The sequence below is a fragment of the Phocoena phocoena genome, chromosome 19 (assembly GCF_963924675.1).
Source record: "Phocoena phocoena chromosome 19, mPhoPho1.1, whole genome shotgun sequence".
In the NCBI taxonomy this organism is placed as follows: Eukaryota; Metazoa; Chordata; class Mammalia; order Artiodactyla; family Phocoenidae; genus Phocoena; species Phocoena phocoena.
In genome coordinates this window covers 19,976,096-20,043,924 of record NC_089237.1, presented here as the reverse complement: position 1 = coordinate 20,043,924, position 67,829 = coordinate 19,976,096, and the positions used below count along the sequence as shown (strand labels likewise).

General features: G+C 54.3%; 7 protein-coding genes across 7 annotated transcripts in view; all 7 read right to left on the bottom strand.

Moving 5' to 3' along the window:
* LOC136138325 (keratin, type I cuticular Ha8-like) overlaps positions 1-1,443 on the bottom strand; it is a 4,473-nt gene extending 3,030 nt beyond the window's left edge. The window contains 2 exon segments of the mRNA XM_065896986.1: positions 1,134-1,295; positions 1,297-1,443. Coding sequence (XP_065753058.1) covers positions 1,134-1,295; positions 1,297-1,443 — 309 coding nt within the window.
* Positions 1-9,512, bottom strand: part of LOC136139056 (keratin, type I cuticular Ha2-like) — a 13,550-nt gene extending 4,038 nt beyond the window's left edge. The window contains 8 exon segments of the mRNA XM_065897976.1: positions 4,660-4,716; positions 4,718-4,875; positions 6,285-6,410; positions 6,490-6,528; positions 6,530-6,652; positions 7,965-8,121; positions 8,285-8,367; positions 8,997-9,512. Coding sequence (XP_065754048.1) covers positions 4,660-4,716; positions 4,718-4,875; positions 6,285-6,410; positions 6,490-6,528; positions 6,530-6,652; positions 7,965-8,121; positions 8,285-8,367; positions 8,997-9,512 — 1,259 coding nt within the window.
* A 5,055-nt stretch (positions 9,513-14,567) lies between these two features.
* LOC136138738 (keratin, type I cuticular Ha5-like) lies at positions 14,568-18,408 on the bottom strand. Its single transcript, XM_065897563.1, is given in 11 exon segments — positions 14,568-14,618; positions 14,620-14,725; positions 15,337-15,557; positions 16,065-16,103; positions 16,105-16,191; positions 16,465-16,574; positions 16,577-16,619; positions 16,726-16,879; positions 17,063-17,148; positions 17,948-18,175; positions 18,178-18,408. Coding segments are annotated over 11 exon segments (1,356 nt in total).
* Positions 18,409-22,678: 4,270 nt separating this feature from the next.
* KRT36 (keratin 36) lies at positions 22,679-26,144 on the bottom strand. Its single transcript, XM_065897562.1, has 7 exons — positions 25,686-26,144; positions 24,900-24,982; positions 24,575-24,731; positions 23,853-24,014; positions 23,626-23,751; positions 23,237-23,458; positions 22,679-22,849 (listed from the first exon to the last, which is right to left on the bottom strand). Exons 1-7 carry the CDS (start codon positions 26,142-26,144, stop codon positions 22,679-22,681), a joined length of 1,380 nt encoding a protein of 459 aa, XP_065753634.1.
* A 13,569-nt stretch (positions 26,145-39,713) lies between these two features.
* Positions 39,714-42,963, bottom strand: LOC136137996 (keratin, type I cytoskeletal 13-like). Its single transcript, XM_065896450.1, has 6 exons — positions 42,466-42,963; positions 41,290-41,372; positions 40,596-40,752; positions 40,247-40,408; positions 40,032-40,157; positions 39,714-39,938 (listed from the first exon to the last, which is right to left on the bottom strand). The coding sequence occupies exons 1-6, from the start codon at positions 42,961-42,963 to the stop codon at positions 39,714-39,716; spliced, it is 1,251 nt and encodes a 416-aa protein (XP_065752522.1).
* A 7,815-nt stretch (positions 42,964-50,778) lies between these two features.
* On the bottom strand, positions 50,779-54,905 carry KRT15 (keratin 15). Its single transcript, XM_065897835.1, has 8 exons — positions 54,444-54,905; positions 53,534-53,616; positions 53,294-53,450; positions 52,657-52,818; positions 52,446-52,571; positions 52,047-52,267; positions 51,570-51,595; positions 50,779-50,873 (listed from the first exon to the last, which is right to left on the bottom strand). Exons 1-8 carry the CDS (start codon positions 54,903-54,905, stop codon positions 50,779-50,781), a joined length of 1,332 nt encoding a protein of 443 aa, XP_065753907.1.
* Positions 54,906-60,134: 5,229 nt separating this feature from the next.
* On the bottom strand, positions 60,135-63,801 carry LOC136138945 (keratin, type I cytoskeletal 19). The gene is made up of 6 exons (XM_065897836.1): positions 63,332-63,801; positions 61,742-61,824; positions 61,358-61,514; positions 60,890-61,051; positions 60,652-60,777; positions 60,135-60,522 (listed from the first exon to the last, which is right to left on the bottom strand). Exons 1-6 carry the CDS (start codon positions 63,749-63,751, stop codon positions 60,268-60,270), a joined length of 1,203 nt encoding a protein of 400 aa, XP_065753908.1. The 5' UTR covers positions 63,752-63,801; the 3' UTR covers positions 60,135-60,267.
* Positions 63,802-67,829: the final 4,028 nt, after the last annotated feature.

Below are 67,829 nucleotides of genomic sequence, written 5' to 3'. Positions count from 1 at the left end.
CGGGCCTCTCACTGTTGTGATCTCTCCCGTTGTGGAGCACAGGCTCCAGATGCGCAGGCTGAGCGGCCATGGCTCACAGGCCCAGCCGCTTCATGGCGTGTGGGATCCTCCCAGACCGGGGCACGAACCTGCGTCCCCTGCATCGGCAGGTGGACTCTCAACAACTGCGCCACCAGGGAAGCCCAATTTAATTTTGTTTTTTGCCTTAGTCTTTTTTTTTTTTAACATCTTTTTTGGAGTCATGGCCCTTATTCTGATATTCTTTGTCTTTCTGTCTCCAAAACTAAGATGAAGTCTCTTAAGAAGTATTGCATTATAACCAAAGGGGACAGCAGATATACGTAAGAGACCAATATTACTGAATGGATATACACTGGCTCATAAAGGACATTAGAACATACTCCCTTGACCCCTTTTCCTGCACCAGAACTTAGGTTGCACTGTTTTTCGCAACTACAATTTAGGAATTGTAAGCACTGAAACTCAGAAAGCGTAAACTCAGAGTCCTGGGGAATCAAATCCTACATCTCATCCTTTTCACGTTCACATTCACCTTCACTCAAGAGATTCTCTTCCCACAAGTTTTGGGGTTAGCAGATACAAACTATTATATATAGACTGGATAAACAAAACGTGGTCCTACTGTATAGCACAGGGAACTGTATTCAATATCCTGGGATAAACCATAATGGAAAAGGATATAAAAAAGAATTTGCATACATATGTATAAGCGAATCACTTTGCTGTTCTGCAGAAATTAACACAACGCTGTAAGTCAACTATACTTCAATTAAAAATAATTTTATCTGTGGCTGGTTCCACTGCCAATCCAGACCCTGAACATTTAGTGCAGGGTCAGTCATCTTTTTCTGTACAGGGCTGGATAGTAAATCTTTCAGGCTTTGCAGACCATGAATCTCTGTCATGACTACAGCACAAAAGCGGTCACAGACCATACGTCAGTGAGTGAGCATGGCTGTGTACCAATACAACTTTATTTACAAAGTCAAGCAGGAGGCTGAATTTGGCCTAGGGACTGTTGCTTGCCAACCTCTGATTGGGAGCATCGCAAACCCCACTTTCTGCTGCAGCTCCTCGATAGTGCAGAAGTGGCTCTGATAGTCCAGACACACGGTGGCCTCATGGCATTCGCTCGACTCTTGGATCTGGGTCTCCAGCTCCATGTTGTCCCGCTCCAGGTGGCGCACTTTCTCCAGGTAGCTGGCCAGCCGGTCATTCGGGAACTGCATGGTCTCCTTCTCATGGCTGTTAAGGGAGCCTTCGCCATAGGTTCCTGCAGATTCCGATGTTGCCAGGAATGTGGCAGGTCCCCAGCAAGGGGCAGGCGGCATCGCAGCTGTGGGCAGACAGGGGCTGGGTCAGCCCAGAGGGGTTGTTCCCACTGGGATTCAGTTGGCGTGTGCCAGAGTGGCTGAGAGACATAGGGGGGCATTGTTGACCTCTGCCCCAGGCTAGTCTCCAATGTCAATGGAGGAGACACAGATGTTTCTTACTCCAGGAGTGTTGGTACAGCCCAGGCAGTGGGATGAGCTGATGTAGGAGGAGGTTATGGTGGGCTGAGGACGCACAGGAGGTTCAGAGCCGCTGGGAAGGCCAAGCCACTGAGTCTGACAACCCTCTTCCCTCCCGGCCCTTTTAAACCCCATCCCAGGTGGGTGTGGTCTCCATGCTTTGACCTCCCTGCTTGATTCTCTACCTCCTGTTGCACCATCACCCTGCTGCCCAGCTGTCGAGTTTACCATTCGGAGTTCCTTATCTCATTAAAGGAATGTGGATGAATCTGAGGTGCCTCTTGGCTCTCTGATATCAGGTTGGCTGTGGGTGGGAAGTCAGAAGCTTTTTATCATTTTAAAAGAACAGAAGTCCTTTCAGCCGTCAGATGTTTGTGCTTTGACTGGGGTTGGCCTCCTTGTTGATGTGTCCACGCAGAAGGCATGACTATTCCTGTTGGTTTTTGGAGCAGCAAGAGAGACAAACTTCTATGACTACAGTGGCATTGACCTGGGTGAGAACTCAACCAGCCTTCCCTACCCAGGGAAGAAATTGATTCTTAGTAGATGTTATGGGCTTCTTGATTAACAAGAAGTTCTGTATTTCTTCTTTCTTCAGTTGTTTGCCTTTTGGTCTCATTTTAAGAGGCAAAAAGACTATGAAGTCCACTCGTTCAACACATCTCCTGGCACATCCTATATGCCAGGCTCATACCTGACACACAGTTGGTTACGTTCCTGTCCATCGGAAGCACGATAACTTGGGTAGCCATGGGTGTCTTAAATAGTGTCTAAGAAACTCATCAGTATGAGGGTGACTCTGAAGACCATGCCTGATCCAGACCAAAAACAGTGAGCTCAAGAAGCCAATAACAAACAAAACTGAACAATAATCTTTTGGAATATCATATAAGAACTTGACCATGAAACTCAAAAGATTTGTAGTATCAGAGTCACTGCAACCCCTCTTCCTGCCTTACTTCCTTGATTCTAAAGTCTGTTATGATAGGAGAACCTATCATGTGTGCTAGGGAATTTATCAACCATATTGTCTATATCCTTCCTACACCGTATAAAGTGGGTATTCTTTTTTTTTTTTTTAAGTGGGTATTCTTATCTTAATTTTACAAAAATAAATAAATAAGGTTTTGAGGACCAGAGATGTGAAGTCATTTTTCTTGGCTCAAGCCAATTATAAAGTGTCAAAGCCGTTCTCAGTATCTGTTTCCTTCCACTCCAAAGCCTATTCTTATTCAACTTGACTTCCACCAAATCCCCTACCCTAGCCCCCAACAGGAGAACAACTGTGTCGTTGCCAGAATTAAGAAGAATTAAAAGGCTCAGAAACTGGGCAAGAAGTTGAAATTAAGAGATAAACAAGGGACTTCCCTGGTGGCGCAGTGGTTGAGAGTCCGCCTGCCAAAGCAGGGGACACAGGTTCATGCCCCCGTCTGGGAAGATCCCACATGCTGCGGAGAGGCTGGGCCCGTGAGCCACGGCCGCTGAGCCTGCGCGTCTGGAGCCTGTGCTCCGCAACGGGAGAGGCCACAACAGTGAGACGCCCGCGTACCGCAAAAAAAAAAAAAAAAAATACAGTACTGGCCAGATGAAACACATTTCAGGCTGGATGTGGTCCTCAGGCTGCCTGTCCTGTCTCTGGGCTATTTGGCCTCCATCCAATGTTCAGTGTGTTGTTGCTGGGTTTTTTGGGGTTTTTTGCGGTACGCGGGGCTCTCACTGTTGTGGCCTCTCCCGTTGCGGAGCACAGGCTATGGACGCACAGGCTCAGCGGCCATGGCTTACAGGCCTAGCCTCTCCGCGGCATGTGGGATCTTCCCGGACCGGGGCACGAACCCGTGTCCCCTGCACCGGCAGGCAGACTCTCAACCACTGTGCCACCAGGGAAGCCCCCGTATTTTTTTAAATTTGTTGAAAAGGTTTAAAAATCAGGAGAACTTAAAACATTTGTTTTAAAAGAACCTAAACATTTAAAAGAAATGCAGCTTCCCAGCTTCCCTTGAATGATGAGAAGATCCAGCAGTACTGAATCGTCATCATATGCGGTAGAAATGGCCCTGAGGAGGCAGCACCACTTTCACTGGACAAGCCATAGCTCCCTGGTTATCCACTGTCCCACAGTGACCCATGTCACTCACGTATGGTCATGGCCTAGTTCTTGAAAAATATTTGACTTTGCAACCCTTGCCCTGGAGGGCAAGATTCTAAATGGCAGAGAAGCAAGGCTGAATGTCTACCTACAATCATCAGCCCACCAGCTATCCAAGGCCCAGAGGTATCCTGCATCCAGGCAGCCACCAAGCCCTGTCAATTCTGCCTGTACCACGGCTGGGGGCGGATGCCTCCAACTGCCCAAATTCAGACCCTCCCCATTGTTTATTACCTAGACCACATCCAGGGCCTCCTGAATGGCTCCCATGCCCAGCCCTTCCTCCCTCTCTCTCCTCAGCCCTTCCTGTTGCCATCTGTGCCATCTTCCTGAAGAGCAGCTTTGAGCTCTCATTGACTTGGTCAAGAAACGTTTACTGAGCATCTACTATGCACCAGACGCAGGGGATAAAAATATTTTTTCTCTGAGTTCCAGTTGTTTACCATGTAGCGAGGAGCTAGGCAGTTAAGCAAATTCTATCATTTCCTCCTCAAAAAAAAGTTAAGGCCTCCCAACTGCCTATAAAATAAAGCCCTCCCTCCCCAGCATGGCCTTTGTGGTTCACCGTTGAATGGGGCCCAGCCGATCTTTCCTGTCCTCCTTTCCACCACAGCTCAACACATGAAGCTACATAATCCTTCCAAGTGCCCAAAACATCCACCCTTCCCCAGTATGATCTCCAGTGGCATGTCTGTCTCCCTGGAGGTGGAAAAGGCTTGAGAACAGATGCTTTGCCATCATCCAGCTCAGTATCCCCCGTGGCACCTGGCACACGCTGAGCACTTAGAAGGAGTCTGCCAACTTGGAATGGAGTAGAATGGTCCCAATGGGCCAGGTGTGGGATGGCAGCATGAATACCTGTCTGACGTCTTTGGATCATCCCGGCTTCCTAATCCCTTATTAATCATGACAGGGGTGTACCTTATGGGTAGATCCAGTTGCTTCCTATAACCTCCTCCAAACCTCTCACAGCCCACGTACTCGCAGTCCTCGCTCTCCAGCAGCCCCCGGTACGTGTTGATCTCAAACTCCAGCCTGGACATCCAGCAGCACCCAGCACTCCTGGCTCTGCCGCTCCAGGTCACAGTGGATGTCGGCCAGCTGGACCTCCAAGCTGGTGATCAGACATTGCATCTGGGCCAGCTGGAGGCTGTAGCGGGCCTCCGTCTCTGCCAGGGTAGAGTCCAGAGAGTCTCTCTAAGGCAAAAGGAAAGACAAAATAGCTGTGAGGAGAGGACCTATTTTCCATGACCTTAGAAAGAACCAAGAAACAGCCACTGTGGAAGACAGTATGGAGGTTTCTCAAAAAACTAAAACTAGAAATACCATATGACCCAGCAATTCCACTCCTGAGTATATATATGAAGAAAACAAAAACATTCAGAAGGATATATGCACCCCAGTGTTTATAGCAGCATTATTTACGATAGCCAAGACATGGAAGCTACCTAAGCGTCCATCAACAGATGAGTGTATAAAGAAGATGTGGAGTTTATATACACAATGGGATATTACTCAGCTATAAAAGAGAATGAAAAAAAAAGAGAATGAAATAATGCCATTTGCAGCAACATGGATGGACTTGGAGGGCATTATGCTAAGTGATATAAGTCAGAGAAAGACAAATACTGTATGATACCACTTATATGTGGATTCTAAACATACAATAAACTAGTGAATAAAACAAAAAAGAAGCAGACTCACAGATACAGAGAGCAAACTAGTGGTTACCAGTGGGGAGAGGGAAAAGGTGAGGGGCAATATAAGGGTAGGGGAAAAAAGGGTTATTATAGAATTATGTGAAATCACGCGTGTGAAACTTCTGAAAATTGTAAAGCGCTATAGAATTTAAAGAATCTTCCGTTCAACTTTTTAAAAAAAGAAAGAAAGAAAGAGCCGAGAAGAGCCAAGTCTCTCCTTGGGTTTGGGAATGACCCCTCCCTACCTGAGTCACTGAGGAAACTGAAGCCCAGAAAGGTCAAGTGACTTGTTCAATGTTAAACAGCTGGGAAGTGACAGGCCAGGGTTTGAACCTACGTTCACGTGACGCTAAATCCCTTATTCCTTCTTCAACCTTACTCAGGCTTCAGGCCTTGGACCTGAGGTTCTCCAGGCTCCCCCGCTACAAGCATCACTGAGATCAGTGGTCTTCAACCCTGGCTGCACTTTAGAGTCATGCAGGAGACGCTAAAAAACACCCATGCCCAGACCCCACCTCCAGAGACTCTGATGTAATTCATCTGGGGAAGAACCTGGGCATGGAGAGTTTTTAAATCTGCCCAGGTGGGGTTGAGAAGCATGGGTTTGGAAGGGCAGGCTAAGCAGAGGACAAGCCTTCTTGGAAGTGTTTGACAGGGGCCACCTAACCCACATCAGATTTGAAATATGGCCCTTTTATCTCTGAGCTGGGTCTTGGGAGAAACCTCCCTGCAGGAGAGGTCAGCTGGACAAGCAATGGTGGTGGTTAAATCTGGACCTCCTCCCCCTCGCCGTCCCCCTCCTCCCGCCTCTTCCTCTTCCCCCTCCTCCTTCCTGGATGCCTGCCCCTACATTCAGTGCTGCCTGAGATCCAGAGCTGGGAGACAGGTGCCCACAGGCACATTCACCAGGCTGTGTTGGGCCTGCAGCTCGATCTCCAGCGTGTTGACCGTTCGTCTCAGATCATTGATGTCTGACCGGTAGCTCTGAAGCTGCTCAGAGCTTGTGGCTACCTGCTGGTTAAGTGCTTCCATCTGCAATGCGGGAGACAGGAGAAGGCTGGGGGTGCCTCTCAGGGATCCTGGGGAGGCCAGCCCCCTGCGAGAGGCCCGCCTGCCTGGTGAACCATTCCTCCATGTCCCTGTGATTAGTTCTCCACCAGGGCCCCGTACTGACACCACATCTCTTCCAGAACCCTGTTCAGGTCCACGGGGGTTGCGGCGTCCACGTCAACGTTAAGGCGGTCCCCAAGCTGGCATCGGAGGGCATCGACTTCCTGAAAAGACACAAGAACACCAGGCAAGTGTGAAGTCGTGAGATCCTAGATCACCTCCCCAAGGAAATGTGAGAAGATGGAGCAAAGGATGCTAAAGATCTCTGCCTTAGAGGGGCCCTGTGAGGACTGCAGCCACTCTGCAGCACCCCGAGGGTCTTTCAGCTCCACCTGGACACCCCGTGATGGGAGAGGCTTCCTATAGCTTTGGCAGAAGCCAGGAGCAGCATCAGGGTTTGTTTGGTCCATTTGGACTGAAATGCGACAACTGTGCCCTGTCCCCCCGTCCCCCCTCCCAGCCCGCGTTCATCCGGGAAGGAGCACTGCAGGAGCCTGGCTTTACTTGGTTCAAGGCCCAAGTGAGAGCAGGCGCCTCCCAGGCTCCGCTGCCAGGAAGAGAAAGTTGCTGCTGAGGCTGCCGATACCAAGCGATAACTCCTCATTAGTGGCCTCCTGGGGCAGCTCCCAGTTCTCTGATCTAGATGGGGTGAGTCAGGTGCCTTCGGGCGCTCATTGAGTATATGGTAACATTGTTACTTTACACTTCAGCCTAAGGAAACCCAGCCAGGATTCGGAGGCACTTGTGCTTTCAACTCCCAAGTTGAGAGGTTGAGTGTCAACCCAGGGAAAGAGGTAAAAAACACCAGAGCTCAGGTGGGCTTTACAGCATACAGGTGCCCAGGGTAGAGGGGTTCCCCTCCAAGGACCTACAGGAGATGAGGAAAAATCAGAAAGCAGAGGGTCGACCTGTGGCTTTTGGATTAAGTGTATTATATGCAAACAGAAGAGAGGAAGGGGAACAAGGATGGGGAGAGAAAAAAAGAAGAAAACCACTGCAGTTCACCTCTCCCTTAGACGAGGTGGGGGCCACCCCCCGCAGTCCAGCCTAGCAGAGACGGACGGGCCATTCCATGTTGGTTCTAGAAAACAACCCCCTCCAGCCCTAGTGGGCCACTCTACCCCTGTTATGCAGCTCTCATGAGAAAAACAAGTCACCACAAGCCCTTGAGAGTCACGCCAGTCCAGGAAATGCAGAAGCGAAGGTCGTTAGCATTTCCAAGCACCAACCAAAGGACAGGCGTTTAAGACCTGTGACTTCATTGAATTCTCACAGCAGCCTTGTTGATAGAGTCAGCCCCATTTTACAGATGAGAACATAAAGGAAAGGTTACAGAAGGGTTAAATAAATTGGGCAAAGTCACGTATACAATCTGTGGTCGACCTGGGAATTTCAGCCCATGACTACCCAACCCCAAATCCCACGTTCTTCTCACTGGGCTCCCCAGGACCACCTCAGTTGGACTTCAGGCCTCACCTCCTCGTGGTTCTTCTTGAGACACATCAGCTCCTCCTTCAGGGACTCCACCTGCATCCCCAGGTCGGCCTTGCACAGGGTCAGCTCATCCAGCGCCCTGCACAGGCTACTGGTGTCGGCCTCCACCAGCTGCCACATGGCCAGCCCCATCTCGTACCTGCGTCAGGACAGGGTCAGCGACTGAGGGGTGAAACTGAGTGCCAACCCCAGGGAAGACCTTGAGCCACTGGCGCTTTTCCTATTGTCTATGAAACTAACAGAAAGCTGCCCCCAAGCATGTGCCAGGAGACAGGGTGCCTCCATCCCCTGGCCGAACTCACTTGGTGCTGAAGACGTTGGCAGCCACCTTGGCATTGTCGACGTACGTGATCATCCTGGCATTCTCTGCCTTGGTGTACAGAACCTGGGGGCCACAGCGCACAGAGGGGGTCCAGGACAAGAAGAAGGAAAAGGAACCCAAGTGAGGAGAACCAGTAGTCCTGCAGCCATCCCTGCCGAAGCCTCTGGAACTCAGGGATATTCAGTGAACGGCAAGTCCTCAGTAAACGTGAGGTTTATTTTTCAAGCACCTGGGTCTTCATAAATCTGAATGCCCCATTTTGAATGCAACGAGCAACGTGGGAGGAAAAACTCTGTTAGACATGACAGTTAGAAGGGTCCTTAACAAGCACTCAAGTTTACCAAAAACTCACCACGTACCAAGGGCTGGCCTAAGCACTTTACCTGTATTAACCCATGGAAACGTTTTGACATAAGGACCCTTATTATCCCCATTTTCCAGATGAGGAAACTGAGGCCCAGGGAAGGGACCTCCTAGAGTCGCGCAATGAATCCATGACAGAACTGAGACTAGCTCCCAGGCCTCTTCCCATGTGAAGGGCTCTGGCTGAGCACTCGAATTATAAGATAATCTTGCGCCCTAGGGATGTTTCTTTTCCCTGAACGTAGCTTAAGAAATGAGTGAGATTCAAATCTGGAAGGCCAGCTCTTTGGGTCTCCTTCCCAGGGAGTCTGTTCACCCCTTGCCCTCACCTTCCGCTGGAGCTCCTCGATGGTCTTGAAATAAGACTGCTAGTCAGGACCCAAGGCAGGCGCTTGAGACAGGGAGGCGTCTCGAATGCGGCTCTCCAGCTGTGCGTCGTCTCGTTCCAGCTGGCGCGCCCTCTCCAGGTAGCCGGCCAGGTGGTTGTTCAGGAACTGCATGGTCTCCTTCTCGTTGCCATTGAAGGAGCCCTCAAAGTATCGGCTGTAGGAACCCATGGAGCTGGAGATTCTGCTGGTCGGGTGGCAGCTGCCGGGCTGGCAGGAGCTGGCTAGGTGGGCCTTGGAGAGGCAGGTGGCTGGCCGGTAGGGGGTGGGCGCGCAGACAGAGGGCACGCACATCCCGGGCTGGCAGACATAACCCAGGCACAGCTCCAGCCGGCAGCTCGTTCTGCTGGAGCAGACAGAGGGTGACTGGGGGCAGCTCTTGATGGAGGCTGGGGAGCAGTTAGACGTCGTGTCGGAGAGGCTGCAGCTACGTGAATTGTCAGTGTCTGCCAACCCCATTCTGCTCGGGCCTTTTTATATACCCTTGGAGTCAGGGGGCTTAAGCTAGAAGATCACCAGGCCCAGAGGAAGCTGCTAATTCATTTGTAATTTGGTTTCCAATAAGGAGTTCCTTTCCTCGTGAAAGAGGCCACGCTTGTCATTTGGCTAAGGCAGGACTCCGGGCCCCCGTCATTGATGACCGGGTGAGAGCCTCAGTTTACATCTTCAAAGGACCGGCTCCAGGCCCAGGCCCTCATGTCTAGGGTGGGGCTGCCAGGCCTGGCTCTGTGCGGCCAGTGACATTGCCCCCTGCGGCCCCACCTGCTCTGCCCCTGAGAGAGGCCACAGTTCTGTGGGGCAGCGACCCCTCCTTTAAGTGAGATCATTCCCTGCGGGAAGAGGAGGCCCGGCCCCTTAAGGAGGAAATGTGTGGGTGACGGAAGCTGCACCGATACTGGCAGTGGTGTGGATCCAGGGAGGAAAGAAAAAGAGCCTCTGAGTCTTATAAATGTGCACCATCTTCCTCCCAGGGGAAGAAAATCATATCAGGGAGGAGAGAACAAACTCAGCACAGCCTAAGAATCAGGGACCTCCTTTCAGCCGGATGCTACTGAGAAAGAGAGAGGTGAGGACCCCAGTCTCGGGAAAGGAAGTCAATGCCATGAATATCTCTGTGAGCAGACGCTCTATCTCGACCATCTCTGGATCCTCCCCTTCGTTTCTCACTGCTCCACGTACAGAGAGTTCGATTATTGTTTGTTGAACAAGCTGGAACTGGCTGTGCCCTCACTTTCTGCAATGGGGGGGGCTCACTCTGGGACCCCAGAGACAGGAGCAGAGTGAATCGGCTCCCTTGAGAAGTGACACTGCAGCCCTGGGATGAGCAATGCCAGGAGACCAGGAGCAAGTGTCTCTGATTCTAGAAGCCACTGGGCACTTCTTAAGAAAGCAGCAGGTGAGACCAGTGGTTTTTAGTCCTGCCTGTAATACTTGTGGGCTCACACACTTCATGTTTACTATGGGTGTGTTACATAGCCACTTTTTATTTACGCATCTTCTCAATATAATATTGAAGTATAAGTGCTTTTCTTCTTTTTCATATATTTCTAGAAGAGTTGGTGAAGGGGCACGGAAGGAAAAATGCCACCCAGCCCTATTCCCTGAAATGTGTTGCTTAAGAAAAGTCAAAATAGAGACGCTACCTTCTAACTAGCTGTGTGACCTTGGGAAAGTCACTCTACCTCTCTGGGCTTCAGTTCCCTCCTGCAAATTGAAAGCGTTAGATTAAATCATCTCTCAGTTTGATTTCCTGCAATAACCATAAATTCCAGTTCTTTTGTCTGTATTAACTGTTTAGAGAGGACAGAAGGACGGGTGATGCAAATACCAACCACATGGAGTGAGACTCATCAGACCAGCCTTCAGAATCATCACCAGTACTTTTGAACATGTACAAGTACCAGGTACTATGCTGGATGCTTGGCATTAAATTACCCATTTAATCCTTACCCTAAAAATATAAGATATAATTACACCTTGGGGATATTGCAGGTTCAGTTCCAGACCGTGGCAATCAAGCAAATATTGCACTAAAGCAAGTCACACAAATTTTTAGGTTTCCCAGTGCATATAAAAGTTATGTCTACACTGTGCTATAGTCTATTAAGTATTCAGTAGCATTATGTCTTTTAAAAATGTACAGAATTTAAAATGTTCATTGCAGCTCTATTTACAATAGCCAGGACATGGAAGCAACCTAAGTGTCCATCAACAGATGAATGGTTAAAGAAGATGTGGCACATATATACAATGGAATATTACTCAGCCATAAGAAGGAATGAAACGAGTTATTTGTAGTGAGGTGGATGGACCTAGAGACTGTCATACAGAGTCAGAAAGAGAAAAACAAATATGGTATGCTAACACATATATATGGAATCTAAAAAAAAAAAAAGAAAAAAAATGGTCAGAAGAACCTAGGGGCAAGATGGGAATAAAGATGCAGACCTACTAGAGAATGGACTTGAGGATACGGGGAGGGGGAAGGGTAAGCTGGGGCAAAGTGAGAGGGTGGCATGGACATATATACGGTACCAAACGTAAAATAGCTAGCTAGTGGGAAGCAGCCGCATAGCACAGGGAGATCAACTCGGTGCTTTGTGACCACCTAGAGGGGTGGGATAGGGAGGGTGGGAAGGAGGGAGACGCAAGAGGGAAGAGATATGGGAACATACGTATATGTATAACTGATTCACTTTGTTATACAGCAGAAACTAACCCACCATTGTAAAGCAATTCTACTCCAATGAAGATGTTAAAAAAATAAAGAAGTAAATAAAAATTTTTAAACATGTACAGAATTTAATTAAAAAATACTTTCTTGCTAAAAAATGCTAGTCATCACCTGAGACTTCAGAAGGTCGTAGCAGTAACATCAAAGATCACTGATCACAGATCACCGTCACGAATATAACAATCAAGAGAACGTTTGTGAGAATTACCAAAATGTGATACAGAGATACGCGGTGAGCAAATGCTATTGGAAAAGTGGCGTCAATAGACTCGTTCGATGCAGGGTTGCCACAAACCTTCAATTTGTCAAACACGCGGTGTCGGGCTTCCCCGGTGGCGCAGTGGTTGAGAATCCGCCTGCCGATGCAGGGGACACGGGTTCGTGCCCTGGTCCGGGAAGATCCCACATGCCGCGGAGCGGCTGGGCCTGTGAGCCACGGCGGCTGAGCCTGTGCGTCCGGAGCCTGTGCCCCTCAACGGGAGAGGCCACAGTGCGGACCGCAAAAAAAAAAAAAAAAAAAAAAAAAAAAAACACGCGGTGTCTGTGAAACACAATAAAGAAAAACGTGAGAAAATGAGGTCTGCCTACACTCATTATTGTAATAACGTGTAGTGGTGGTTCTCACAACGTGGCCTCCTGACCAACAGCGTCAACATCACCCAGGAGCATGTTAGAAAAGCGGTTTCTCAGGTCCATCCCAGACCAGCTGAATCAGAGACTCTGAGGGTGGGACCTAGCCATCCGTGTTTAAAAAGTCCTCCAGGTGGTTTTGAGAACCACTGCGTGATAGGAGCATATATATCTTTTTTCTAAGTGTAATTTCCATTTCATTGTTTTTTCAGAGGACAGGATCTCTTCAGTCTTTAAGGAATTAGCTCTGCGGGTCTAAATCAGAAGGAAGACAGAAATGAAAGTGGGGCAAGGAAAAGGTGGACGCCCATCCTCACAGCAATCCTGGCGTCCTGCTGGAATGGAGCTAATGATGGTTACCAGTTTTCAGATGCTAAGCATGTGCTCGGCAAAGCATCAGGGACCTCACAGCACGGTAAGTGTCCTGTTCTCTATTTCACTGAGGAAACTGAGACTCCCAAAGGGACTACCACCTGTTAAAGCTCCCATAAGCAGTAAACGCTGGGGCTAGGATTCGAACCCAGGTCAGGCCGACCACATTCGGAGCCCATGTTCGTCACACTAAGGCCACGACCCCCTTTAGCTGGCCTCCTTCCACCACTGAGGTAGGACAGGAGAGAGGCAGTGAGTGGACATCCTTCCTGTCCCATCCCAAGGCTTCCCTCCGACAAGGGTCAATCCCACCCCTGACACCTGACACACTGCCTGGCCCAGGGAGGCACTTAGTAAAAGTTTGCTGAGTGAACTGAATGATCCTGAGACCCTCATCTTCTTTAGGACCAAGGGGTTCCAAGAAGATGGGAGCTGAGGTGGTGCCGGGCACCAGGAGTGAGGGCACTGGGAGAGCCCAAAACTCCAGGCCTTCCTTTACAGGGGGTGGGAAAGGGGAGGATTCTAAAATTGAATCAAGGTGAACCCTACTGGGTGCTCTTAAGGGTTGGGGGTCTCAGGACTACCTTGGTCAGCATCTTTCACCAATCTGTTCTCCACCTGGAGCACGGTCACAACTCTCTTGGCGTCGCTGAAGCTCCTTAGCGGTGCTCTTGGCATCTTACGAAGAGCATATGGCCATCTAGAGGCAACTTGTCTTCCTTTCTATCTCAGAGAGTTTTGCCTTCATCCTTCTCCGTTTCCCATTGGGATTGGTGGGGCTTTTGCCATTTGCCTGGTCTGTCGAGGAGGGACATTCTGGGCACAGGTGAGTCTTTGGTCCGAGATGCTGGGAGCTCCCACTTCCATGCGGAAATGCCTTGGGACCCAAAGGCACCATGCACCTCATCAGAGGTCAAGAGCACATGAGAACATGATGAGTCTCTTAAGAACAAGACTGTCTGGACTGTGGGTGGAAGTCACAGTGGCGGGCTCACTCTCCCATCTCCTGCTTTGGATGGGCTGTGGGTTTTAAGGGGTTTTAATCCCTGGGTATGGGATTCCGTACTGTTTCTCTTACAAGGACCACAGGCATGAGGCCAATGAAGTGGCCTAAAATGCTTCACATTATACAGATCTCAGCGTTAATCAGCCTCTCCTGGGACCCCAGAGCGACCATATATACTGAGAGGGTAGTAGTAGGGGTCTGGTCACCTGTCACCTGTCACAACACTGGAATCTTGGAGAAGGGTCTTAATCAGGAAAGCTGAGCTAAATGCTACACTGTAGACCTCTAACCATCCCAAATAGGGGCACAGGGACCCTGTCATCCTCAGGGTCATACATGGTCCAACCTCCCCCATTCATCTGCCCAAAAGTCACCCCTCCACACCCAGCAGAGACACAAACCAACAATATCAGAACAGAGCTGGTTAGGCATCGAGAACCAGAGCAAACGTGCTTTATTGTTCCTCCAACAGGAGCCCTCTGCTGCATTTCAGACCCCACCAAAACAGCACCCAGAAGGAAAACCCGGCCCAGGAGGCAGCCTGAGAACAGAGACTCTGACCTCCGTTGAAATGATGAGCAGCTGAGGGCTTCAGGGTTGGCCAGCCTTAGTGACAGGCTTTGAGAAAGGTGAAGGTGTGGAAGGCTTCTCAGGGCCAGACCTGGGCCTGGGCTCTGCACAAAGACAGGGACTGGGCTTTAGGATTACGGTTGAATTGAGGCCAAGTCCAAGCCCTGGAGATAATGGCCTTGGCTTACTAGACTAGCCACTCTCAGAACCGGACCCCTGGGCAGGGCACACAAATCGGGGGGGGGGGGGGGGCGGCTACAGGTGGTGCGGGCTGCGCCAGGCCCACAGGAAGCCGCTGGAAGACAGGGGAGGCATGACTTGGAGGACGAGTGCTCAGGGGCACACGGGTTACAGGGGAGCCTAGGAGTAAAAAAAGGCCAGAACACCATAATTTTCCAGTTGCTGTTTTCAATAACCCGGAGCACCTTAAAAATCCGCCTCGTCCTGGAGTTCGGGGTTTGGGGGCATGAGCCACCCGTTCTCCTTGCCGGGCCCTGCAGTAAGCCTTTCTCTGCTCCAGACTCCAATGTTTCGGTTTGTTTCGCCTCCCTGTGCGTCAGGCACACGCACTTGAATTCAGTGACAGTTGTCAAAGAAAGAAGTAGTTATGGTATATCATGTAGTTCGGCTGTGAAAAATACAATGAAGTCATAATGATGAAAACTCTAAATATTGATTTAACTAAAAGTGAAATACATATGAATAATCAATTACATTCAAGAATTAATTTAATAATTTTTTTTTGTTAATGAATGAAGAAGAAAAGAAGAAATACCCTAGTCCTGCCCCCTCATTTTACCAATGGGGAAACACAGGCCTTGCCAGGGTTGCGTGATGAATGTATAACAAGACCTGAACTAAAACCCAAGGCTCCTGATTCCAAATGCTGGGCTCTTCCCAGGCACCATGCTGTATCCCCAGAACTTTGTAGATCGTATTCAGAAGATGAGAGAGCATGCAGGGATCCTCACTTGGAGTCCTCGCTCTCCAGCAGCCCCCGGTGCGTGTTGATCTCACACTCCAGCCAGGCCCAGACATCCAGAAGGACCTGGTACTCCTGGCTCTGCCACTCCAGGTCCCAGCGGATCTCCACCAGCTGGGCCTCCACGTTGGTAATCAGGCACTGCATCTGGGCCAGCTGGGAGCTGTAGGGGGCCTCCATCTCTGCCAGGGTGGATTCTAAAGCATCTCTCTGTGAGGGCAAGGATTGTACAGGGAGGAAAAAGGTTAGATGTCAGAGGAGGAGCAAGGAAGTCACACCTAATCCATCTGAGTCTCAGTGAGGCCTCAGAATCCAGGAACGGGAGCTCAGAGAATCACTTTGAGCCTGGATGGACCACAGTCAGATATCTCATTTGAGATGAGCCAATTAGCCCCTCTAGCCTCCTGATCTATAAAGAGGAGCTCCCCTGTTAATGAAATCTCTGAGTCACTGATAATTGTCCAGAATGAATCTGCTCACACGAAGACAGGAGCTGCTGCTACCAGGCCATGCTGGCGCTACAGGCCTCCTGTCCTTTACCCCGGGACATTGGTGAATGGGGGCTGGGCCCTTGTTCCCTCTTCTCTGCACAGAAAATCCCTGACACTCAAGAACTTGACCTTCTGGAACCTGCCATGTGGTGAGAAATAGAGGCTGGAGGGCTCCTGCACTGCTAGGCTTGGTCCAGCAGCAGCCCCGAGCCAGCATCGGGCTCGCCATGCTGTGCTGGGCCTGCAGCTCGATCTCCAGGGCATTTGACCATGCATTTGAGCTCAGTGATCTCTGCCCAGCAGGACTGCAGCTGCTCCAAGCTGGACACCATCTGCTGGTTCAGCTCCTCGGTCTGAAACATACACACACAGGGACACTGGGGACTCAGCTTGAGAGACCGACAGAGGCCACTTAAGATCATGGGCCAGGTCCAGATCACCCAGTCTACCCCATTCATTTCACCCTTGGGGAAACTGTTGCTTTCAGGACAGCAACCTGCCCAAGGTGCACAGGGAGGTCAAAACAGAGCTGGGACCCAAACTCAGGCTTCCTGACTCACAGCCTCAAGGTCACTCTTGTGACCCATTCTATGTCTCTGTCACACTGACTGTTTCAATGTACCCACCTGGCTGTTGAACCAGTCTTCAGCATCCCAGCGGTTATTCTCCACCAGGGCCTCGTACTGGCACCTCATCTCATCCAGAGCACAGTTCAGGTCAACAGGTCGGGCAGCGTGACATTGAGTCTATCACCTAGTTGGCAGCACAGCGAATTCACTTCCTGTGGCACAGACCAGGGTCAGCACTAACTTTCCCAGAGGACTGCCTCACTCATCCCCCTCCCCCATGCTCACGTGATCCCATGTTTACCTGCACCCCATGCTCACCCCCTCATGGTTCTTGAGGCTAAGCAACTCCTCCTTTAGGGACTCCGTCTGGGCCTCCAGATCAGCCTTGCACAGGGTCAGATCATCCAGGATCCTATACAGGCCGTTCATGTCTGACTCCACCAGCTGCCGTATGGACACCTCCATCTCGTACCTGGCAGGCACATAACAGGGCGCCTAAAGCTGCTTTTCCTTTTTATATCTAAGTCAGATCCCACCCCAGACTGGCCTGGTGCTGTGTGTCCTGCCTTGTGCCTCAGGGACTCGGTAACCAAAAGTCTGAGCACCACCAATGTCCAGCTCTACCAGCCCCCAACCAATGAGCGAGTGGGGCAACTCACTTGGTCCTAAGTCATCTGCAGCCAGCTTGGCGTTGTCCATCTGCACCACCAGCCTGGCATTCTCTGCCTTGGTGCACAGGGTCTGGGGAAATAAAGAAGTGACTTCAGTGAAAGAAAGGGCATTCTTCTGGCAGGAGCTCCCCAAAGCTGGTGCAGGCTGCCTTTGAAGGAAGAGGGTCACCCATCCCTGGGCTCTTGGCACTGAGACTCCATGGAGCCTTATGGGCATGCTGTAGGGATCAGAGCAGGTGACCCCTAAGGTCCCTACCAATGCAGAGCACCTCTCACCTGGGTTAGAGAGAGGGAAATGCTGCAGGAAAGGCCTGGCATGGCGGTTTCCTCCTGTCTTCCTATCTCCCAGGACTACAGGGGGTTCACGGCAGGTTATTACCGAGAACATACTCTGTAATTCCCTGGACACAAATGGTCCCTCTCAGGAGTCAGCTAGGACTTTCTGGGAATGCGGGCTGGGCAAGAAGGAAACTTCCCTTCCCTGAGTTAGTTATAGGAGACCTGGTCTGCACCAAACCCATCAACCCCGATCCCCTCACCTTAAAAAAAAAAAAAGAAAGAAAAAATTAAAACTCAGAGAGGTGGCTTGTGGTACTAAAGTTCTCACAACCAGTTAATTCATAGAGCCTGTATTCAAGCTGTGGCTCCACTAACGGCCCCTGGATCACCTTGAATAAGTCAGTTAACCAGCCTGAGCCTCAGTGCTCTCATCTGTAAAATGGCCTCATCATACCTCCCTCATAAGATTATTGAGAGGAGCAAATGAGGCCACCCGTGTGACCAGGCTTTGCGACCGCTGAAGTGCCCCGTGGGAGCAGGGTTACCAGGCCAGTGCTGCTGGCACCAGGCTCCTACTCTGAACCCCTCACCTTCTGCTGGAGCTCCTCGATGGTCCGGAAGCGGGACTGGTAGTCGGGGCACACAAGGGGATCTTGTTGCTGGCTTCGCTCCCGGATGCGGCTCTCCAGCTCCGCGCTGTCCCGCTTCGGCTGCCGCACCTTCTCCAGGTAGCTGGCCAGCCGGTCGTTCGGGAACCGCATGGTCTCCTTCTTGTTGCCGGTAAGGATGCCCTCCCCGACCCAGCCCCCTCCCCCTCCATGCTGTAGCTGCTGGCAAAGCCTCTGGAGGGGAGACAGCTGGCAGCCCTGCAGGGGCTCCTGCCCAGCCCAGCTGAGCGGGCAGAGAGGCTCCAGGCCCTCCAGGACAGGCCGGGGAGCTTGAAGAAGCTGCTGGAGTACATCGCGGACACGCAAACTGAGTCCCCACTGGCCCCTCCCGGGACCTTGAGAGGCCCCAACGAGAAGCTGGCCTTGAGGCATTTGGAAACCATGGCTTCGGCAGCACAAGGGATCAATCTCCGAGGCCAGATGCCCCCAGTGCAGAGAGGCAGCTCCTCACACCGGGTTTATATCTCTGCCCCGGTGGGTGTTGGCCTTTACGAAGTGTTTTCTCCTCATCAAAGTTAATACCACTTTCTATCAGAACCCCTCATTAACCTGTTACTTAGCTTCCCGTGAACATCTCCCGGCCTCGTAAAAACGGAGCCCCGTTGGACCCGTGGCTACGTCGAGACTCATCTGCGCCCCCCTGTGTCTCCGGGAGGACCAAGTCGCCATCTGTGCTTCAAAGGGGCCTGTCATCAACACCCAGACCTCAGCCTCCTGGTTAAGAGGTGTGGGAGTCCAGCCACCACCTTTTTTTTTTTAAATCAAGGGTGATATTATTATTATTTATTTATGGCTGTGTTGGGTCTTCGTTTCTGTGCGAGGGCTTTCTCTAGTTGTGGCAAGCGGGGGCCACTCTTCATCGCGGTGCGCGGGCCTCTCACTATCGTGGCCTCTCTTGTTGCGGAGCACAGGCTCTAGACGCGCAGGCTCAGTAATTGTGGCTCACGGGCCCAGTTGCTCCGCGGCATGTGGGATCCTCCCAGACCAGGGCGCGAACCCGCGTCCCCTGCATTGGCAGGCAGACTCCCAACCACTGCGCCACCAGGGAAGCCCCCAGCCACCATCTTGACTTTCTCCAGCATAGTCTCCTTTGATGAGCCCAAGGGAGTAGAGGAGGCCTCGGGCTGGCTCCTGGGAGATCAACGAGCAAGACTGGTTGTTGCAGGAAGCTGGGGGCCTTGCACCTAGGGAGACACAGAAGACTCTAGAATGGCCAGGGAGATAGGGCCGTGGTGACCAACTATCCCGGTTTCCCCATATTCTGGTTTCAGTGATAAAGCCCCATATACCGGGGAACCCCTCAGTCCTGGGCAAAATGGGGCAGCTGGTCACCCCAGATACAGCAGAGCCTCGAGGGACACATCCCCGCTCCCTTTCTTGCCAGGAAATCTCCTCTAATGAAACTTCAAAGCTTTTGCACAGCAAAGGAAACCATAAAGAAGACGCAAAGACAACCCTCAGAATAGGAGAAAATATTTGCAAACGAAGCAACTGACAAAGGATTAATCTCCAAAATATACAAGCAGCTCATGCAGCTCAATATCAAAAAAACAAACAACCCAATCCAAACATGGGCAGAAGACCTAAATAGACATTTCTCCAAATAAGACATACAGATTGCCAACAAACACATGAAAAGATGCTCAACATCACTATTCGTTAGAGAAATGCAAATCAAAACTACAGGAGGTATCACCCCACACCAGTCAGAATGGCCATTATCAAAATATCTAGAAACAATAAATGTTGGAGAGGGTGTGGAGAAAAGGGAACCCTCTTGCACTGTTGGTGGGAATGTAAGTTGATACAGCCACTGTGGAGAACAGTATGGAGGTTCCTTAAAAAACTAAAAATAGAACTACCATATGAACCAGCATTCCCACTACTGGGCATATACCCTGAGAAAACCATAATTCAAAAAGAGTCATGTACCAAAATGTTCACTGCACTCTATTTACAATAGCCAGGACATGGAAGCAACCTAAGTGTCCATCGACAGATGAATGGACAAAGAAGATGTGGCACATATATACAATGGAATATTACTCAGCCATAAAAAGAAATGAAATTGAGTTATTTGTAGTGAGGTGGATGGACCTACAATCTGTCATACAGAGTGCAGTAAGTCAGAAAGAGAAAAACAAATACCGTATGCTAACACATATATATGGAATCTAAGAAAATAAAAATGGTTCTGATGAACCTACGGGCAGGACAGGAATAAAGACGCAGATGTAGAGAATGGACTTGAGGACACAGGGGGGAAGGGTAAGCTGGGTTGAAGTGAGAGAGTGACATTGACATATATACAATACCAAATGGGAAATGGTTAGCTAGTGGGAAGCAGCTGTATAGCACAGGGAGATCAGCTCAGTGCTTTGCGACCACCTAGAGGGGTGGGATAGGGATGGTGGGAGGGAGATGCAAGAGGGAGAGGATACGGGGATATACGTGTGCATATAGCTGATTCACTTTGTTATACAACAGAAACTAACACAAGATTGTAAAGCAATTATACTCCAATAAAGATGTTAAAAAAAAGAGCAGGGGTTCCTTAACCAACACAGATGCTCTGAACAACTGGATAAAAAGGTAGAGAAAGCTGCGTAAATAAAGCACCTACCACACACAGGCTGTTTGAATGCATGTGATGAGGCTGTGAATGCGCTCTGCAAGCTGTAGAATGCACATAAGCAGGGAACACACCGCGTGGTTCGAGGAGCTGACAGCGTGATTGTCAGGTCACAAGCCTGCACCACCTGTCTGCTGTTTCCACGCAGGAGCCAGGCAGCTGGAACAGTGGCCAGAACAGAGGCTCAGCCCACTGCCCAGCCCCTGGCTATTTCTATGGAGCAGCACCCTGGGGTGTGGTGCGCTCTGCGCATGCCCGGCCTCCCACCTCTCGTCTGAACCTCTGCCAGAGCCGGAGCTGCAGACCTCAGACCCCAGAGCAGGAGTGCGGAGCACAGAGAGCGGCAGGGCAGGGCTGAGACCAAGTGGACTGGCCCTGCTGCCCGGCCTCTTGCCCCAAAGCCAAGCAGGTCTGAGGTTGAGCCCTTTGGGCTCAGCTCTGAGGGTGCTGCTGGAGGGCAGTATTGGCCCCGCCAGCGTCCTGCCGCGTAACCAAGCAAAGAGCTTCGGCCCACCTGCTGGGCTTTCCCATTCCCCACTCTCCGCCCTGGGACTCTTCATTTAATACCAGCGCTCACAGCTACCACTTCCGGGCACTGTGCACACATTGGAGCCTCCCCCCACCCCCATTTTACAGACGCACCAGCTGGACCAGAGAGGTCGCGTGATGTGGTCAGGGTGCACAGCCAGGCTCGGCACCAGCTGCTCCAGCTCGCCCGAGCGCGTCTTCCCCTGAGGTCCAAGATGTGTTTGCTGCACTTATGGCTTGTCAAGCAGGTTGAAGGTTCATGTTTAGCACCAGCTACCTGGTGACATAGACAGAGCCAGGTCTTTCCCATGGGTCTTGGACTCAAGTAAGAGCCCAGAGGTAGAGAAAAGAGGGAAGGGGGTCGGTGAGAGACAGAGACAGAGAATCTGTGCGCTGGGAAGAGTGCCCGAGTTAGAGTCAGAAGAGCTGAGCAATGGCCTCATCCCCGCCACTCACCCGCTGTGTGGCCTGGGGCAAGTCACTGCCCTCTCTGGGCCTATCTTCTCAACTGAAGAATGAGGTAGGGGGACAAAGGAGGCATGGGGCCCTCAGACTTCTCACAGGCCATTCTTCTCTGATCAGAGGGGCGTCCAGGTTGAGCCATGCCCAGATGAGCATGGCTCAGCCAGTGGAATCTGAGGCACTCTGAACTTTGCTCCACAGTGAGGTCTGGCTGTCCCCTCCCCCTTCCCCACTTCACTGTCCCTGTCGCCCTTCACTTCAGCCCTGTGTCCAGTGTTAGGGACGTGGGTTCACCCAACCTTCCCACCTGCATCTCCCAGCTCACACAACTCCCCTCCCTGGAGTGGTTGGCCCAGGCTGGCTGCTTGGAGTTTGCCTCTCTGGGTGGCACCCCCTCTCCTAAACTGTCCCCAGTGTCAGGCCTGGAGGTGGCCAGCGAGGTGACAGGAGCTGGACAAGGGAGGAGAAACTGAAGGGAAGAGAGAACCACCAGACCAGGCAGGGCTACCGAGGAGGACGGCTTGGGAGCCTTTGCCTCTCCTGGGGCCGCCCCAGGTGGTCCCCATGGGCAGAGTCAAGCATGTAGGTTATGGCCAGCAGCCATCGGATTAGGTCAGCGTCTGTTCTCATGGACCAGGCCCTAGGGTATCCCTGTTATGAAATAGTTTGAATCATTCTGTCACATCTTACCACTCAGAGCCAGAGGAGACAGACCTGAAACCAAAATCCACACCTTCGCAGCAAGCCCAGATCAAACACCCCCAGTAACTAACCACAGAAGATCGACAGAGGCAAGTTTGCTTTGCCAAGAGAACACGCTTTATTGGGTAAATTTCCAGGGAAACCTAGCTTTACAAAGCATAGAAGCAGTAAAGGTCAGAAATACAGTCCAAGAAGTATTTTAGGTAGAAAAATCTGTTGAGCAGGGAGTGCCTCTAGGGAAGGGAGGGGGGGGATCTTTTAGAGCCGGGACCCAGAGGGGTGTCCTCCTTCCTGTGGGCCAGGGCCTGCCCCTTGGGCTGGGCAGCTGGTTACAGTGGCTGCACGTGCTTCCTGCTGGAAATGACTTTCCCATCTCTGATCTCCTCCGTGATGGTGCAGATCTGGGTGCTGATCTGGGGATCCGGGATGCAGGGCACGCATGGGATGTAAGGAACTCTAACGACAGGCTTGCATTCCGTGGCACAAGGGTGGGCAGGCAGCTTGAGGAAATGAGATCATACCAGGGTGTTTGGCGTTGGCCATTGGACTGACATTTGCGTTAAACGTAAACAGGGGTCAAGTGAGACAGGTGGGTGACAATGACAAAGGGCTCAGACAGTGCCTCTGAAATCCCCAAGGGCTGCAGGGATGAAGAGCAGAAACTCCCAGCCAAAAACAATGGTTGGAGAAGTACCATGAATGGGGCTGACTTGTCCCCCTGCAGAAGCCCAAAGCCCGGGGCTGGAAGGAATCTCTCTGAAGATGCTTTGATCAATCCCCCTTCATCTGTGCAATAACCACTCTAGGACTGATGCCCTCACCGTGGCACTGAGGGTTGGGTCCAGGTGAGCCCTTTCCACAAGCCGGGACCTCCGGAACCCACTCACCTGCAGTCTTTCTCCCTCCAGCAGGCAGCGGTAGGTGGCGATCTCCGACTCCAGGCGGGCCTTGACGTCCAGGAGGACCTGGTACTCCTGACTCTGCCGCTCCAGGTCACAGCGGATCTCGGACAACTGAGCCTCCACGTTGCAGATCAGGCACTGCATCTGAGCCAGCTGGGAGCTGTAGCGGGCCTCGGTCTCCGCCCGGGTGGATTCCAGGGAATTCCGCTGCAATGGGAAAGAGGAAGCGCTCCCAACGTGAGGGAATCCCACCCAGAGACCCACAGCCCTGGGTATCTGGGTACCACTTGCGATCACACCCCGTGATAACCGAGGCTGGTGGATCAGGGCACCTGCCACGAGCTTGGCCGGCCACTCAGGCAGGGGCCACTCACCATGCTGTGCTGGGTCTGCAGCTCGATTTCCAGGGCATTGACGGTGCGTCTCAGCTCAATGATCTCTCTCTGGCAACATTGCAGCTGCTCCGAGCCGGACACCACTTGCTGGTTCAGCTTGTCAGTCTGAAAAGCATGAGAGGACCCAGAGCATGGTCAGAGCAACTGAAGCTACTGTCAAGGGTGACCCCTCCCCAGGAGCTTATCCTGGGCTGGCCCGACCCCACCTGGGTGTTGAACCAGGCCTCCAAGTCTCTGCGGTTATTTTCCACGAGGGCCTCATACTGGCATCTCATCTCATCCAGGATCTTGCTGAGATCCACTGGCGGGGCAGCATCCACCTCCACGTTCAGCCTGTCCCCGAGTTGGCATTTAAGTGCGTTGACTTCCTGCAGAAAGGAGGCAAGATGGCATAAGGCTGTGAAAAGGATGCTGGATGAGGGTTCGACTGACCTGGTAAAAACCCTCCTCCTTCAGTTGCCAGCTGTGTGACATTAAGCAGGATACTTAACCTCTCTGAGCTTCAGCCTCCTCGTGCACCTCTACCTACCTCCTCAGAGGATTGGGGAGAGTAAAGTGAGACAATGCAAACACCAGGCAAATAGAATCATTACCAGACATTACCTTCCAAATGGAGATTTAGTGTCATGGGCAGGAGTCTGGGATCTGTGTGACATTAGGCAAGTGACTTAACCTCTCTGTGCCTCAGTTTTCTCATCTGTAAAGTGGAGCTTGTAATAGTATATGACTCCTGGGAGTATCGTGAGAATGACATGAAGTGAGAATGAAATGCAAAGTGCTTCGTGTAGTTCCTGGCACACAGTGGGCCATCAGTAAATGTCAGCTGGGGTTACTGTGGAGGTGGTTGTCATAGTTGTTACACCCAAGGGTCAGCAGTGGCTCCCTGCTGGGTGGAAAACATCGAGAGGGTGCGTGGCATCAACCTCACCTCCTCATGGTTCTTCTTGAGGCATATCAGCTCCTCCTTCAGGGACTCCACCTGCATCTCCAGGTCGGCCTTGCACAGAGCCAGTTCGTCCAGCGTATAGCACAGTCCTTTGGTGTCAGCCTCCACCAGCTGCCGCATGCCCAGCTCCGTCTCATACCTGCACGCACAGAGCCCTGCTGAGTCTACAGCAAAGCAGCCATGCACAGGCAGGGCCCACTGCCCTGCTGACCAGCTGCAGTGGCCTCACTCCCACCCACCAGCTCTCAGAGGCGGGGGACAGAGGCAAGGGAGCAACACAGAAACATTCCTAGATCAGGCCACTCACTTGGTTCGGAAGTCGTCAGCAGCCAGCTTAACATTGTCAATTTGCAGGACCAGCCTGGCATTGTCAGTCTTGCTCAGCAGGATCTGGGGAACAGGGGGTGTCCCATGAGCTGGGGAAGGCCCAGCAGTGTGGGGACAGGTGGGGAGGGGACAGCCCAACTTTCGGATGCCATGCTTCTAAGTACCACCGGCACCTTTGGCAGTTCCAGCCCTGAACACCCTGAGCCCAGTTGTAGAAGGAGCATCACCCCGGGAGGGGCACCACAGGGATGTCAGTGGCCCTCAGTCCTGACATCCGCAGCCCCGAAGTGGCCCAGTGGGTGAGTGGAGAGGTGAGTGGAGAGAACCAGGCCGACCTGGATTCGGGTTCTGCATCCAACACCAACAGGCTATGGGATCTCGGGCAAGTTGTTGCACCTCCCTAAAATTCAACTTCTGCATCTGTTAGATGGATCCAGTAATATCCATCTCTTTAAGATGAGGAATAAACTAGCGAAAGGATAGGAAGTTGTCAGGCAGTGCTTGTGTCCAGTAGGGGCTTGGTGCACGTGACTGCCCTGTCTATAGCTGAGACAGCGGAGGGAGGGGAGGAATGGCTGGATTGGAGGGGAGGTTACAAGCAGCAGAGAGGTCTGGATCCCCCAAGAAACCAAGACCCTAGAGAGAAAAGCTGGCCCTGATAGGAGAGAGAATCCCCTAAGAGCTACAGTCCCATCTGTAGTGGGACGAGACAGACCCCTCCCAGGGTTTGAGCTGCTGGGCTGGAGAAGGGCCAGGTCCCACTTACCTTCTGCTGGAGCTCCTCAATGGTCTTGAAGGAGCACATGTAGTCTGGGCTGATGTACGGGATCTGAGACTTGTACCACTCCCGGATGCGGCACTCCAGCTCTGCGTTGTCCTGCTCCAGCTGGCGCACCTTCTCCAGGTAGCTGGCCAGCCGGCCGTTCAGGAACTGCATGGTCTCCTTCTCGTTGCCATTGAAGGAGCCCTCGCAGAACCAGCCCCCGCTCCCAGGAAAGCCGGAGGAGTGGAACCCAGAGGACAGGCAGGAACGAGGCAAGCAGCTCCCAAGGCCGGAGAGGCCCAGCCTGACAGAGGAGGCTGACCCCCCAACACCAGAAAGGCAAGGAACTCTGCAGGATCCCACAGAGCGGGCACAGGACACCTGAGAGACACCACCTGTGGTGCCACAGGGGCCTTTGATGGACCCAGAGGAGAAGATCGGCGAGCAGAACTGGGTGGCCATGGTGCTAGCTGAGGAGGTTTCAGCCTAGCAAGGAGCTCAGGTTCTGACTCTCATGGCCTCTCTGGGGCATTTATATACACTTTCCGTGGGGTGTTGCCATGTTACTCTTGGGAAAGCCTGTTCCTATTCCAGGAAGTTAGTCTCGTTAAAATGTGATTTTTGCTACCCATCCAAATTCCCTGCCTTATAAAAAAAAAAAAAAAATAGTTTGCTAAGTCAGGACTCTAAGCTGTTGTCATTTCCTAGCAGAATATGAATTTTATTGCCTCCTCAAAGTTCTTGCACCAGATCCCATGAATCAGAAGTGGCCTCACAAATGACATTTGGTACCTGCCCTGTCTGCATGCTTTTCCCGAGGAGCCAGGCATTTGTCACCTCTGTCCACTACCCCAACCCCCCTCGTAGCTGCACCTCTGCCTGGGCTCCTGGGATGGTGAGAAGGGAGCAAAGGGAACTAAAATTCATGGAGCAGTCATCATGGCCAGGCTCGTAGTTATTTCAGTCACACCTCACAACAGTCCTGAGAGGTGCTCAGTATTATTTCCCTTCCACCAGTGTGGAGAGTGACGCTGAGAATGGTAGAAAGAAAAAAAAAAAAAGAAAGAAAGAAAGAAAGAAAGAAAGAAAGAAAGAAAGAAAGGAAGGAATGAAGGAAGGAAGAGAAAGAAAGAAAGAAAGAAAGGAAGGAAGGAAAAGAAAGAAAGAAAGGAAGGAAAAGAAAGAAAGAAAGAAAGAAAAAGAAAGAAAGAAAGAAAGAAAGGAAGGAAGGAAGGAAGGAAGGAAGGAAGGAAGGAAGGGAAAGAAAGAAAGAAAAGAAAGAAAGAAAGGAAGGAAGGAAGAGAGAGAGAAAGAAGGGAGGGAGGGGCAGGGAGAAAAAGAAAGAAAGAGGGAGGGAAAGCTTGCTTGAGATGAACAGGCAGTGAGTACAGATCTTGGATCTGAAACCAGGACTCTCGGACCCCAAATCCCATGCCCTTGTCCCACTGCTTCCACCATACAACCAAGGTCAAGTGCAGGCACCCAGAATTTCGAGACAGGAGACCTAGGTTCAAACCCTGGCTCTGTGATGATGGACCTTGTGATGCTGAGCACATCACTCCCTCCCAGGCATCCTCAGGGTCCTCACTGGGACAGTACAGCTCATCAGCCTGCCCCGCCTGCTTCACACAGATGCGAGGAGAGTCAAACCAGGCCAGAAGTAAAAGTGTTTTAAAACCCATTGGGTGCCGTAGAAAAGTTGGTTGGGCTAAGAGGACAGTCTTTGATGATGGTTTACGGCTGTGGCTGGCAAAGGGTCGTGGCTGCTTTGGAGGGAAGTTTCCTTTGTGACCCCCAATTTCCTGAACCTAAGAGGATAAAACCAGGACCCTGGACACCCCACGGGTGCCTAAACAGGTTACAGAAACAGTCAATGCAGCAGACCCTTTGGAAAGGGAAGGGAGGAACAGATGACACACTGCCAGAGAGTTAAGCAAGCCAGGAGGAGAGCCTGAGAATTAAGGACCAAAGGTAAATTCCGTCTTCCACCCTCCAAGTGGGTTTTCCCAAGGCTTGAGCAACCTGCTCACTCTTCGCCCACACAGACACACGCAGCAAGGCTGGCATTTACAGAAGCATGTATGTGCTTCTGAAGTTGTAATTTACCAACCTTTTAAAACGCATTATAGGGCTTCCCCGCTGGCACAGCGGTTGAGAATCCGCCTGCCAGTGCAGGGGACACGGGTTCGAGCCCTGGTCCGGGAAGATCCCACATGCTGTGGAGCAGCTAAGCCCGTGCGCCACAACTACTGAGCCTGTGCTCTAGAGCCCGCGAGCCACAACTACTGAGCCTGCGAGCCACAACTACTGAAGCCCCCGTGCCTAGAGCCCGTGCTCCACAATGAGAGAAGCCACCACAATGAGAAGCCTGCGCACCGCGATGAAGAGCAGCCCCGGCTCGCCGCAACTAGAGAAAAGCCCGTGCGCAGCAACGAGGACCCAACACAGCCATAAGTAAATAAATAAGTAAAATTTAAAGCACACACACACACACATTATAAGCTTCTCTCTGAAATTACGCAGGAGGGTTGGCTGTGGTGCACACACCTCGCCCAGTTCAGTGGACACCTCAACAAGATGCCCGAGAGCCACCTGATGGGCTCCCCAGGGTGCACAAGCCATGCGGTCCCTCCTAAGAGGGACAGCCCGGGGCATCAGGCCTCCAGAGCTCCGCTACCTCAGCAGTGGTTCCTTATGGCTGCCCATCCTCCCTGCTCTCCCTGCAGGGCCTAGGATGGGGCTGTCTTGAGGCTTCTCAACCTCGGCCCTGTGGACATCGCAGACTATGTAATTCCCTGCGCGGGGGCTCCCTGTGCATCGTGAAGTGTCAGCAGCATCCCTGAACTTTACCGCCAGATGCCAGTAGCAACCTCCTCCCCCAGGCGTGACAACCAAAAATGTCTCCAGAAGCTGCCCAATGTCCCCTGGGTGGCCAAACTGCCCCCAGTTGAGACCCACCGGGCCATCAGGACAGGGAGATCTCCTGTAAGCGCCTCCTTTGTTTTCTAGGACAACTAGTGCAGAGTCTGGCTGTCACGGTAGGGCCCATTCAGGCAAGTCCTTAATGCACCCATGATCCAACTCACTTCATTTGTGACACAACATGCTCGCCCTGAGGGTACCACCTCCTATGCCCCTGACACGGCTCTTCTCTCTTTGGGGTCTCTGGCTGCTGGAATCTGAAGTTAACGTTCTCATTTTCTTTCTTTTTTTTTTTAATCCCTCCGCTTGTGCAATCTGTATCTGAAGCTGATTCTAAGTTTCTCTCAGGGCAATTGAGTGAGCAGCTGTCTGCTGCTTCGGCTGTGTCCCGTCCCTCGGTACGTACCTCCAGAGGGCCACTGTGGGCCAGAGTCCAGACAGGTGTCTCCAAGTCTGTGAAGAGAGGCACGTACCTCTTCTGGAGCGAGTGACAAGCTGGCCAGAGAAGGTCTTTCGGTCGCCCTTGGTCCCCTGCCTTTCCCCATGGTGTAGACTGCAAGGCCACCTGTTGGAGGGAAGTGTGGTATGGGGGCCTCATGGGAGAAATTCCTCTGCTCTCTTTCACCTCAGAAGCCTGGACCATCACAGGATGAACTGAGGCCCGAGAGGAACAAATGCTCTTCCTGTATCAGAGGAGAGAACCCAGGTTTCATAGGGCTGCTCACCTCCCGAGGCAGCTCAGCCCACCCCCACCCATGGTGGCCCTGGAGAAAATCCACCTGCTCAGCGTTAAGTACGTCAGCGGTACCCAGGCATCAGGTTTTATTTCAAAATAGGGTCCTATTCTGAGACCATCCTTTCTGACATGAATCAAAAATACACTGGGCTAAGAGTCAGGGGACCTGGACTCCAGGCCGACCTCTGCCTCACTCTGTTTGAGCCTCAACTACTCTGGGCCCCAGAGCCCCATTCTGAACAGGAAGGGCCTGGACAGGGTGAGCTCAAGGCCCTTGCATCTCAGACATAGGATTTAAGGCCCAAATGTTTCCCATGGAGCCGGCCAGGAGTCACCTGGACGTGTCTGTGACTCACTCACCATCAGCCACTGTCCCTTCTCTGTCACTGACCACAGGACAAAGTGGAGTTATGGAGGTTCAGCCTGTGACACGGTTGGGTTTTCTCTTCTTTGCGGTCCCCATGGAACTCAGTCTCCCTTTGCCTCTAGGCCTACTGTATGGCTGTTAGCATAACGCCATCTTGGGCCCTTCTCGTTCCTCCTGTCCTTCTGCTGACCCTACCCAGGACTGTACTGGGCAGTAAATCACTTCTCTATCATCAAGGACTTTGTAGTTAATAGATATTGTCTAATAATCATTAGGACCGGGTGGCCTCTGTGCTCTGTTAGTCCCCAAACAATGATGAAGACCTTCCATGACATATTCCCGGCATCCATGAGACTAGTTACCCATTCATAAATCTTGACTCAGGAATGCACGTTCCGTCTCCAAGCTCCTATCCCCATACCCTAAGTTAACTATAAAGTTGTCCCAATGGCGCCTTGGTGGTGCGGAGTACAGCTGCAGGTGCTTCCAGATCGCTGTCAGCCCCATCCCACCCTGTGAGTAATAAACTGATCCCATGGATAGATGGAGCTGTCTGCCTCGCTTTTTGGTCTCAAGATGCCTTCTCAGTTCAATGGGCACTTATCCTTCCTGCTATCCTCTGACATCCTCCAACACCCGCACACCAGGAAAACGCAACCTCTCGGTTTCCTCCCAGCCTCCCTCCGTAGGCAGAGGCCACATGAGTCCACCTCCCAAGGCTGGTCCCTAGAAGGGTCCATTTGGAGATGCGGCGTCACCAGGACATTAGTCAGTCATCCCAGCATGTCCAGGCTGAAATGATATCTCTGGCCAACTGAACCAACTAAGACTCGGCTTTGCAGAAGAAGGGCTTAGAAAGTATCGGGCAGGACAGCAGGGGCCCTGGGCCTGGACTCAGCCAGACCTTGGTTCAAGCTCCTTAATTCCTTCAAGCCTCCATTTTCCCAAAAGTTGAGTGGAGCTTATAATGCCATATTCACAGGATTGTGACAACTAAGTTGAAACGTGCTTGACAAACAGGAACTCACTTCACAGGTTTAAGAGATCAAAACTCTTCTTAATGGAGTTCCCTGGTGGTTAGGATGCCAGGTTTTCACTGCTGTGGCCCGGGTTCAATCCCTGGTTGGGAAACTGAGATCCCATGAGTCGCATGGCGCAGCCAAAAAAAAAATCTTCTTACAGCCCATGTAGTCTGAGCCCCGGCTGAATGCTATTTCCAGGGCACAAACTGCTCACCCAGGTTTCACGGGGTGCTGATTTGGAGGCCTAACCCAGCCGTGCAAGGAAAGACAGCTGCTCAAAGAGGTTGTAGCTGGGACTGTGTCCAGAACTGCAGGGGCCCTAGACTGTATCCAGGACTCTCTGGCCTCTGACCTTTACTGTAGAAGCTCCTAAAAGCTCCCTGACCCCACCTATTGCAGACACAGGTGCCAGCTTGGGGGCTACAGAGCTGACAGGATGCTCTCTGACCACCATGACCTCAGCTTGGGGGGCAGGGGGAAGAGGGAGGACGCTGCTGCAGGAACAGAAAACACTCTTGCTTTCCCCAAGGCCACCTTGGAAAGTCACCAAGTTCAAAGTCAACGGCTGAGTTCGCGACTCCTTCTTTGGTAAAAATAGGTCTCCACCCTCAAATGAGCTTCCATTTGAAAGCCAAGGTTCTCCGTGGGCAAAGACCCAAGAAGTCAAGCCTGAGTCTTCTCTACCCAGCTCTGAGCTGTCTCCCTTCGATGTCGAAGGCTTCAGGCACCGCCTGTCACAGTGTGCCCAAGGAGCCCTGCTCCTCTGATCTGTGGTCGGAGTGTGCCAGCACCCACAGTGCCCCAGTGGCACTGGCAGAAGCAAATAGTGGACCATGGGGCAGCCAGATCACCTACGACTGGGCAGCAAGGGTAAGAAGACCATTCAAAAAGCCCAATGGGGGATTTCCCTGGTGGCGCAGTGGTTGGGAGTCCGCCTGCCGATGCAGGGGACACGGGTTCGTGCCCCAGTCCGGGGAGATCCCCCATGCCACGGAGCAGCTGGGCCCGTCTGTGTCTTAAACTTTTTAGACTCCTACCCACAACCCACCCAGAACAAGGGAGACTCACACTGATCTCATTCCCCTCAACACTCGTGCTTTTTCCTTGTAACAAAGAATTTGTTCAAGCAACAAATCACTCAGGATTCCCGGCCCCTCCCTGAACAGCAGGGTTACTACATACTCTGTGTCAAACAACCACATCAAAACTCCTACCAGATCTCCTGCCAGCTGATGCTAGATTTTAGTACAGACAGGCAGGAACAGGTCCACAAAGTTGAAGGAAGCATTATGGCAGGGGAAAAAGAATTTCGAGCCACCGATTTAATGTGTCCAAAGAATCAGAGAAAGGTCTTGCTTATTTGGTTTTGATGGTGGAAAACTAAAGGCGGTTTGCAAACCTGCTGAGGGTAGGGTTGCCAGATTTAGCAAATAAACATACACGCAACATTTGGGACATATGTATACTAAAAGCTTATTCGTGTGTATTTGCGACTCCAATTTAACTAGGCGTCCTGCATTTTCTCTGGTAATCCTCACTAAGGAGCATCACTGTTGGAGAACTTTGGCCAAACAAGACACAGCGGTTCCTCCCCTCCTTCCCCTGTGACTTGTCACCGTGACTGGCTGGTCTCAGGAACAGGTATAATGGGCTTCCCTTGGGAAATCGCGACTTTCCATCCTTTGTCCCCTGATCTCAGTGGCTGCCGTTTTTGCCCCCACAGGCCCTGTGAGCAGTATTCAGAATAGCGCTAAGGTGTCCTTTCTGTCTCCTGGACACCTCAGTGACGTTCCACCCCAACGGTAGCTGCCTTCAGCGGGGTGACTCAGTCCTTCCTCGGCAAGATTTGGCAAGTCCCTCTCGCCTCCGTTTCCTGGTCCCCCGGCCTGTGCCCCCAACTTGCGCCTACCCCCTGCTGTCGCCAGGCCTCACCAGCCTCAGGGCAGTCTGAGTGCACACACTAATTGACCATGGAGGTCTTCCCCACTCCTTGGCTGCCCCTCTACAGGGCCCAGAGCCTGTGCTAGGGGGCTCAGGAGAGCAACGAGGTGACCATGGCCCTTGGCTTCTCCCAAGACTCTAGGGCTCTGCCAGGTTCCTGAGCATCGAGTTTCTCAATGTGCTGCTCCGTCGACGGTCCTGAATCCCCACTGGGCCAGGACCTGACTCTAATTAGGCCTTGAAACTCCCCCTTTGCCAGGCCCAGAATCACCCTGGAGCCCTCATCTCCCCCCAAATATAAAGGTACTATCTCTCGCCCTGGGGTATGGTTTTGGCAATTGTCCAGGGCTGCAGGATTCTGCCCCAGACTGTTCTTGCCATTGGGGTGGCCCAGAGAGCTGCCCTGAGCCCAATCGTAAGCCGTACCTCTCCAGTTCTCTCACACCAAGCTCCACGCTCGGCATCCTAGGGCCACTTCCGTCTCGCCTACAGGCCAGCTCTTCCTGCACAGCTGCACTGGCTGACCGCTCCTGTCTGTCTGGAAGAGTCCAGGATCCCCTGCTCTGGTCCACTCGGTTGCTAACTCCCCCCCCCCACCCAGCTTTTATGGAGAATTCCAGAGCTGTCACTGCTCTCCCTGATGTCCTTAGAGAACCTGTGGTTTGTGGGAGACGCACAGACCCGCTGGGAGAAGAAGCTGGTGCCTCAGTCTCCCGTGTCCCCTTGATTCAGGTACCACTTAACTGGACCACAGAACAAGTTCCCCAAACACCCTGTTTGATTGGATTCCATCGTCTGCATTTACAGGGGCTGGTGTTGCAGTCGACCTCACTCTCTTCCTGCTAACGACATTTTGTCTGCAAAACAGACTATGGGCTCCAGGCAGTAATTAACCAGGATTTATACTGGGGGTTCTACTTTCAAACTCACCTGAGATGAGTTGGATGAAAGAAGCCACAGAGTTATTATGGCTGTTCATCAAAATGGGCCAGAAAGAGTGAATACCAGCTCCTTGCCAACTCCCCCAAATCCCCACCCCCTCCAACAGGTGCCCGCCCACCTGCTCCCTCCCAAGCGCTGCAGGAGAGTGGAGAGGCTGATGTGCTCAGCTCTTTGAGAGCCCCCAAGGACAAGCTGCTCAGAAGGATGCGGCCTGCATACCCTGCTCCTCTCCAGCCCCCAACAGCTCCAGGAACACCATCTAACAGGGGGCAGGTCCCAGCCACCCCGAGATGCACTGTCCCGGGCCAGGAGGGAAGAAGGGCACAGCCACTGACATGGGGAAGCTGGGACAGTACGTGGACCACAGCCCTCCTGTGACATCTCTTCCTCTCTTCCCTCAAGTGAGATTCCCCTTACTAGGAAGCCCCAGGCACCCTCATCATACTCAGGGTCTTCTGTGGACCCTCGAGGCTGCTCCCCAAAACAGAGGGACAACAGGCACCCGAGGGGTCTCGGGGCTGCAACTGCGCCCTTAACCATGGCCTGCTGCCCAGCTGCCCCACTCAAGGCTGGGGACTGGACAGGGTCTCATGTCGGGACCAGGTTTAGTACCCTGTCCCTCCACTCCATGTCACACAGCAAGTGGCTAAAATGCCACTGACATGCTTTCTGGAGTGAGCCCGCCCCCTGCAGGGCCCAGGCAGGACACACAACCCCATTAGGGAAAGCAGAGGTGCACTGGTCCATCCACCCAGGGCGGAGCCTTTGGGAGAGGGAGGCACCTCGTGCCTGGCGTGTGAGGAAGAGGCTGACTGTGCAGCCAGGAGTCACACAGCAATCAGCCACCTTTGTGCAGTACTGCCGGGAGGAGGCACATCCCTCCCAAGCCCTGAGGCACTGGGATGCTATGGGCACATTCCACGGTGACGGTGACGACTTTGTCCCCTAAGCATTGGGGCTTAAGTGAGAGCCCGCTTCTGCAGCAGATTCCAGAGCTGAAACTTTGGCTTTGACCGAGGGCCAGCCACAGTCCTGGAAAGCGCGTTGGAATGTGGGTCCCGGCTCTCCTGCCGGGCAGGTCTCTCAACCAGTCTGAGCCTCAATCTTCAGATGTGTAAAATGGGTGCAACAGTGCCAACTCGGGGTTGTTGTAAAGATGAGATGAAATAAAGAATAAAAAAGAGCCCTAGGGGGCTTCCCTGGTGGCGCAGTTGTTGAGAGTCCGCTTGCTGATGAAGGGGACACGGGTTCGTGCCCCGGTGCGGGAAGATCCCACATGCCGCGGAGCGGCTGGGCCCGTGAGCCATGGCCGCTGAGCCTGCGCGTCCGGAGCCTGTGCTCCGCAACGGGAGAGGCCACAACAGTGGGAGGCCCGTGTACTGCAAAAAAAAAAAAAAAAAAAGAGCCCTAGACAAATACTGAACACGTTACTTTCCCCTTTATTAGCAAACCCTCTATTTTGGCATTTTTGCATTAACTGGCAACCATTGACATAGAGGTTAGTCAGCCTCCATGGACAGGGCTGTTCCTCACAGCCCTGGGAAGCAGGGGTGTTGAGCCTGGGGGAGGGGTGGGGCACGTGGGCACCTGGCCAACCCCACGGAGGGACAGTATTGACCAAGCAGGACTGATAAAGCCGCCCTCCCTTGAATGGTCGCCCCGTGCAGATGACTGAGGGGATGAAAAGAGTCCTGGATAGAAAGAGCAGATTGCCCTCCCGTCCCCCAAGCCTCTCCCACATCTCAGACCAGAGCCCTGAGGTCACCACCCCTGTCCAGCTCAGGAAGTCTCCCGGATTAGCTTTGAGAAAAACACCCACCCCCACCCCCCACCCCAGGGTCCCCTCCAGGCCTCCTCGGGATTCCTGATAGGGCCACAGAGACCCTCGGGCGGAACGCAGCTTCTCAGGTATCCTCCCCGGGGTCTGGGTGAAAGGGTCCCAGGCCAGAGCCCCTCCCAGGCCCGGGGTGCTGCTCATTTCACTGCTCCACATGGGCAACTAACCCCACACACCACCAAGCCCCCCAGCACTGGCTCAGAAAAGGAGGGGCCTGCTCCCTACACAGCCTTGGCCTGGGTCTCGGGAAGAGGGGCTGCTCCAAGCCCAGAAAGGCCTGGGAGGGCCGTGCACCAGCCCTGGGGCTCAGCTCTCAGGACCTCCTCCAGCCCAGTCCCCTCCCTCACGTCTACAGGACAGTGTGCCTGTCTACCTCTTTCATTACCCAGAGTTTGTCTTCCTTGTCAGCTCTCATTGCTCCATCCAACACATTTACTGAGCTCTTTTAACAGCCTAGTTAGGAGGATGGTGATGAGGACAAAACGATCCCTGCCCTGAAGGTAAAAGGACAACAAAGCTTAATTTACTGAGCACTTAATACGAGCCTGGACTGTTCTAAGCATTTGACTTTCATAACTTCCGAGGGAGGTGGTACTTAGCAGGTAGGAAAGTGAGCCCACAGGGTTCAGTGGTTTGGCCAGCGTTACAGATGGAATCAGTGGCAGAGATGGGACACACGACAGGATAGCGCGGCTCCAGAGCCTGTGGCCATCCCGCCCGGCCCTCCAATAATGGCCATGACGGCCATCAGTACAGGGGGCCTCGAGGACAGACCGGGGAGGGTGGGAGTGGTAGGGAAAGAGCAGAGATCTGTGGCAGAATGTGAACCCTGAACTGAGCTTTGAAGATGGCAATAATTTATTGTTGCGGGTGTCACCTCCTACCGCCCGCCAGTCTGTGAACTCCCTAAAGAGAGAGGCTGAGTTTTTGCACATCTCTTTCTCTCCAGGATCCAATATAGTGTCTGATACACGGTGCACTCAATTAACAGCTACTGATGAAATAGATTAACAAAAACAGTAACCGGCTTTGGGAGTGGAGGTCATGTCCTCTTTGTCTTTGATCTCTGAGCTCCTGGCACAGCTCTGGGCATGTGGATGACAACTGAGCCGCACCTCGTTCCTCAGTGGGGGTGGGATCTGGGATGAGTGGACGGTGACACCTTTCCCCTGGCTTAGCACGATGGGCGGTTCACTTCTGAGCGACCACCGTGGACTAAACCAACTGCCCAGTGCCCAGGCAGGCTTGGGGTGGAGAAGGATGAAGGAGGGCAGTGACGATGCGGACAGGGGGGTGGGAGGGGGAGGGGAAATGAGGAAGGGGCAGGGAATGGGCAAGAGTGGCAGAACCCCCCTACCCTCTGGCTTACTACCCTGTGATAAAACTCAGATGGCATCCGAGGGGCACTCCCCCAGTTCATTCACTGGTGTCTCCCCTCAATAAGCACTGGCTGAGCCCCAGCAGTCGGCTGGACACAGCCCGGCTCCCTCAGTACACACAGTCTACGGTCAATACCCGGGCAGGAGGGCACAGGTGTGCCAACACCTGAGTGCACCCCACTCTCTCCGGGTGCCACAGAGGAGGGGGTGTCCATCTCAGTCGGAGGGTTGAATAAAAATCTGGTGGTCTCCAATAAAACAAAAGCATAGGAGAGGAAGCTAGAGGAAGCTCAGATCGAACGGAGGTCACTCATTGAACAGGGGCCTGAGGGGTCCAGCCATGTGGCTGGCTCACTGAGAACAGTTTGGAGTTGCAGGACCTCTGGGTGGGCGGGGAGAAGCCAGTGTAGAATTAGGGCCAGAGAGAGGCCGGAAGTAGCCAGACCCCGGTGGCCTCTTGGCTGGTGAGGAGTCTGGACTTTCCTCAGTGGCCTGTGGGGAGCTTTTGCAGCATCTCTAAGCCGGGAGGACTTTCCGTTTCCAGCAATGGCCCTGGCTGGCGTGTGAAGCACGGATAAAGGGGAAGCTCAAACTGGAGGCAGGGAGGCCAGGGAGGCCACAGAGGCCGTGGCAACCTGCCCAGCAAGTTAAGACACTGAGGACATGAGCGTCCACGGGATGGACTTGTGAGGGGGGTGAAGGAGAGACAGAACCAAGAGGAACCAAGGCTCCTGGCTTGGATTCCTGGGTCCTCTGGGATGGAGGACCAGGAAGGCCCAGATCTGGGAGAAGGAGGGATGCTCCTTCAGGTGAGTGGATCTGAGGAGGTGATGGCCGGCTCATCTGGGCATGTGAGACTGGAACAGAGGAGAGCGACCTCGATGGAGAGTCATCAGGACATACTGGTAATTGTGACCGTGGATATGTCCCAGATGGCCCAAGGAGGGGCGGGACGAAGAAGCAAAAGAGAAGACTGCCTACGTCAGAATCCAGGGGACCCGTCCCCGTGAGGAGTAAGCAGAGTCAGAGGAGGCTGCACGTGTAAGCGGGGATGTCCAGAGAAGCAGGGGGAACAGGGGTCCAGAGGGGAGGCGGGGAGGAGGGTCACCATCAGCCCAGGCTGAGCTCACTCCTTGAGTGGTGCATCTGGCCACTGAGTGGCTTGGAATGGCAGGACCTTGGGGCAAGCAGAGGGGTGGGGGGACTGCAGGTGAGGGCGCCCAAAGGAAGCTGTCTCCGCAGAAAGCAGGAAGGCAGTAGCTGGGGCTGGAGTAATTGTCCTAGGCCTCTTTCTCCCCACACCAGCTCTGCACTAGCCCCTTGCATTCTGCCGCAAGCCCTCTGTACCTCTTTCCCGCATGTCCATGTTTGCAGGGCGCCATCACCCGTGAGCCACCTGTGGCCCTGTGTTTGTCATTATCGACCCCGTGGCTGACGGTCGGCCCGGGTGCCTTGTGTCCCTCCCATCTGGGAGCTCTCTGGGCCGGGCCTCGTCACGGTGGGCCGTTCAGCCCGATCTCACCCGCCCACCTCCCCCCACCGCCCCCAGTCAGGGCCTTGGCAGGTGCCACCCTGAAAAACCAAGCCAGAATCAAAAATACATTTGCAAGAAAGTGGGAAACTTTATTGAATTAGCTTTTCTTTTTAGTAGAGAAGCTGAGGAATCAGAAGAGGCAGGTCAGGGGGAAGAGGAAGCAGACCCAGAGAGAAGGGCGGGAAGTGGCTGCCCTTGGGAGGGTGCGGGCTGAGAGCGGAGTGGCTGAGCCTCGGGTCCTGCAGTCCCTCCTTTGCTCCTGCAGGGAACCGTCAGCTCTCTCCTCTGGGCACTGAAGACAGAGCGAGGGGCTGCCCGGCAGATTTAAGGCCTATTTTTTTCTGAAACGCGGCGAATGGAGGTGGTGCCACTAGTAGAGATGGTGCTGCCTTGGCTGCTGGTGGTTCCTGGGCAATGGAAGAGGCAAAAGAACTTCAGGCTGGAGAAGACCCAGCTCAGGCCAGCTCAGGCCCCCCAAGAGGGCCCCAACCCCCTAGTCAGTCTGGTGGCGTGGTGGGTAGTTGATGGGGACTCTGTGTTATTGTCTGGGGGACTGCCTCCATGACAGCCCCGTCTGTGGGGCTGTGGGGACAGAGCCACCTATTTTGAAAGGAAAACAGAGGAGCAGGTGACCACTTCTGCTCCAGCACCATTCCCCGCTCCCTGCACTGGGGAACCCAGCGCTGCCGCCCAGCCCGCCCACAGGGCCGTAAGCAGGAGTCTCACCACCTCTCCCACTAGGTTATTTCCTTACCTCCTGGGGGGAAGCCGGGAAGCCTGGGAGAAAGGAGAGAGGCAGCCATGAGCGGAAGGCAACTGCGGACAGCCGCCTACTGTCCTCAGATCATGACTTTGAGCCCCTGAGTTGGGCTCTTTTCCCAGCTGTGCCCCCAGCCCACAGAGCAGCAGCATCAGGCGACTCCCAGGCCCGTGCTGTCTGTCTGTGAAGCCTCAGGAGGAGATATTATTAGGCATTCGCTGGGTGTTTTGTCCTCCCTGTGCTGCAACTCGACCCCTTACCCCTCCCTTGATCCCACAAGGATGGCCTGACCCCTGCAGATAGTCTGAAGTTAAATCTCTATTCTAACAGCTCTGCTGGGCTGCCCCGAATCCAAGCTAATACTTTTCCAATATGAGATATCTTCTCCATAGTCCCTAGTCCTGCCAGTCTAACCTGGAGGCCCGAATTAAAAAGTTAACGGAGATGCCCCTACTGTCTGATGCCAGAAGACAAGAAGGAAGCGCTGGTCCTGGATCCTGGTCCAGGCTGTTGAAGCTCAGACAGGTGTCCTTTCCTCCCAGACACAAGGGCCTGACAGCCCAGGGTCCTGCAGTCAATTTCCCACATGACCTACTTGGTGTCCTGGCCCTCCAGCAGGCTGCGGTAGGTGGCGATCTCCTGCTCCAGCCGTGCCTTGATATCCAGCAGCATCTTGTACTCCTGGTTCTGGCACTCCATCTCACTGCGGAGCTCGCTCAGCTGGGCCTCGATGCTGCTGATGAAGCCCTGGATCTGCTGCAGCTGCAGGGCGTAGCGGCACTCGGTCTCCGCCAGCGTGTTCTCCAGCCCGGCTTTCTGGTGCGGCAGCAGAGGAGAAGGTCAGAGGGGAGCCGGGCCAGGGGGAGGGGCCTAGAGGGGGCAGCCGCTGGGCAGGGGCAGCAGGTGTACCATGCTCAGCTGGGACTGCAGCTCAATCTCCAGACCCTGGAGCGTACGCCTGAGCTCCGTGATCTCCGTCTTACTGGTCTGGATAATGGCAGTGCTGGAAGACACCTCCTTGGTCAGCTCTTCACTCTGGAATTCAAGCAGGACCAAGGTGACGGAAGAGCCCATCTGGAGGGCCCGAGCACCCCGTGGCTCAGCGAGGTTAGAGGGCCAGGTACCTTGCTGTTGAACCATTCCTCGGCATCCCGGCGGTTCTTCTCCGCCATGGCCTCGTACTGCTCCCTCATCTCCGCCAGCACGCGGCTTAGGTCATTGCCTGGGGTGGCGTCCATCTCCACATTGACCTGGCCGATCACCTGGTTTCTGAGCTCCTTCATCTCCTGTAGGGATGGAAAAGGAAGATGCATGAAGCTCCTCAGCCTGGCCCGCCTCGGCTCTGAATGCTACTGGAATGTTCTGGAAAGTGCTTCCAGGTCCCACAGTGGAGGGCTGAGCCTGGCTGTGGCAGAGGGCTCCCCGTCATCACTGAAGGTGACTCAGCCATGGCAAGCACAGCCCACCTCTCACCTCCTCGTGGTTCTTCTTCAGGTAGGCCAGCTCCTCGTTCAGGCTCTCGATCTGCATCTCCAGGTCGGTCTTCATCAGGGTCAGTTCGTCCAGCACCCTGCGTAGGCCGTTGATGTCGGCCTCCACGCTCTGGCGCAGGGCCAGCTCGTTCTCATACCTAAAGGATTTTTAAATTGAAAAAACAACATAGAGGGCTTCCCTGGTGGCGCAGTGGTTGAGAGTCCGCCTGCCGATGCATGGGACACGGGTTTGTGCCCCGGTCCGGGAAGATCCCACATGCCGCGGAGCGGCTGGACCCGTGAGCCATGGCCGCTGAGCCTGCACGTCCGGAGCCTGTTCTCCGCAACGGGAGACGCCACAGCAGTGACAGGCCCGTGTACCGCGAAAAAAAGAAAAAAAACACATAGGAATGGTATTAGGAGTTTGGGTTTTTGAGCACAAGTCACTCATTCTCCTTACTTAGCCCTGCAATAAACTTTTCTCTGCTCCAATAAAAAAAGGAAGGAAGGAAGGCAGGGAGGGAGGGAGGAAGGAAGGAAGGAAGAAATGGTATTAGACACTCCACTACCCCTGCATTGGACTCTGCTACTTCCGCAAGACCTTCACTCCTGGGATGCTCTGGTTACATTGTTCAGAGGAGAATTTGTCTAAAACTATAACTGCTGGGAAAGGGGAATGAGGGAAATAAACTCACTTGAGCCTGAAGTCGTCGGCAGCCAGCCTGGAGTTGTCAATCTCCAGAATGATCCGGTTGTTGTCAATGGTGGCCGCCAAGATCTGCAAAATACAGAAGGTAACCAACCGCTGGAGGGCCCACAAGCTTGGGGAGCAGGACTGAAAAAACACGGGCAGGACGGGTGGCCGTCAGACTCTGCCTCTTCTCTGCCCCTGCGAGCTGGGACAGGGCACTTCTCTCTGGGCCTCAGTTCCTCTTTTGTAAAGTGAGAGACAGGACAACGGGTCCCCTTGGTTTGTCCTGTCACTCCATCATTCTATGTCTGGTCATGGTGGGAAAGATCGGGATGTACATTTCAGGGGAACGACCCCCACCAAGAACATCTGTGGTTAGTCACATCTCTGCAGCGTCAGACTGGCAACCTCTCGTGGCCGCTGTCTTGAGGGCCTTTCTTCTTAAGATCAGGACAGAATCAGCCTGGCCCCCCACACTTCATAATAACATCACCGGAGCTGGCCTCCCCTCTGAGCAGGGTGGAATTCCAACAAATATTCCCATCCATTTGAATTTCTCTTCTAAACTTTTGTTAGACATTTAAACCAAAGCATTTAGAATCCACCCCACATAGCTGGGACTCAGCCCAGGCAGATGGATTTCTGTTCCAACAAGCTGACATCACAACGTGATGGACAGGCCTTAACGGAGAGAATCTCAGCTTACCACTGCCTAAGCCTCTGCCTGCATCTCCCCTACCTGGTCGCTGCCAATTGAGAATGCCAGTTTAAAGGAGGCCCCTAGAAAATAGTGTTCCCAAACCAATGAATGAACATGCACTCCTTTCTCTGTTGGTTTTAGCCATTCTTAGTGGCTTTGAAAACTTCCAAATAACCCAGCACAGCTTCCAAATGACCCAGTAGGTTAGGATTATAGAGATCAAGTCAGTAATAACATAACTGGAAAGCAGTAAAAAATGTTGGCATGAGTAAGAACAGTAAAAATGAATAATGGGAGAGAACGCGTAGCCTGAGAAAACCCATCAGGAAAAGAGATGCAGTAAAAGACTAGATTTTCCCCCAGAGAAAGGGTAAGAATTCTGCCCACACTGCATCTTCTGGTCCCTGGGGACCCTGCTTTTCCTGGCCATTGCGTCTCTGCCCTGCTCAGAGGAACCCTCCTCGACCTGCAAGGACTCACCTTGTCCCGGAGGTCCTCGATGGTCTTGAAGTAGGAGCTGTAGTCCCGCTCCGGGCTGGTTGGGCTCTTCTTCAGATGCCAGTCGCGGATCTTCACCTCCAGGTCAGCGTTGGCCTCCTCCAGGGTGTGCACCTTCTCCAGGTAGGAGGCCAGGCGGCTGTTGAGGTTCTGCATGGTGATCTTCTCGTTGCCAGAGAGGAGGCCGCCATCGCCACCACTGAGGCTGACGCCAAGGCCACCACCATATCCTCCACCGAAGTCACCAAAGCCACCACCAAAACACCCACCAAAGCTGCCACCTCCAAGGCCACCTCCAAAGCCTCCACCCAAACCACTACCAGCCCCTCCACCAAAGCCGCAGCTTATGCCACCCCCAAAGCCCCCAGCTGATCCCCCAGAGCAAATCCGGGTTGAGCCGCTAGAGATACTGCGACCTCCTCCCAGCTTGCAGGAGCCACCCCCATAGCTAGCGGAGGAATTCTGCAGGAAACAGCTCATGGTGAGAGCGAGATGGGCAGAGAGCGCTGGTGCGGTAGGATCTTGGCTTGGCCTGGCCGAGGACTGTGGCTCTTCCCCAGAGTGGATGCCTTTTATACACCTTCCAGGGGGTTGGACGGTTGCCCCATCTTCTCTCCTCCCTTCCCCACCCTCTGACTGGTGCCAACTGTACGTCTGTTTCCCACAAGCTCATTACCTCTGTTCTCCAGGGTGGGTTGTGCCATGGGGGGGAGGGGGCATTTTTTTTTTTCTTAATCCTTAACAAAAGTGATGATTCAGAGGGAACAGTGTTCTACTTGAGACTACCCTTTGAAAACTGAATTCTGTCTCACCTCTCCGCTCAGGGAACTCACTCGCATCGGCCCCGCCCAATGTTAGAACCGGAACTGAGCTGTACCAGTCCGCCAGGGAGTCTCTGCAGAGGAAGGGTGGCTGCAAAGTGGCCCCGTGTTGTCACTTCAGCCCGCTGCCTCCCTTCTTCCTGTTTCTAAAAGGTCTGACTGGAATGTTCTGCGTCTTTCTCAGCGTCTCATCTACTCCAGCGCTCCCAGCAACAATGACGAACTTTGCTTGGTCCTGTAGAATCAACGATCTTGAAGGCTTTTAGGCTGAGAAAAAAATGGCTCCAAGACCATCAGGTAAAGTCATGGCGGCGAGGGACCTTAGGGACCGTCCAACACAGTCTCCTCAGCTGGGGAAACTGAGGCATAGAAAAAGCAAGTGGCCTGCACGTTATAACAGCTAACACCCTGAGATCCCTCACCATATGCGGGCACTGGGCTAAGAAATCTATATTGACTGCCTCATTTAATCTTTGCAACAGCCCAATAAGGTGAGTACTCCTATTATCCCCATTTTACACAGGAGGAAACTGAGCCTCAAGGGCAGAGTCAGGACTGAAACCCAAGTCTGGTCCTGTCTACACTAGGCTCAATTTTTTAGGCATTTTTTCCTACAGTAAAATGGACAAACCATAAGCATCCAGCTTAATGCATTTTCACCCACGTATGAAAATTTAAGCATGTGTTTACTTGTGTAACCACCACCCAGAACATTTCTAGCACCCCATAAAGCTCATTGCACCTCTTCCCAGTCAATCGCCCCCCATACACCCCGTGCCCCTAACATACCCATACTTCCAACTCTGTCACCATAGATCAATTCGGATGTTCTCAGCCACGGGCTATTTTGCTCCCCAAGGGACATTTGATAGTGTCTGGAGACATTCTGGTTGTCACAACTGGGGGATGCTACTGGGATCTGGAGGATAAACACCAGAGATGCGGCTAAATACCGTACTTTGCACGGGACAGCCCCTGCCCCAAAGAATTCTCCAGCCCAGAAGGTCAGTAGTGTCGAGGTCAAAAAGCCCTAGGTCAGCCTGGCCCATGGGTTTAATTCCTCCATTACAGCAGCCACAGAGCCAGAAAGGAAGCCACGTCCAGAAAGGAAGTCTTTCTAGCCCCCCAACCACATGACACCTGCCTCAGCTTGTGAGTGTTTGACCAAGAGGCCACACAGACGATGCGACCCAGAGCCTGGGGCCAGGGTCTCTGCCGAGGAGCCTGGGATGTGACTGAAACTCGGGGTCTGCTTAGGAAGCCAGCCGAGGAGGCCTCACCACTCAGGCTGAAAGAAAAAAGAAACGGGCCTTGAGCTGGCCTCTCAGAAGCCCGGGAGAGAAGGAGAGGTTCCGGGGCTGCGAGTGCAGGACACTGGACTCGGGCTCAAAGCCTCTACTCACCAAGGGGGCCAAGGTTGCCGTGAATGGCCTCCTGGGAGCTGCCCACCCACAGCAGCCTGAGGGGCTGGGTGGGATAGGCCAGGAGCTGGAGTGAGATGACACAGGCTTGAGGTTGTCCTGGAAGCCCCTTCGCTGATTCAGCAAGACCAGAAACGAGGGCTCGGAGTCAGGGCTTTCTTGGCCTCTGTTTTCTATGGGTAGGGAAGTGGGCCTGCGTCTCCCCCAGTGGGTGTCACTGCCAGGGAGAGAGCCAGGCCGGGCTGCGGTGCCCTAAGACCACGGGGAGGCCAGGGACTCAGGCTGACCCCTGACCCTGCCCTGCCCTCCTGCCCAAACTGATGGCTCAGCTCTCTCTCTCTGAAAACGTGTGATTCAACCCAAAGCAGGAGCCCTCCAAGAAGGTAATTAATGGAACCTGCCAGACCTGGAATGACAATCCTCCTGGGGCTGAAGAGCAAGTTTGGCCAACGCCTCTTAGAGGAACAATAACCACAGATCCTCCAAAGCCCCACGGTGGCCAGGACATGCCTCCCTCACGGGGTCAGGGCACGGCCCCTCTGCACCCGTCCCAAGCAGGGTATGTGATGCCTTGGCATGGGAGTGCCTTCCTCTGACTCAAAGTGAACCCCAGGGCCCATGGGGCAGGGGGACACGTGCCGGTGCTACTGAAGGGAGCTAGGTAGAGACCCATCCTGTGGACCCCATTTCTCCTCTCCCAGCCCTTGTCCAAATGGGGCAGGACAGAGTGCTGGGGCCGAGGCACTGCCCACACGTCTAACGCTTCCTTCTTTGCGTTCTGGCAAAATCACCTCTGCTATAACGTTTCCAAGGAAGGGGAGGGAAAGCCCCATTATGAGTGACCCCTGCAGAGGAAGCTGAGCTTAACAGGTTGTCACACAACAACAGGAGAGGGGTTTTATTCGCCCCATTTTATAGATGAGGCAGCTGAGGTTCAGGGAAGATAAGTCACTCGTCCAAGGTCACCATAAACTGGCATCTGGCTCTCTCTACCCCACCAGATGGTGTCTTGGAGCCTTGCTGCAAACTCGGTGTCTGATCTCTGAGGGTTCCATTCCGTATGTGTTAAAAGATAATAAAATACCACTAGCTAACATTTGTGAATACTGTGTGAGACACTCTACATGCATGTAGAGTGGTCCTTGAAACAACTCTGCTATCGTTATTGTATCCTTTTTCCAGATGAGGAAACGAAGGCCCAGAGAGGTTAACTACATCGCCCAAACTTGAGTATGTCAGAGCCAAGATTCAAACCTCTGGCTCTAGGGTCTGCGCCCTTAACTACTGCCTGGTCAATCCCTTTCAGGCCAGTGTTAGCGCTGTCCCATTCAGAGGGCCTTCTCTCTTGTCCTCTCCATTCTCAGGCCTCCTGTCACCGAGACCCAGCTGGTGGATGGGCCTGCATCCCACAGTGGTTAGGCCTGTGCAGCTGTCGGTCTGATGGTCAGCCTGTCTGGCCTGATGTGAGCTCCAAAGCTCGGGGGCTCAATGCAAAATGTCAAAGCCTAAATTATCCTAGGAAATTCCCCATCCAACTCCTTCATTTCACACGTGGGAAAAACTGAGACCCAGAACGCCAAGGCCCAGGGCAGCGGGAAGGGAAGAGTTTTGCATGGATCTCTAGCTCTACCACTGATTCGTTGTACACATGGTGTACATATGGGGGTACATATGGTGATTCATTGTGGGCCTTACGTTGAAATGGCTTCTAAGTTTCCTTCAGCAAAGCCCTCTGAGGCTCTAGTTCTCAAAAATTTATCCAGAGTCACCAGATTTTTCATCTGCAAAGTTGAGGCCTAGACCTCGTCCCCCAGCTCCTAACCCAGCATTCCTTGCTTGAATCTTGGATCAGGCTCCTCCCTCCTTCCCTCTCTCCCTGGACAACAGGGGGCTTGGAGCCCAGGCTGGCTGACCACCTCCCAAAGGGTCCTAAGGCTCCCTCACAGGGGAGGGGTCTCTTGTGAAAGGCAGACCCACCCCAGACGGTGGACCCGGGCCCTCTGTCAGCCCTCCACCCTCAGAGACGCCTGCTTGACACAGCAATCCCCAGGAGCCTTCTCCAGACTAGTCTCAAGGCCTCAGGGCTTCACATTTCTACATAATCAGCTTTCTAAAATCCCTTTTATACCACCAGGGTTCCCCAGAAACGCCAGCAAAGGCTTTGAATTAGGTGGACCTGTTTCAACCCTACTTCTGCCACAGACTGGCTGTGTGACCTTGGGAAAGTTACTCAACCTTTCAGTGCCTCGGTGACTGCAACTGTAAAATAGGCATTAGAGGAATTAGGATTTGAGAAGCACCTGACCCACAGGAGCTCCCGGCAGGCGGAAGGTTACTCTTCCCTCCCTGTTACAAGTGAGGAAATGCGAGCTTCTCGTTGTTAGATGACCCGGCGGAGAATTCTTCTGGGCCTCCTCCATCCAGTGCCAGCCCATTGCTTTGCCTCCCTCTCTGGTTTCTGCAGCCAGCACGGCACCCACAGCAACCAGACATGTGACACTTGGTGGCATTCCTGTCTTATTTCCCCCACTCAGTCTTACATTTCCTGAAGATAAGGGCTTTGTCCTCCAAATACTGCTCCTGGCACAGGGGAGCTCTGGCTAACCGTCCAAGAAGCTGTTTCAGAGACATGCTGTCTGCTGGCTTTAGGTGAGAAGGAATATCTAGCAGGAATGGTATTAAGTGGGGTCACCCCAGCTGCAAATCTCATGGGAAAAGCTGCCACCTCCTTATTTCCCCTCGTGTCGCCAGCTGCCCACGGAGGGACAGGTGACCCCCATGTGGGCACGTACCCAAGACATGAGCGAATGTCCAGAGCCACGTCTAAGGCAAGAAAGAGCAAAAGAGAAGAAAGTTCATGCGTTCGTGCGACAGCTATTTATTGAGCTACCCCTCTGAGGACTCAGTAGTGCAGGGAGCAGACACAGCCCCTGCTTTCACAGGCCAGGCTCCCTTCTGAGGTCCCAGGACGCAGAGCAGCCCATAGACAACCTCGAGATCAGCTCGTCCAGTCAGACACCTCCATTTAAAGATGTGGAAACTGAGACCCGGAGGAGAACAGGGACCAAAGGCCTCAGGGAGAGAGGGGTGGGCATGCCCCACGCCTGCTCTGGGAAAGCCAGCCTGAACACAGCACACACCCCGGGGCCCTAATCCTTAGTCCCAAAGCTGCCCTCTCTGTGGGGAAGAGAGAGGCCTGCTGCCTGCTTCCCGGATTGGCTGGAAACCCAGCCCCACCTCCATCCAGGGGCAGGAAGTGGGCTGTCTCTGCCCCCGAAGATGATTTAAGGGCTCAGCCAGGCATGAGCTATCCCTAGGTGTGGGCTTCTCACTCCACGGTCAGACAGGGGACGGGACTTGGCAAGTTCCAAGGGCTTCTCTGATAGCCTGTCCCTGAATCCCAGCAGAGCAGGAATGGGAACTCAGGGGAGATAGAAGCAGCCTCCCCTTCCCACCCCCACAGCTCAGGGTCTGGCCCGGAGAGAAGGCTCACTGGATGAGGGCTGAGCCCCCATGCCACCCTGCACCTTTGCAGACGTGGTTATTTCTGCAAGCAAAGAAAACACTTCGGTGGCTGTTTAGAAGGCCTGAGACCTCTCAACAGAGGCCCGGAAGTCGGTGAGGCACGGGCAGCAGCCTGGCCACAGTGGGGTCGGAGAGTTCCCAGAAGGAGCCTGGCTGAGCCCAGGATGTTGGGGACGAGGAACCCGGTGCTCTGGGCTTGAACCACAGCGTGAGAGACCAAGGTGGCCTGTGACGACAATCTTTCTGACTGTAATGGCTGTGTGACACTTGAACAGGCTGCCCCTAGAGGTTAAGAAATGGGTTTCAGACCATCACACCCTCTAAGGAAGGTGTTGTCAGCTTCTGTCACCCTTATGGCATCCAGGGAAAAAGCGAAGGTCTGGAATCAGAGAGACCGTCCCAAACCCAGTTTCACTATTTCCTAGTTTATGGCTTCATTCAAGTGACTGAGCTTCCCTGGCCCTCTGTTTCCTCTTCTGACAACTGCTTCTGAAGTCTGACCCCAGAGCTTCAAAAGCTGTCTGGAGAATAAATGAGATGCCATCCATTGAATGACCTGCCCAGAGCCTGGCAGAGTGCAGACACTTAATAAATTCCGTTTCCTTCCTCCGGCCCCAGGGAAATCGGGCCTCAAAGTGTGTACTCAGGAGACACGTTCTAGATTAAATCTCCCCCAGAAAGAACAGATGCCACCTTCTCTCCAGCCACGGCTGCTGGGTGAGGAGTTGTACCCAGCGAGACCTACGGGCTCCCTCTCAGAGGGCCTGGCCCTCCTCCCAAATGATCTGATTCTAAGGAGAGCAGCGGCACCTCCCACCTGCTCTTCCCAGCAGAACAAAGAAACCGGTTCTCCCTCTCCCCACAATCCTCACCCGAGCCCAGCCCAGCCATGGCACCCAGAGTTCTCCACTTCCTCATTCCCTGCCCTCTATCAGGAGCTACGAATCCCAAAGGAAACAGCCCCAAACCAGAAGCGACAAATCAGGTGTGCGTGGATACCGCTGCTGTAATGAGCCCTCAGGTGGAGACTGGTGACTGGAGAGCAGAAGCAGGATTTAGACATAGAAGGGCAAGTAGGGGTTGGTGTTGCTTTGGACTTAAGCTTGGAGAAATCAGGGAGGACTTCCTGGAGCTGGTGTTTTTCCCTCTGGGCACTTTCAGTGCTTTGTGGGGAGATGACAGCTTCAGGGGGGATGGGGGCCAGCTTTGCAGGGGGGCAGAGAGGGGAACTGGCTCAGCCGCTCTGGAGGTCAGGTGTGCCTGGCTGGAAAAGAGGGGAGGTTCAGGGGTACATATGGTGAGGGCCAGAAGCAAGGAGGAAGGTCCTGTCAATGAGCTGTGAAGAACCAGGGCCTGGGGTCCCAGAACAAGCCCTGGTCTTGGAGTCATACAGGTGTGGGGCCCAGCCCCAGCCCTGCTGCTTACTACCCATCCACGAGGCCTCTGGGCAAGTCATCAGCCTGACCTCCTCATCTGTAAGCTTCTCTAAGTTCCTTCATCTCTAAGATGGAATAATAAATCCTGACCACCGGCAGTTGGTTAAATGAGACCCATAGGTGGGTGTGCCTAGCACAGTGCCAACCACAGAGTGGTGAACCAGAGCCATCGATTCAGTCAACCATCCAGCAAGTGATCAGCCCATGTGTCCAGCCCTGTGCTAAGTACAACACACTGCTCTAAGGAACCCCGCCTCCTGCTTCTGTGATCACTAAATGGGGTAACCAGACAGCAAGTCATCTGAGCCACCTGATTTGTCCCAGGCGCCCCAGGTAACCCAAAGAGTGACCGCGCAGGGACGAGTTCAAAGTCAGGGGGAGATGGCAGCGTGTGGGCCCTGGGCTTCCTCAGAGGCCACCAACAAGAAAAACTGGACATACTCCCAAGAGATATTTGCAAAAGGAAAAGCAAGTCTTTATTGCATGGACATGGTACAAACCGTGAGCTGGTTACACAATACAGCTGCTTCTTGCACCTCCCTGCTGTAAGGGAGGTGGGAAAGCTGAAGCGGGGTCTGGGAAAGCATGTGAAGCACCCAACTAGGAGATGAGGGACCCCTTGAGCTGGACCCTCTGAAGGCAGTGCCTGGAGTTTGCTTTTCTTTTTTTTTTTTTTTCTTTATTTATTATTATTATTATTATTTGGCTGTGTTGGGTCTTCATTGCTGCTCGCGGGCTTTCTCTAGTTGCGGCGAGTGGGGGGCTGCTCTTGGTTGCAGTGCGAGGGCTTCTGATTGCAGTGGCTTCTCTTGTTGCGGAGCACAGGCTCTAGGCGCGCGGGCTTCGGTAGTTGTGGCTCGTGGGCTCTAGGGCGCAGGCTCAGTAGTTGTGGCTCGCGGGCTTAGTTGCTCCACGGCATGTGGGATCTTCCTGGACCAGGGCTCGAACCCGTGTCCCCTGCACTGGCAGGTGGATTGTTAACCACTGTGCCACCAGGGAAGCCCGAGTTTGCTTTTCTGGTCCCTCCGGCCAGCTGTCCACTCAGCCTGGGGAGGGTGGGGATGACGGGGGTGTCTCTCCTGCGCTGGGCACTTAGATGTCTCTCTTTCGGGAAGAAACCAACTTCCCATCCACTGACTCCTCAACGTTGATGAGGACTTTGCCGCCGCCACCACCTCCCAGGGAGGCTGTAGAAAGAAGAGACAAGCTTTAGAGTGGGAGACTCTCCCTGTCCTCCCTCCCAAGGGGCCAGGACCTTGGCTGAGCTCTGGGAGAACTGCACAGCACCCCTGATAATGGCCATCGGCCGATCCTCCCAGAGTTGCCAGGAGGACTGGTGCTGAATCACTCATCAGAGATTGGCGGCGGCAGCGGCAGGTATGCTGTGCAGTGAGCAAGAATGTCAGGGCTTTTAAGCTGTACATAAACAGAAATTAATCATGGGCATCTCACCATAAGTGCATGAAGGTGGGGCAGGTGGGGGGGGGGAGGTGGGGGAGGGGGAGCCGGGGGAGGCTATACCCTGGACAGAGCTTACTCATCCTGGAAGGTTCTCAGTAAATCTTCAATCCCAATCCTACCGGGGCTGATAGAGGGGTCCCACTGGGGAAGAGGTACCTACTGGAATGGGCATGTCCCCCCTACTGGGATGCTTGGCCTCTTCCACCTTCCTCCCCATTCCAAGAAGAATTGTGGCTTCAATAGCTTCCCTCTCCCCTCAACTCAGGAAGAGTTAAGTCTCTTGGACTTCTCTGGCGGTTCAGTGGTTAAGTCTCCACACTTCCACTGCAGGGGGCACAGGTTCAATCCCTGGTTGGGGAACTAAGATCCCGCATGCCGCCCAGTGTGGCCAGAAAAAATAAAAGAAGAGTGAAGCCTCTTACCTTCTCTGGTACCAATGCCAGCCATCCTGAAAGAGAGGGGGCAGCAGATGTAAGCGACGGACAAAAACTCAGGTCTGCCTACAGGAGGCCCCGGGAGACAGCTAAGCCGTCCTCTCCAGCCCTCACACCACCCTCACTCCCACATCTGACTTCTCTAAAGCCTGGGACATCCTGAGGGCCACCCCCAAGCACACAGATTCTGATCTATGATAACACTCCATCTATTTCATGCTGGAAATGGAACCAGCATTAAATCCAAGACCACGAGCCCAACTGCTATCATTTACAGAAGGTACACAGGTCCAGAGAGGTGACAGGACCTGCCCATGGTAGCGGCCAAAGACGAGAGCGCAGAGTCCAGAACCTCTTACTCCTTGTTCTGTTCTCTTTTCACTGTAGACGCTGCACTTAAGATGACTCTCCACACTCAACCACAACCGGCCCCTCCCTCGCTGCCCCCTGCACCCGAGCCCCTGCCTGGCGTCCTGGCCCTCCAGCAGGCTGCGGTAGGTGGCGATCTCCTGCTGCAGCCGCGCCTTGATGTCCAGCAGCATCTTGTACTCCTGGCTCTGGCACTCCATCTCACTGCGGAGCTCGCTCAGCTGGGCCTCGATGCTGCTGATGAAGCCCTGGATCTGCTGCAGCTGCAGGGCGTAGCGGCACTCGGTCTCCGCCAGCGTGCTCTCCAGCCCGGCTTTCTGGTGGGGCAGCAGACCAACAGACATCACATCAGGCTAGACAGGAAGCCGCCGAGGGCCTGGGGAGAGAGGCTGAATGGATGGCAAGGAACAGCCCCCAAAGGGAGCTCGGGAACGCCAAGGCTTACATAGCCACGGAGGGTGGGAGAGGCTGGGGTGGGTGGGGTGGGAGCCAGACCTTGCTGAGCTGGGACTGCAGCTCCATCTCCAGCCCCTGCACCGTGCGTCTCAGGTCTACGATCTCCGTCTTGCTGGTCTGGATCATCTCTGTGTTGGAGGCCACCTCCTTATTCAGCTCCTCTGTCTGTAGGTCACGCACAAGACAGGTGAGCTCCATGGGCCTCCCAGGAGCTCAGGGAGCTGGAGCGAGGCTGGCAGGTCAGGCCCACCTTGCTGAAGAACCAGGCCTCGGCATCCCGGCGGTTCTTCTCCGCCATGGCCTCGTACCGCTCCCTCATCTCCGCCAGCACGCGGGTCAGGTCCACGCCCGGTGCTGCATCCATCTCCACGTTGACCTGGCCGGCCAGCTGGTTGCTGAACTCCTTCATCTCCTGCAGGATGGGTGGGGCCCATTCAGAGACAGAGGGCGGAAGCCAGAGCTGAGTCTGGGGTCCCACGTGCCAATCCCGGCTCCATCCCTAACTCACCACGTGACGTTGGCTCTGCCCCGTACCCATCCCGGGCCCCTGTTTCCCACTGCACGTGAAGACTTTTGATCGCACGAGCCCCTCAGCACTAAGGGTCCCTCCTCCTCTCTAGGTCCTCCCGAGGGAGGATCTCAAGACAGTAGGGCCTTTGTGTCAGTTCATGAAGCAAATCAGGACAGCAGTACCCACTGGCCACCTGGCCTGGCTATGGATCAGAGGAGACCAGGGGTCTGGGTCGACAGTGCCCCTTCCTCTCCACGGGAACCCCTGTGTTGGGGGGCGTGCATATCTGAACCACGAAGCCCTTCCCCCAACCATGAGGAGGCCCCAGAGGCCCCACTCTGCCTCCCATCAGCCCCAGCCACTGCCTGGCTCTCACCTCCTCGTGGTTCTTCCGGAGGTAGGCCAGCTCCTCGTTCAGGCTCTCAGTCTGCAGCTCCAGGTCGGCTCTGGCCAGGGTCAGCTCGTCCAGCACCCTGCGGAGGCCGTTGATGTCGGCCTCCATGCTCTGGCGCAGGGCCAGCTCGTTCTCATACCTGGAAAGGAAGAGGGAACCCAAGTGAGGAAGGGTGAGGGGTCTGGGCCACTTGAGTTGGGAGAGGGGGCAGAGGGAACATACTTGAGTCTGAAGTCATCCGCAGCTAGCCTGGAGTTGTCAATCTCCAGGCTAACCCGGGAGTTGTCGACGGTGGCCGCCAGGATCTGCAAGATACAGGGAGCTGGTGTCTAGAGGACCCCTCCCTCTTCCCTGCTGCTCTCCCTGCCCTGCACCCCAGGCGGGACCCCTCACTAAACATCTCCCCTCTGACACCAGCAACGGAAGCCTGTAGGGCCCCGGGGCAGAGTCCAGGCCACCTCTTGGTCTGCCCCAAGCCACCCTCCTCGTCTCCAGAACATGAAAGACCAAGGAGCCAGGGTTGCAGAGAACCCCCTGTGGAAAGTGCCTGGCCTGGAGAGGGTGCCCTCTTGGGGGTACTCCACCAGCCTCCCCTGTAGACAACTCACGGTCGCCGGCCTCCTGCACACCTTAACACAGCCATGCATCTACAGAACATTCCAGTCAGGGGGAAACTGGGGGGCAGCTGCAGAAACTGGCGCAGGTGAGTGAAGGGTGAGTGAGTGGCTGGGAGAGCCCATACCCAGTTCCAGGTCTCCTAAGGTCCAACAGTGCTTTTGCCACCCAAGACATTCGAAGGGTGAGGCAGGCAGTGCTGGTGTTCTGGACTCCTAGAACCAGAGGTTCATCTCTACACCTCCGTTCTTGCAAAAAACCCAAAGGAACGCTCTAGGCAGAGCCCTGCAGGGTGTGAACACTGCTCTCACCTCGGCCCCTACTGGTCGAGACCAGCGTGCCAGGATCCCCAGCACTGCCAGGTCGAGCAGATGTTTGCGGGCATCCACACCTGGAACTCATTCCCCATGCGCCAAGTTTGCCGAGGTTACACATCATTACCTGGGAAGGCAAGGATTTCCCCCAGGCGGCTGGCACCAGCCACCCGCTCCCCTCTCCCTGACGCCCGAGGACTCACCTTGTCTCGGAGTTCTTCGATGGTCTTGAAGTAGGGGCTGTAGTCGTGCTCCGGGCTGGTTGGGCTCTGTTTCTGGTACCAGTCGCGGATCTTCACCTCCAGGTCAGCGTTGGCCTCCTCCAGGGCGCGCACCTTCTCCAGGTAGGAGGCCAGGCGGTCGTTGAGATTCTGCATGGTGAGCTTCTCGTTGCCAGAGAGGAGGCCACCACCGCCGAAGTCACCAAAGCCACCACCAAAGCCTCCACCCAAACCACTACCAGCCCCTCCACTGAAGCCGCCCCCATAGCCCCCTGCTGACCCCGAGGAGACAAACCTGGCAGAAGAAGCTGAGATACTGCGGCTCCCACCTCCTCCATAGAGACTCCCCCCACCAAAGCCTCCTCCCCCAGCCATGAGGGAACCCCCCCAGGTCGAGCCACCCCCAAAGGTGGAGGAAGAAGTCTGCAGAAATGTGGTGCTCATGGCCAGGCAGCAGCCCTGAGCTCTCAGCAGCACAAGCAAAGCTGGCAGGAGGCGTGAGCTGAGCTGAAACCCGAGGTCTGCACCTGTCACCCCCAGCCCCAGGCTCCTTATATACCCCTCCCAGGGTGTTGTGGGGCCATGTCTCCTCCCCCAAAGGGAAGCCAACTCCTTCTGCCTTCCTGACATACACAGCCACCTGCACACCTCCACGTGGCTGGTTTGGGGTTTTTCTTTTCTTTCTATTTTTTTAATGCAACAAAAGAGATGATTCAGAATGAATGGTGTTTTGCCCCGGGCCATGGTTTTAACACTTGGATTACAGGTTCATCTCTACTCTCCAGGAGAAAACCGAAAGAAGCAAACTGGCATCACGTCTGCCAGGCCTCCGCCTGCACTCTTAGAGGCTCAGGCCAACTCCACGTTCCGCCGGACTTCTCTGCTGCCTGCAGGTGGCCGGCTCCCTGCTCTCAGTTCGAGAATCCACTTTTCATCGCTGCCCTGTGCGGTCCCTCTCACAGACCCCATGTGCGAGCCTGCAGGCTCTGGGCATTGGCGGGCAGAGGTACACAGAGGAATGCAGGGCCCACAGGGATAGGCTGAGGACAGGAGAGGGAACCTGAGTCAAGTTCCAGCTGAGGTGACCAGAGGGGCCAGCATCTGTCACTTCCCTGACGCTCCAAATGGACCCCTCTCCTCCACCCCTCTCCTCCTCTCCTCCCCCACCCCCAGTCCCCCTCCTTCTTCTCCAGCTCCCCCACCCCCCACCCCGGCCCTCAGCCCCATGGCACTGGCATTCTCACAAAAGCCAGCGGGCTCAGGGCTGACAAGGGGCTGATTGATAATCCCACCGCCTGCCAACTACATGTCACTGAACCTTTGCTTGCTCCTGGGACAAGTTGGGGCAAACCTCTGCAGATAAGACGGGAGCAAGTTCCAGAAAGCCCCTGCTTTCTCCAGGGAGAGGCAAGTCGCTGCACAACGGCGCTAGATTAACCCTGTTTGTCCCATCAAGCACCGCGAAGCTGAGGATGGATCCGATCCAGAAAGCTGTATGTGCCCGAGCACCGTGAGGGGTGGGGGGATAGAGAGGCCCGCAGGGCAGGCTGGAAGACACCTCGGAGATCTTGAAGGTCGAGGCACCGCTTCAGAGAGCAGGATGCCGAGGCCAGAGAGGGGAGTCCAACACTCAGGAGAGCCCTCTTCGCCGCCGCCGGCTCAGGGGCCCGTGTTCCGGGGATACCTGATACCTGTGGGCAGTGCCACCGGAGGCGTGGCCTGGCCCTCTGGCTTTGGCTACGGGGTTTAGAGAGAGCCAGGGGTGGGGAAGTGAGCAAGACCAGGCTGGAGGGTCAGGAGGAGGACTCCTGGACCACAGCTGCAGCACCGTGAAGCTGACGGAGCTCTGGATTCCCTGGGACCTGGCTTCAAGCCTGGCTCTACCCACCACTGCTTGGAAAACGTTGGACACGGTACCATTCAAGTCTCAGTTTCCTTGTGGCAACGGGCACTCTCAGCTCCCACTTACGGGGAAGCCCTGAGGCCCAAGAGCCCCCATCCTGCCTCCTCCTTGCTCCCCGTCTTCTGAGGCACCGGATACTGGGGTGCATGTCCAATACTTAGGTCTCCCACGTAGCATCACCTGCGGGGACTTTTTTTTTGTCCTTGGGCATCAGATCTGCCCTGTGAGTGACCGTCACAGTCTGCCATATTCTTCCGTAACCAGCATCTACTGGGCAATGCAGGTCATTGTTATTATTGCTGTAATAACAGTAAATTCTTACTTCCACCGCATCCTTCACAGTTTATAGTGCACTTCTGCATCCACGCCTCCTCTGTTCCTCACAGCTGAGAAGATGATCCCTGCCCCTGTTTCAGAAGGAATGAAATTGCAGCTCAGAGAGGGAAGTGATTTGTAAGAGTGGCACAGCTAGTAAGAGGGCATCGCCGGGACTCACTGGGTCCTCTGACCGTCCCCCCACCCCCCACTCAAACAGGAGACAGGAAAAGAAGGTGTTCCCCTCCCCAGACTCCAGATTCCTGCACCTGAGCTGGGGTAGTGGAGTATTCCTGGTACGTGGGGGTGGGCTTCTCCTCACCCGGCATCACAGTGAGCCAGCCTCTGAGTGCTGGGCCCAGACAGTGAGGTATTGTCTCGTGGGTGGGAGGATACTGTCTTTTCCTCTGAAAGAAAAATAATCAAACTCAGATCAGCCATAGCTCATTAAAGCCTCTGCAGACATTACGGCCCCAGCAATTACCCCGGGAAAAATTATGTGGCATCACCCCGGGGTGAGGGAGGGCTGGACCCCAGCCAGCCTCTCTCTGCACCCTGACTCCCCTCCAGCAGCCCCTCAAGGGGGCTTTCCCTACGCTCTCAGGCCCAGGCCAGGCAGCAGCTGCCCCAGTCACAAATCCCTGGTTTCGGTCCAAACAGTTCCTATGAGCTCAAGGTCTGGGTGGCCGGAGCCTACTCACTAGCCAGAAGGTGATGGCTGGGCAAGGGTGGAGATCAAGCTCCATTTGGCTCCAGCCCAGACTGCAGACCTGGGCCCTGCCCCAGGCAGCCCGCCCGGGATGCTGTGCCAGTTTCTGTCCTTTGCCCACTGCAGGCAGACAGGCTGTCCCAGAGCCGGCCTTCCCTCCTAGGGATGGGACGATGCAGCCCAGTGGAAAGAGCCTGAGCCGGACTCCACCTCTGGGTGTGACTCAACATCTCCGAGCCAGGTTCCTGACTTAAAATTGGGCCATTTTCCCGCTTACATGAGATACTAAGAAGAGTCAAAATCATAGAGACAGAAAGTGTAATGGTGGTTGCCAGGGGTGGGGAGAGAGAATGAGGAGTTATGGTTTAATGGGGATAAAGTTTCCGTTTTACAAGATAGAAAGAGTTATGAGGATGGAGGGTGATGCTTGCACGACATGCTTGCACACTATGTGAGTGCACAGGACTGCCACAGAACTGTGCACCGAGAAATGTGTAAGATGGTAATGTTTATGTTATGTGTATTTTACCACAATAAAAAAATTTTAAAAAAACAACACTGACCCCATTAACACTGGCCCCAGCTACAGGGCCACAGTGAGCATTCAGTGTCACAGGGGGAGTGGGGACCTCCATAGATGTTAGAATCTCCTCTGCTCCCCAGGGAGATGCCAGGGTCAGAGAGAGGGCATACCCTGGGACCTGGAGAATTCCTCATTTCTCATTTATTAGTTACATGGCGTTGAGTAATCAAGCCTCCTCTCTCCGAGCCTCAGTCTACCAATTGGAAAAATGGAAATAACTCTGGCCCAGTCTGACTCACGGGGGATGGAACAAGATGACGGACCGGAAATGCTTGCAAACTGAAGTGGTCAAGATGACCAGCAGGGCTGCCCCCCCAAATCCCCTCCCCCTTCCTCTCGCTCTCTTTCCTCTATCCCAGCTGCTTCTGTCAACATAGTACCCCTAGTTTCAGCTCCCAGACTGAGACAGAAAAGTGTCCACACACACACACACACACACACACACACACACATGCACACCTGCACACAAAGGAAAGCTTTATTCCTAACACCCAGACCTGAGACCCAATCACCAGCCCCACCTGTATGGGGCCCAGACCCCGCCTCACAGCCACATTCCAGGTGCCTCTGGGGCACAGGGGAGGGTTTCAGCTGTGACAACAGAGGCTTTCACGAACAGGGGACAAATATCTGGGCACTCCCAGCCTGGGACTGGGGGTGCAGCCAGGCCTCTGGCCTCTAGCTCCAAGGCCTCCTAAGTCAAGTGGCAGAGTGAGTCTGTAGGTGCTGACGGCCAGAGTGGAATAACCGGGGACGTGGCAGAAGGGGCTCCTGGCCCAGGGCTGCGGCAGGGGAAGCGGGAAGAGCTGGGCTCGGGGGTCACCAGCCTGTGATTTGGAGTAAGCTAACGAGCCTACCAAGCTTCATGGAAAATGGCGAAAAAAGCACCCCCTTCAGTATGAACACCAGGTATGGTGGGGTCCTGAGCCTCCTTAGCGCAGCGCTGAGCACAGGTGGCAGAGCATCCATCTGTCCCCCTAGAGACCTTCCGCCTCACTCAGCCCCCTCCCTCACAGGGTCAGCCGCTGTCACAGACAGATCCACGGGGTCTGAACAGACCCACTCAGCCTGAACCTCTCTGCTGGGGGAAGTGGGACATATTTACCTTTAATTGGCCTCCGTTCTTGGCAGCTAAGCTGTAAACCACAGGGACAGACCATACCAACCCAAGGGCAGAGTTGTACCAGGAAGCTGGGACTTGCATTCCTTTGGGGGCCCGGGACGGGCCCCAGGCAAGCCAGTTTGGGGGTCTGTGGGCGGTCTGGGTCACAGCTGGGTCCTATTCCAGGCTCTGAGCCCAGGTATGGGCTGGTGGGCGTAAGGGGCTTACGCAGGGCTGCCAGGGGATGGATGGAGGTGTCAGCGCATGCACACACACACCCCAACGAGGGCGCCCTCTCCAGCCCTGTTCTGAGCTGGTGCCCGCCCCCTGACACCAAAGCCCGTTTCTTCTTAAGTTAGGTGGAAAAACCTGTCAGGAGGAAATGCCTCAGGGGATCCCAGTCCTAGGCCTTCACACAGAGCAAGACTGGAATGTACTGAGGAAATGGCACAAGCAGTGTCATCCTAGGAGATGGGGTGCAGGGGTGGCACTGTGGGTTAAGAATCAGGAAATGTAATTCTGGTCCTAGCTCTGCCATGTAGTTGCTATGTGGCCTTGGTCAAGTTACTTAACCTCTCTGAGCCTGCTTCCTACTCTATAGCATACAACTCATACTACCTTTCAGGGTTGTTTGATTAAATAGCACTTAGTAGGTGCTCAGTAAACATTAATTACAGATACACAAACACACACCAACTCTTGGGGTGAGTTCAGTGGAAAGAAAACTAAATCTGGAAGCAAAAACCAGTTTCAAATCCCACCTTTGCCATGTGTTAGAACAGTTATATATACAACAACCCACCTCGCCTCTCTGAGCCTTAGTTTATCCCTCTGTAAAATGGGAGCAATGCTTATTAAACATCCTTGTTTTAGGGAACAGGTGAGATACATGAAGACCTCTGCAAAGGAATTACTGTAACAGCTGGAGTTTGCGAGCGCCCTCCCTCCCCTTTCCGGGGAAAGCGTGGACTCTGGTCCAAATGAAACTTAAACAATAAAACCTAAACAGTGCCAAGGCCTGCCCCCCCCCCACCATGGGCTGAAATAACAAACTCAACGTCCTTCCTCCCTTGGGCCATAAAGTTTTATTGCAAGATCAGGAGGAGAGCCAGGGATAAGGGTCCCTCCCCTCCCATGCCCCTACCCAGGGGAATCCCTCTGCAGCAGGGTAGGAAGGCCAGGAGGCTGCCAGACTCAGAGGACCTTCGGGGTGGACAGGTTGTTGTAGTAGGCGTCCTGGCCCTCCAGCAGGTTTCGGTAGGTGGCGATCTCCTGCTCCAGCCGGGACTTGATGTCCATTAGGTGCTGGTACTCCTGGTTCTGCCGCTCGGTGTCGGCACGCACATCGCTCAGCTGGGCTTCGACACCACTGATCAGCGCCTGGATCTGCGCCAGCTGGGCTCCGAAGCGAGCCTCCGTTTCGGCCAGCGTGTCTTCCAGGGCAGCTTTCTGAGGGCAGGGAGAGGGAAGGAGACCCAGCAGAGCCTGGTGCCCAGCGATGGCATGGGCCCAGCCACCATCCAGGCTGCCCGAGGCCGCAAGGACACGTGTGCATCCCACAGGGCAGAAGGCACATACCATGCTGAGCTGAGACTGCAGCTCGATCTCCAGACCCTGGAGGGTACGCCGCAGGTCGGTGACCTCTGTCTTGCTGACCTGCAGCTGTTCCGTGTGGCCAGCGACCTCCCTGTTCAGCTCCTCGGTCTGCAGTGAGAGGAGGCAGAGGGAGTACGCGCTGAGGCAGACCCTTGCCTGGGAGCATCAAGCCCGCTCTCCTTGCCACCTCCCCAAGGGGCACCTGCCTCCCCCTCCATACCTGGCTGGTGAACCAGGCCTCAGCATCCTTCCGGTTCTTCTCAGCCATGACCTCATATTGGCTTCTCATGTCACTCAGGACCTTGGGTAGGTCGATGCCCGGAGCGGAGTCCACCTCCACGCTGACCTGACCACCCACCTGGCCCTTCAGGACACTGATTTCCTAGAAAGATACAGCAGAGATGGGCACGTCAGGGCCCAGAGCCTGCTGGGCCTGAGCCAGGTCACTCCCCCATCCCCCAGGCCATAGGGGTCTGGTTTTCAGGTGCAGACCTAGGAGCCAGCACTGGGGTACAGATGGGGTCACCGCCATCCCCTGCTGGAACCCTTGGGAGCTACACGATACACTCAGGGCCAGGTCAAGGGTGCAGCAGCTGTGGCCACGGTCAGAGGATACAGGACAAAGAAAAGTGTCCTCAGCTCTGGGAAGCTGGGCGGGGACGGATGGGAAGCCCAGCTTGAAACCCACCTCCTCGTGGTTCTTCTTCAGGTAGGCCAGCTCCTCCTTGAGGTTCTCGATCTGCATCTCCAGGTCGGTCCTGGCCAGGGTCAGCTCGTCCAGCACCCTGCGTAGGCCGTTGATGTCGGCCTCCACGCTCACACGCAGGGCCTGCTCCGTCTCAAACCTTTTGGAGGAAATAGTTGCTGTCAGGCCAGCATTTCCTCTGTACCTCTGAAGACTTCCCTACCTCCCCTGGGTTCAGGAGCCCATGGGGGATGGGGTGTGCTTCAGACCAGCTGGGGTGGGTGAGAGCAGAGTCCATTCCCCCCACGGCACTGAGCCCCATAAGTGCCTGAGATTGCCCCCCTCCCCTGCCCTGGCTTCTGCAGCCCCCAAGGCACAGCCACTCACTTGGTTCGAAAGTCATCTGCGGCCAAACGGGCATTGTCGATGTGTAGGACCATCTTGGAATTCTCAATGGTGGCACCAAGGATCTGGAAGGCGGAAGGCAGGAGGTTGGCACCGGTTCGCACATGGGCACTGTCCACCCACTTTCTTCCCAGAGGAGAGAGAAGAGCAAAGGAGTATGCGTGCCTGTGTGCCTCCACCGCCTGGAGACCAGAGCCTCGGCCACCCCAGGCTGCCCATCAGCCTGCTCTCTGGGAGGCCTTGGAATGGGTCCAGGCCCAGGAGCTGGAGCGGGAGAAACTACCGCCAGGGAGGCTGAGCCAGGGGGAAACGGGAAGGGCAGGGAGGTAAGCCTGGGGGGAAAAGTCTCCACAACCTGCACCCAGGAAAACTCTAAATGCTCGTAGGGAGGCAACTTCTAGTGATCCGCAAACCAGATGCGGGGAGCACAGGGGCGGGCTGTGGTCTGACCTGTGGTCTGACCCCCACTCAAAGCACCTTCTGCCTTCCGGGAAGGGAAAGCGCTCTGTCAAGCATCTATTATGTGCTGACACTTTGCGCCTCCTCTTTGAGGCAAAGTGTATTCCCTTGTGTAGGTCACAGTTTATAAAGTTTGAGAGCACTATGCTCGTTGTTTACATCTCTAGCTCTCCCTCATCTACGGGTCTGGTCTAGGCCCCTGGCACCCAGCACCACGCCAGGCACAGGGTGGGCCCTGGCCTACGCTGCGGGGACTGTGCGTTTGGAGACCCAACGTGGGAGGCTGTTAAATGTCCCACTGGCTTCTGAAACATTTCTTCGGGACCGAGATCCCAGCTCTGAGCTGTTCCCTGTGGGCAGAGACCAAGCCCCACCCTGAAGGACCCTGAGGGCCTCCCAGCAAGAGGCTGTAGCTGGGACTTGGGGTCTCCACCCACACGGCACGGGGCCTCTCCACAGAGGTCTTCACAAGCTCAGCATTCGTCTCTCCTTTACCCAGTCCGGGGGCCACAGCATATGTCCCTCCTTGCCCAGGGGCCAGAGTTAGCCTCGCCCATTCTTCCTAGAGCTCCTCTAAGTCCCCAGTGGCCCCCTGGGCGGGGGAGGGGCTTCAGCCTCAGCGTGATGGAAACCAGACCCGCCCGGCGGGAGACAAGGAATGCAGAGGGCCTCACACCGGGGGCAGCAGAAGGCAGGTCTGGCCCGGCGAGAACCAGATTCCTCCCTGGCCAAACTCTTGCATTTCCCTGTTGCACAGCGACTCAGGTCCAGACCTCAGGGCAGCCCACAGCGCGCCCCATCTCTTCCCCCTCCTTCCTCCCCCCTTTCCCAGGCCTAGCCGACCGGCGCGCCTTCTTCCTCCCGCCCTCCAGTCCCCCACATTAACCCGCTCCCCCCCCACCAGGCCTCCACTTCCTGCCCCGTGGTCCTGCCCCTCCTCACCGGCCGGCTTCCCTCCGCCCCACCCTGCGGGCCCTCCCCCATCCTAACCCTCGCTCCCGCCCCGGCCGGGAGGTGGCTCTGGCGCCCGCCGACCCCGCCTCGGGCCTCACCCGGCCCGCGGGGCTGGGTATACGCGGCAGGTGCACTTCCCGCGGCCGGGCCGCCTCCCACCTGGTCCCGCAGGGCCTCGATGGTCTTGAAGTAGTGGCTGTAGTCGCGGGCGGGCCCGGGCCCCTGCTTCTGGTACCAGTCGCGGATCTTCACCTCCAAGTCGCCGTTGGCCTCCTCCAGGGCGCGCACCTTCTCCAGGTAGGAGGCCAGGCGGTCGTTGAGGTTCTGCATGGTGAGCTTCTCGTTGCCCGCCAGCAGCCCGTCGGAGCCGGCCAGGACGCCCGCATAGCCGCCGCCGTAGCCCCCGGAGGAGGACGAGGACACGAAGCGGGCGGAGGACACCGACACGCCGCGGCCACCCGAGCCCCCGTGGATGCTGGGCGCGCGGAAGACGCCTCCCGCCCCGAAGCGCGTGGAGCCGCTGCCCAGACCCCCGAAGGAAGAGGTGGCCGACGACTGGCGATAGCTGTAGGAAGTCATGGCGACGGAGGACGCGGGCGACACCGGTCGGAGTGGCTGCAGTCGGCAAGAGGAGTGGCGAGGCCCTCACCTGGCGCCTTTTATGCCCGGGGTTGGGCGGGGGAGGGGGGACGGTGTCGGGCGGATTTCTGAGGGCCCAGGAATTTGCAGGCTCCTGAGTGCAAATACGGGCGCTCTCCCCATTGGTCAGTTCCTGGCGGCTCTGCTTCCGACTCTCCCCTCCCCGGGACCAGAGGCTCCTGCCCTCCGGAGAGCTGCCCCACACCAGCCCACTCCGATGCCCAGCCACACACCCCGCTGGCACACTCGTTCGGATCTTCACCCCCATCACACGTACACTTAGGCATCCCCGCAATTCACATGCTGGCCCTCCCCCATTAAGATCACCCAGAGTTTGACACCCCCCAGGAATTACAGTTTTTCTGAGAGTACACGCCGAGACGTCAGCCCCCCACCCCGTGATCCCTCACTCAGAGTCCCCCCATCACATTCTGAGCCCCTTCCTTGTGATCAAAATTAACCCCCCCCAAAGTACATTCACCTGATTCCTACGCCCCACTGGGAATTACAGTCTCTCAGAACCTGCCCCTTGGGGATCACCCACACCCTGACCCCCCCTCAGTCCCCCACATGAGGTGCTCTGAGCTGCAACTTCCCAGGCCTCCTGAGACAAAGCCGCCCCACCCTGCTGTGGCCATACAAAGCCCCAAGGTGACAATAGGCTCCTGGGAACAGCTGCTGGGAGGGGTTCTGCAGCGGGACTGTAAAAGGCACCTTCAGAATCCCGAGCTCAAGCCAGAGATCCATCTGGGAGCTGAACCCCCGACTCAGTACTCTCACCAACCATCCACCCACGCCCACCCCCAACCAGGACAACCCTCTACCCTCCAACCCCAAAAGCATGCATTCGACACAGACTTACTGAAGTGATGCTGTAGAGAGGCATCTGAGCCTAAGGGAGGTGGGTATTTTTTTTTTTTTTTTTGCGATACGCGGGCCTCTCACTGTTGTGGCCTCTCCCGTTGCGGAGCACAGGCTCCGGACGCGCAGACTCAGCGGCCATGGCTCACGGGCCCAGCCGCTCCGCGGCACGTGGGATCCTCCCGGACCGGGGCACGAACCCTCGTCCCCTGCATCGGCAGGCGGACTCTCAACCACTGCGCCACCAGGGAAGCCCCGCCCATGAGACTTTTAGCACCTGCCGCCCAGAGACAGGATGGAATCCCTCCCCCCTTGTGAGCATCTCCAAGGAGGGTGTCAGAGGCTGAATCCTCCTGTGCTTAACAGTCCTGTCCTAGTACATGGATGAATGACCGGATTGCTAGGGAGGGCGCCCACACGCAACGTGGAGAGTTTCGATAACAGAGGAAGGGGTCCCTCCGCTCCACACACAGCCCCCAGCCCCGTTCTTCATCCAGCTCAGTAACTCCACCCACCTTTATGATCACCTTGGAGGCCCCCCTGCCAGACACCGCAGGGCCCTGAAGCAGCCTCAGCCCAGTTCCTGTCCGCAGGGACCTCACACCTCCTCAGAACTGTCCCCACAGTTCCTTTGCATCCTTATGTCAGAGCAGCCACCCAATCTCAGGACAGAGGCCCGGTGCCCTTTTGACACGGTGGTAGGGAGATGGGTCAGTTACTCTCAGTTTCCTGTGAAATCTTAGGCCTCCTCTCTGCATATTATCACCTGGGTCACCTGTGGCTAAATGAAGACTTGTCCCCAGCCTCTGAAACCTGTCCCCAATAAACTGTCTTCTGGCCACCAATTGATCCAGGAACAGGGACACCAAACCCCCCCTACACACACACACACACACACACACACACACACACACACACACACACACACACACCCATAACCCACCAGGAGCAGCCCCAAGCCACTAGGAAAGCCAGCCTGAGGCTGTTCAAACTAGTGAATCAGACCTGCAAGTGGGTCCTGGGGCTCCAAGGGGGAAGAAGATTCAAGGCTGGCCCTGAAAGCAGGGTGTGGCTGGGCTTTCACAAAGGTTGTAGCTGCCAGGCCTGATCTGATGTGAGTCACTACTTGGCCTTAAGGAGGAGGCCTGCTCCTGGTAGGGGAAGGGGCAGATGGGCCAGATAGTTGCTAGCACACCAAGCCCCTGCTGGAACCTTTGCTTCTGTGGCCTGATAGGAGAGTCTGGGAAGGGACTTTGCATTAGGAAACAAAGAATAGGACCAGCAGTTCTCCAGATTAACGGGTTGTGAGTTCGCTAAACTTCAGAAGAGCTTAGAGTCCCAGCCCCCTACCCCAAAGCATAAGAACAACTGACTGCAGGGAAGTACCATTTACAAAGCCTTTTCAGATCTCATTGGATCCCCAAAGCAGCCCAGTGGAAAAGGTATTCTTATGCCCATTTTACAGATGAGGAAACAGAAGCTTCGAGAGGGACAGCCAGGAGTGTCAGATTCTGGCTTCCAGCCTCTTAACCCTCAGCCCCATGGCCTGGGGTCCTGAGTACAACAGAGGCTGCACTCTCCCTTCCAAGGAAGTCCCAGCTCCAAAATGACTCCTTTGAGTCTCTTCCCCCCAGATCCTAGGCTAACCCCAAAGACAGTCCCCTGCTCCCACTCTCTGGCCAGAACAATGCCTAGCACCTTCCACCATGAGTTGTGTGGCTTTTAAACACTTCTCTGGCACATCAAGAACTCAAGAGAACAAACTGTAAAGTCTGCCCCCCACCGCCCCACCCCCAGAGACGGAACTGAGGAATCAAGCTGCGGTAAACAGGTAAACAGACCGCCCACGAGCAGAGTCCTTGATCTACCTCTGGCTGAGTGAGGGCAAGAACCTGTAGAACCTGATCGGAGTAGCTCCTTTCCCAAGTCCTGATCTCCAGCCTGGGGACCCACAGTCTGCAGAGGAGGGGCACACAGGGTCAGGAGTGATGAAAAGGGAATGTTTGAGCGTGAAAGGATCCCAGAGAGGAAACTGCCCCGCCTTCCCCTGACTTGTTGCTGCAGAGCCGCAGCCCCACGACATCCTTGTGGGAAAGGGAGGCCGCTGTCGGATAGGATCAGAAACACTGCTGTCCCCACTCCCTTTTGGAAATTCACAATGCATGGTACTAAAGGCTGTGAAAACCTCAGTCCTTCATTCGTAAAAGGGGGATAATAATCTCATAATAACAATCTAGTTCCTGGAGTTGTTTCAGGGGTTAGATAGGTGCTAATTAGATAGACAGTAAGGTGCTATTTAATAACAATGTAACACAATAAATACTTATCATTTGATTGTATATAATGTATTATATACATGTAAGTATTATATTAAGTATTATTATTTCACTTCATTTAATCAGCAGCTCCAAAATATACTGGACCATGTCGTCTTTTGTCAGGTAATGCCTATTAATAATCCATATATCACAAGAAAAGCTGATCCAGTCCAAGGAAGCTCAGAGAGGTAAAGCGACTCTCCTGAGGTCACATGGCTAACTTGTGTCCAAGTCCCGAGGCCAACGGTTCTCTCTGCATCTCCACCTGGACCCACCCTAGAAGCTTCTTACACTAGAGCAAATGCAGATTGCGGTTCCCAGAGGGGAGGGATTCAAGGTAGGGGAGTTTTCATCATCCCTGAGGAAATGAAATAGTGGTTGGGGACCACTGGAAAGAAGTGAGAGTCCTAGTCCCTGGGTAGAACGAAATGGTGTGACTATGACAATAAGGGCGACGATGGTGATAATGATGACAGCCAGCATCTACTGGGCCAGCCTCTAGGTTAAACACTTTGTATACGTTATCTCAACTAATCCTGTGACTTAAAGTATTATCATCCCCATTTTATGGACCAAAAAACTGAGGCTCAAAAAGGTTACTAACTTGACCAAAGTCACACAAGTAAATAGTGGACCCAGGATTCAAGGCCAGATCTTTAACTCCCTAAAGCTGTAGTCCCAACCACTAACGCTGTCCCTCCTCTCATGAGTTGGGGGTTAAGGTGATTTCTTCCACTGGTCTGGAGAAAGGGTCATCAAGTTGGGAAAGGCATAGTGTCACCTGCCAAGGTCCCAACTTGTCCTCCCTGCTTGGATACACAAGTATCTGTTTGGTCAGT

Excerpts from the sequence above, each read along its gene's own strand:
- LOC136137996 (XM_065896450.1), bottom strand. The coding sequence starts at position 42,963 with ATGAGCTGTTTCCTGCAGAATTCCTCCGCTAGCTATGGGGGTGGCTCC. Across the intron at positions 41,373-42,465 it reads TCGAGGACCTCCGGGACAAG|ATCTTGGCGGCCACCATTGA; the intron begins GTGAGTCCTTGC and ends TGTATTTTGCAG. Across the intron at positions 40,753-41,289 it reads GCCGACGACTTCAGGCTCAA|GTATGAGAACGAGCTGGCCC; the intron begins GTGAGTTTATTT and ends AAAATCCTTTAG.
- KRT15 (XM_065897835.1), bottom strand. The coding sequence starts at position 54,905 with ATGAGCACCACATTTCTGCAGACTTCTTCCTCCACCTTTGGGGGTGGC. Across the intron at positions 53,451-53,533 it reads GCGGATGACTTCAGACTCAA|GTATGAGAACGAGCTGGCCC; the intron begins GTATGTTCCCTC and ends CTTCCTTTCCAG. Across the intron at positions 52,819-53,293 it reads TCCGGAAGAACCACGAGGAG|GAGATGAAGGAGTTCAGCAA; the intron begins GTGAGAGCCAGG and ends CCCATCCTGCAG.
- LOC136138945 (XM_065897836.1), bottom strand. The coding sequence starts at position 63,751 with ATGACTTCCTACAGCTATCGCCAGTCGTCGGCCACCTCTTCCTTCGGG. Across the intron at positions 61,825-63,331 it reads TCGAGGCCCTGCGGGACCAG|ATCCTTGGTGCCACCATTGA; the intron begins GTGGGAGGCGGC and ends TCCGCCTTCCAG. Across the intron at positions 61,052-61,357 it reads TGAAGAAGAACCACGAGGAG|GAAATCAGTGTCCTGAAGGG; the intron begins GTGGGTTTCAAG and ends GTATCTTTCTAG.
- KRT36 (XM_065897562.1), bottom strand. The coding sequence starts at position 26,144 with ATGGCCACCCAGTTCTGCTCGCCGATCTTCTCCTCTGGGTCCATCAAA. Across the intron at positions 24,732-24,899 it reads GCTGACGACTTCCGAACCAA|GTATGAGACGGAGCTGGGCA; the intron begins GTGAGTGGCCTG and ends CTGTGCGTGCAG. Across the intron at positions 23,459-23,625 it reads TGCAGACCCAGCACAGCATG|CGGAATTCCCTGGAATCCAC; the intron begins GTGAGTGGCCCC and ends TTCCCATTGCAG.